Source organism: Diospyros lotus, chromosome 4 (genome assembly GCF_014633365.1).
Source record: "Diospyros lotus cultivar Yz01 chromosome 4, ASM1463336v1, whole genome shotgun sequence".
NCBI classification, from domain to species: domain Eukaryota; kingdom Viridiplantae; phylum Streptophyta; class Magnoliopsida; order Ericales; family Ebenaceae; genus Diospyros; species Diospyros lotus.
The window spans coordinates 15,549,563-15,616,420 of NC_068341.1; the positions used below are offsets into that span (position 1 = coordinate 15,549,563).

At 35.4% G+C, this 66,858-nt stretch overlaps 5 protein-coding genes across 10 annotated transcripts; 4 read left to right on the plus strand and 1 right to left on the minus strand.

The window, feature by feature from the left end:
• Positions 1–5,724: 5,724 nt before the first annotated feature.
• On the plus strand, positions 5,725–8,004 carry LOC127799446 (VQ motif-containing protein 9). The gene has a single exon (XM_052333488.1). The coding sequence runs from the start codon at positions 6,043–6,045 to the stop codon at positions 7,027–7,029; it is 987 nt and encodes a 328-aa protein (XP_052189448.1). The 5' UTR covers positions 5,725–6,042; the 3' UTR covers positions 7,030–8,004.
• A 3,606-nt stretch (positions 8,005–11,610) lies between these two features.
• Positions 11,611–16,485, minus strand: LOC127799447 (14-3-3-like protein). 3 transcript variants are annotated; one of them, XR_008022627.1, is made up of 5 exons: positions 15,830–16,485; positions 12,513–12,635; positions 12,113–12,229; positions 11,782–11,900; positions 11,611–11,675 (listed from the first exon to the last, which is right to left on the minus strand). XR_008022627.1 is itself a non-coding variant. In XM_052333489.1 (4 exons), exons 1-4 carry the CDS (start codon positions 16,316–16,318, stop codon positions 11,844–11,846), a joined length of 786 nt encoding a protein of 261 aa, XP_052189449.1. In that variant the 5' UTR covers positions 16,319–16,484; the 3' UTR covers positions 11,611–11,843. The 3 variants fall into 3 exon arrangements, 1 of the variants encoding a protein (XP_052189449.1); XR_008022626.1 differs by having other exon boundaries at positions 11,611–11,682; positions 15,830–16,484; XM_052333489.1 differs by having other exon boundaries at positions 11,611–11,900; positions 15,830–16,484.
• Positions 16,486–22,469: 5,984 nt separating this feature from the next.
• LOC127800587 (serine/threonine-protein kinase SAPK1) lies at positions 22,470–26,890 on the plus strand. Of its 3 annotated transcripts, none has more exons than XM_052335289.1 (9): positions 22,470–22,761; positions 22,842–22,916; positions 23,897–23,998; positions 24,469–24,522; positions 24,611–24,703; positions 24,783–24,875; positions 24,966–25,070; positions 25,163–25,261; positions 26,298–26,890. In XM_052335289.1, the coding sequence occupies exons 1-9, from the start codon at positions 22,642–22,644 to the stop codon at positions 26,568–26,570; spliced, it is 1,014 nt and encodes a 337-aa protein (XP_052191249.1). In that variant the 5' UTR covers positions 22,470–22,641; the 3' UTR covers positions 26,571–26,890. The 3 variants fall into 3 exon arrangements, with proteins under 3 accessions (XP_052191249.1, XP_052191247.1, XP_052191248.1); XM_052335287.1 differs by having other exon boundaries at positions 22,494–22,761; positions 22,860–22,916; XM_052335288.1 differs by lacking the exon at positions 24,469–24,522 and having other exon boundaries at positions 22,494–22,761.
• A 5,524-nt stretch (positions 26,891–32,414) lies between these two features.
• Positions 32,415–35,924, plus strand: LOC127799563 (40S ribosomal protein S6-like). Its single transcript, XM_052333703.1, has 6 exons — positions 32,415–32,539; positions 32,688–32,752; positions 33,495–33,552; positions 33,647–33,755; positions 33,855–34,127; positions 35,493–35,924. Exons 1-6 carry the CDS (start codon positions 32,534–32,536, stop codon positions 35,732–35,734), a joined length of 753 nt encoding a protein of 250 aa, XP_052189663.1. The 5' UTR covers positions 32,415–32,533; the 3' UTR covers positions 35,735–35,924.
• On the plus strand, positions 32,420–47,262 carry LOC127799562 (40S ribosomal protein S6-like). Of its 2 annotated transcripts, none has more exons than XM_052333701.1 (6): positions 32,420–32,539; positions 43,859–43,923; positions 44,668–44,725; positions 44,820–44,928; positions 45,028–45,300; positions 46,827–47,262. In XM_052333701.1, exons 1-6 carry the CDS (start codon positions 32,534–32,536, stop codon positions 47,066–47,068), a joined length of 753 nt encoding a protein of 250 aa, XP_052189661.1. In that variant the 5' UTR covers positions 32,420–32,533; the 3' UTR covers positions 47,069–47,262. The 2 variants fall into 2 exon arrangements, with proteins under 2 accessions (XP_052189661.1, XP_052189662.1); XM_052333702.1 differs by lacking the exon at positions 32,420–32,539 and adding an exon at positions 43,607–43,716.
• Positions 47,263–66,858: the final 19,596 nt, after the last annotated feature.

Sequence of the window (66,858 nt, forward strand, 5' to 3'; positions counted from 1 at the left end):
AAGTTGGATAACACTTGGGATTTGATGTGTTTGCAGGGTTGGTACTATATGCTGAACTCAAAAAGCTGCACGGACCATGTGATCATCCTTCCTAAGAGCTCAAGCTTTTGGAGCACCTATCGGATTGGTTAGTTGGTTTGAACTATGATCTAGTGACTCTAAAAGTATGGTATGAGTTTCCAAGCTACTATTAACAGGGCGAAGGCCAATTTTTCTATTTTTTGATAGTGGATTCAGGCCCCTGTAGAACTCGGCTGATGAAGTATATTGGGCGTTGTGCCTTACCTTTCTCTTTGACCAGAACAGAGCTGAGTGCGTTCTTGGTTACGAAAAGATAGAGAAAAAGTTCTTCACTCGATTCTGGCTTTGTTAGGATGGGAGAGGTTGCCAGGAAACGCTTCGGCTCTAGGAAGTCAATTTCGCATTGCTCCATCCATTGGAACTTTGCTGGTTTCTTCAAACATTGGAAAAATGAAAAAGCTCGATCTTCCAACTTGGACAGAAATCAGGACAAGGTCACAATTCAGCCGGTTAACCACTGAATCTCTTTTGCACTATAGGGGTTACGCATGTCAAGAACGGCCTTGCATTTGTTAAGATTTTCTTTGATGCCCCGCTTTGTCAGTAGGAAATCGAGGAATTTTTTGGCATGTACTCTGAATGCGCATTTCTCCGGGTTAAGCCTCATATTATGTCATCGAAGCTGCCCAAAGACCTCGTCCATGTCCGAGTAGTGGTCTCCGTTGTCCGACATCTTGGCCACCATATTGTCCACATACACCTCGATGTTCTAGCCTATCTGTCCCACAAACACTTTATTCATTAGCCACTGGTAAGTTGCCCCTGCATTCTTTAATTCGAATGGCATGAGTTTATAGCAGAAGTTGGCGTTCTCTGTGATGAAGGTTGTTTTCTCTTCGTCGTCAAGATGCATCCAAATCTGGTTGTACTCGAAGTATGCATCCATGAAATTGAGGTATCTATATCTGGAGGTTCCATCCACAAGTCGCTCGATGTTCGATAAAGGGTAAGAGTCTTTTGGGTATGCCTTGTTCAAATTTGTAAAATCGACACACATTCGCCACTTGCCTGAAGATTTCTTCACCATGACCACGTTAGCTAGCCAAGTGGTGTATGGTACTTCCCTAATGAACCCAGCCTTGAGGAGTTTTTTTGTCTCCTCGACCACTATTTTTTGTTGCTCTTCCCCTAACTTCCTTTTTCTTTGAGCTACCAATTTAGCCTTTGGATCTAGCGCTAACCTATGGCATATGAAGGATAGGTCGATCTCGAGCATGTTCGCGAGGGACCAGGCGAAAAGATCAACATTTTACTGGAGGGTGACTAGTCATTCCTTTAGGTCATGAGGGAGTATGGAGCCGATCTTGGTGATCTGCCCTGGTAATGGTCCCAGGCTCACAGGGTGCAACTCCTCTGTGGCCTATGGTTGATTATCGGGGAGCTTGCTTTGGGGATCTAACTCAACCATGTTAACATTGTGGCAGGAAGCTTGGTTGCCAATGTTTCTATTGGGTTTAGGAGTTTGAACCTTCAAGTTGTCATTATAACATTGCCAAGCTTCTTTCTGATTGGCATGGACAACTTCGACCTCGATGATCGATATTGGGAACTTCATCGCTAAATGAAGAGTAGAGATGATCGCGCCTAGAGCATTGAGGGATGGGCAGCCGAGTAAGGTGTTGTATGTAGTCTGATAATTGACAACTAGATACTTGATGTTGATGGTCCTGAGGATGGGAGCTTTCCTAAACATGGTCAGCAATTTGATGTATCCCTTGACATGCACTTGTTCCCCGAAAAAGCCTACCAGACTCCCGTGGAATGTTTTAAGCTTCTTTTTGGGGATTTTCATCCTCTTCAAGGTCGACAGGTAAATAAGTTAGCCGAACTTCCTTAGTCAACAAGGATCTTCCTAATAATGTAGTTGGCGGCCACGATGGATATCACCATGGGGTTGTCTAGGTTCTGGTCGATTCCTTTGAAGTCCTTGTCGGTGAAAGAGATCATCAGGTGTTGGGTCATCATCTCCTGTCTCTGTTTGGTACTACTAACCGACATCACTGCCCTGAGGTGCCGCTTTCTTGTCGAGCTGGAGTCTCCTCCTCCTACGATGCCTTTAGAAATGGTGTTTATGACTCCCTTTATCTAATCCACAGGAGTCGCCCTAGTATCCTGGCCTTCCACAATTCTCGGCCTCCTCCATAGGCTGTGGCTCTTTCTTTGATCTCGATCTCCTTGCGATTCCCCATTCTGGGTTTTCCTTCTTTAGACATATTAGCCCAAGGTGGCCTTGTTTGACTAGGCACTCGATTAATCTTTCAATGCAACACACTTCTCGGTTGTGTGACCATACATTCAGTGGTAATCACAACGCTTGCTTGTATTGACGTGGGAGCGTGAGTTTTATTGTCCTTGATTGTCGAGGAGTCAGATAATCCTCAAGTTACAGACTTCTCAGAGGATCCAATCTCTCCTAATCGTCAACAGGGTGTATGTGTCGTATCTCATCCAGAGAGGTTCAAACACCCGTTCCCATTCCCTCATTTTCCCAATTTACTCTCTCCGGCCTTCTTTTCCTCAACCGAAGCTCATATCAGGCCAATGTTGGTGTTCAACCAACGGCCCCGTCCGCTGGCTTGGCTAGGGCTGAGCTCTTGGTTGAGCGTGGTTACGTCTAGCGATCGAGACCTCCTCGCCGTTTATGTAACTTGTTGCCCGTAGCTTGAGGTTGTCGAGGTCGGCAAGAGGTTTTATTGCTAGGGAGTCTGCAAAAGGCCAAGCCTTTAACCCTACCATGATGGCGTGCAAAGAGACTACAAGATTAAGGTCCCGAATTTGGATGGCCTCTTGATTAAACTGATTCATGAACGCTTGTAAGGGCTCGTTTTCACTCTACTTCAAATTGATAAGACTGGTAGAGGTCTTGTGGTGAGCTCGGCTGGTGAAGAAATAAGTGAGGAAGCGAGTGGCGAGCTCGGCTGGTGAAGAAATGGGTGAGGAAGCGGGTGGCAAGCTCAGAGAAGGCATGAATGGAGTCCAACTCGAGGGTGGAAAACCACAGTAGGGCGGATTTCTTGAGGGTGCTAGGGAACGCTCAGCACATGATAGGATCAGTGCCTTTACTCAATAGCCTCAAGGAGTTGAACATGGTTATGTGCTCTTGGGAATTGCTAGTTCTATCGTACAGCTCTAAGGTGTCAGGAAGACGAAAACCATCTAGTAAGGGTATAGACATGATGAACTCTGAAAAAAGAGTGATTGGGGGTGTATAGGGTTGTAAAAGGTGTGACAGTATAAGTTGTTTTGGGCTAGTGGTGGTTGTTGGCTTCTTCGTCATCGTCGATCCGCCCATTGCGTTGGTCGTGCTGTTGATTGCAGGTCAGCTCAGCGACTTGGTTCTCGAGCCGCCAAATGGTCTGGAGAATGATTTCCATGGTTGCAGGGTTTTCTAATTGGTGAGGGTGAGTGTTTTGGTTTTCTTCGTTGGGGACTATATTGTTCTGGTTTCTAGTTCTGGCCATGGATAATTGTTGGGTACAACTTGGGATGCCTTGGTGAGTTTATGGGGCAGACAAGTTGTACCAGACCTCACGGTGGGCGCCAAATGTTTCTTTCAGTCCAAAGTGATGATCAACCATAGAGCTTGAGGCAATAGCAATCTGCACGGCCAAGGGGAAGGGTGGCACCTACAAGCACTCCGACGCTCAAGTAAGTAAGAGTTTAAGATGATAGAGTTTTTGTAAGACTGAAAAGAGCATACCTCAAATGGTGATGATGTTGCTTTATATATGGGAAAAAAGGGAGAACACCCCAATTCTTGTGTAGTGGCCTCCTCGAGGAATGAGAGGCTGAGAATCCTAGGGCTGTTGAGGCCTATTACGGGTGCGGGAATCACAAATAGGGTTGGCAATGGTTCGGTTTGGTTTCGATTTTTGCTAAAACCATAACCAAACCAAACTTAAAATAGTAAAACCAAAACCAAACCATTAACCCATTGGTTTTAAAAATTAAAAACCATAACCAAACCATTCAGTTTCGGTTTGGTTTCGGTTTTAACCATGATTTTTTTAGTTTGATCCATACTAACAAATAAAGACAAACTCTTGCAAATAGCATTCATAAAAACTAGTTGATCTGCATGCACTACAATATGCCTTTCACAGTTGTGGCAACTAACAATAACATTATGCAAACATATATCTAACTATTAGATAAAAATCCTAACACTAACCCCATGCTTTTGGCTTCAAATTGATAGTGCCTCCTAAATTGCAATAATTTAATTTATTTATACATCTAAGTGACAAAACAAACACAAACACACCCGCAACATATATTAATATTTGATCAAAAAAATCGATGCAAACGCGGAGGGAGGAAACAAAAAGTTCAACCTTCCAATTCATTATAGTAGGAGGAAAAAGAACTGAAAGAGAGGAGTAACGAAAGAAATAGCAAACACAAACACATTCTTAAACATTACAGATTTACATAAAAATATAGAATGGAAGTTAGATTTAGATTTAGGCATTTGCATATCAATTAGACCAAAATAATAAATCAAGTCAGAAACCCTAATTTGTGAGTTGGAGAGAGAGAGATAGGGAGACCTTGCTATCGGCGTACAGAGATAAATTGCATAAGGCAATTTAAGTGTGATACTCAGAAAACAAAGGTCCATAACTCCCGACTCGCCTGATCAACGTTTCTTATGTTTCGATTATTGCTCTCAAAACTGTATTTGTATTACAAAGAAGGCAAGGGAGGGCGAGATAGGTAACGAGCAAGAGCGAAGGCGAGTAACGGAACAGATCGAGAGAGAATGGGAGAGAGAGAAGGGTTTGTTGTTGTTTGCAGAAGGGGGTGGAGTGAGAGCAAGAGAGATGCAAAGAGCTAGGGCGAGCGCGAGCAAGAGGAGTCAAGAGTTAGGGCGAGCATGAGTAAGAGGGGCCAAGCCCTAGCAAGAGTAAGAGAGAGCCGACAAGGGCGAGCAAGAGCAAGGCTGCAAGAGAGAGGCAGAGAGTGAGGGCGAGCGCTAGCGGACGAGCAAGAGAGAGGAAGCCAAGTGTGAGAGGCAACGAGGGTAAGAGAGAGCGAGAACGAGGTCGAGAAAGGAAGGAGAAGAAAATGGTTTGCAAGTGGGCTGGGATAGAGTGAGTTTGCAAGTGGGCTCGGCTAGGATGGGTTCACAAGTGGGCTGGGATGGGTTTGGGGCTGGGTTTTGTAGCCACCCCTCTAATATAATATATATATATATATATTTATATATTCAATTCAGTTTGATTTGGTTTAGTTTAGTTTGGTTACCCACACAACGGTTCGGTTTCGATTCGGGTTTTGGTTTGGTTTAGTGAAAACCATAACCAAACTATACCCATTGAAATAATGTTTGATTTTTTCCCAAACCAAACTATTACCTAGTCAAACGATTTTTAACCGCATTAATCAATTTAATTTCAATTCAATTTCTCATGATTTCGATTGCATTTGTCATCCCTAATCACGAACGGGGTTAATGGGATGGGGATGCTACTGTGTTAGCGTTGGGCCAAGATTAGGCCTAGGGATCGAGCCCCTTACTGAGCTACGAATTTTCCATTGGACTGAGCCCAATGGAATTAACACGGTTCATGATTAAACTGGAAATCAACTCATCTCATCTCATCTATCTCATCATAAACAACCAATGAAGACCCAAATGACGAGCGAGACCAACGCATATGGTAATTTGGCTTATTTTGCAATTTACGTGCAGAAGATCCAAACGCAGCCCTCATTTTCTTCACCGGGAATTCACCACTGACTTAAATATGTATGGAAGGGACCGCTCACCGACTCTTCAAAGTCCCTGCTAGGATAAGAAGAAGAAGGCGGAGGAAGAGGAGAAAAAGGCTTGCCCACCACAAGCACTAGCACAAGCACTAGCACTGGGAGACCCACAAACACCCACACAGAGAGAGAGAGAGAGAGAGAAGGTTATATACATACATACATATATAGATCTTAGAGAGACGGAGAGAGATGGATAAAAGCTGTCATTCTTCTGGTGAGTCTACCACTACAAGTGCTAACAGCAGCACTGGGACCAACAACAGGGATGATCATCAATACAGCCAACAGCTCAGGCACCTTAGCAAGATTTCTCACAAGATCTCTAAGCCCATCCGAAGACCCCCGACTTTTGATCATCACCACCACCCCCCGCCGCAACACCCGCCTCCTCCTCCTCCTCCTCCTCCCCCGCCGCCGCCGCAACAGCCGCAGGGTCTCCAGCAACAGCAGCAGAACCAGCCGCCAGTTTACAATATTAACAAGAGCGACTTCAGGGAGGTGGTGCAGAAACTTACTGGGTCGCCTGCCCACGAGCGCTTCTCGACGCCGCCGCCGATACAGCCTCCGAAGCCGCCGAGCTCTCGGCTGCAACGGATCCGCCCGCCTCCCCTGGCGCAGATTAGCAATCGCCCGCCTCCCCTGCTAAATAACGCCCCCCTGGCGCAGATTAGCAGCCGCCCACCTGGCCCCCTAAACAACGTCATGCCGCCGCCGAATAGCTCCATAACCGCCGCCGGGAGGCCGTCGGCGCCGTTATCGCCTCTGCCGCCGCTTCCGGCGGTGCACGCGGCGGCCGAATCGCCGATCTCTGCTTACATGCGCTACCTCCAGAGCTCAATTTCGGCGGCCGATTCCGACCCCAAGCGATTCCCAGGGCTCTCTCCACTGTCGCCGCTGGTCTCTCCGAGATGGAGCAATTTCGCTCAGCCGCCGCAGAATCACCAGCCACCACTTCCTCTGCAGCCGCAAAACCCTATTCCCTCAAACGCATCGGCCTCCTTCCAAATTCCGACATCTCCGCTGCCTTTCGGTTGTGTGCCATCACCGCGGTCGCCGTACCCTTTACTCTCTCCAAGCCTACTCTTTTCGCCTTCGACCGCCGGCCAATTAGGGTTTCAACAATTCCCTGTCTCTCCAACGCTGCCCGTGCCAAGCCCGAGGTGGAAAAATCATTGAAAGATGAAAAGAAGGTAAGAATTAGGGTTTTTTTTTTATGGGTTTGTTGCATATATCTGTATTTATAAATCTTGGGGGATGGGATAGATATTCAATTCTCATATGTGGAAAAAGAAATGGTAGATGACGCCCTGAACTTGAACTGTAAATGGTTGTTATAGATATGTGAGAAAAAAAAAAAACCCTAGGTTGGTTTTCTTTTTTGCTTCTTATTTATGTTCCTTGATTGGAGATTTGGGGGAGAGAAATGTTAGAAATTCTTTAGTTTTGGTTTGATATAGAGGCTAGTCCTTGGTAGTTCCTTTCTTCAGGCATGGTCATGAACTTTGTAATTCCTTTGTATTTGAGCAAGTACTTCAGATCAGTCTAGACATGTATGCTTAAAGTCTTAGCTTATATTGGAGAAGTGAAATTACATTTGTAGTTCATTGTATAATTTTTGGATTGGATTGGATATTTTCCAAACATGTGATTTACTAGACTTTTGGGTATTTTCCATGTGTTGTGTGATCGGTCAGCCATTAGGCATGTCAATGCTCACATTGTTGGTTTTAAAGCGTGTAGAAGAATGAAAATTTTGTTGGTTAGATCATGCATCTTCAATGAAGTAAGTGAATATGAATATGATGGTTAATTGAATTCAGTTTGTAAATCCTTGAAGCCTGTGGTACTGTGGTAAAATTACGTTGCTGCTTCCAACCGACATGGCACGTGCATTACCTGCACCCTTAAACAGGTGCAAATTGATCCAATGTGACGGCAGTGACCGGTGATGATATGATGACATGCCTGTAATAGTGAGTTTCCATTTCATATCCTCTTGAAGTTAAACTTCTTGTTTAAAGTCATTCAGTCCTGCTGGAGGTTGTCCAGAGCTGGAGGGTATCTTCTTATATTGGTTATAAACTCTCTTCGACACATGAATATTCTAGTTGGGATAACATTGTTGTAGAGTGAATGCAATCTTAAAATACATACTCTGGCTGTTCGTTGTGGGGTTTTATATTTGACAGACAACCTTCCAGGTTTACTCAACTCTCAACTTCAAAATGGTGGCAATCTGCCATGATTATGTTACAATGGGACAGCAGTATGATTTAACAATCTTCCAAACTTGGTAATACATTTTTTCTGAAATTGTAATACTACACTTATAACATGGCTGGGCTCACCATATAAAATTGCATTGCACACTTTAGATATGTTGAGACTTACCACTCAATAGTGTCTTAGTTGCTATTTTTTTATAATCTTGTTTATGCAAGCTGTACCTACTGATTACCTTTAGAATGAGGAGGTAGCAGTGATGAAATTATTGTTAACCAAGATCCTTGGCTTTAATGTCTTCTGATTTACTTTTGTTATTTACAGTAGAGAATCCAAAACTGTTTTTGCTGCACCCCAAGTTTTGGGTAGCTCTGTCTTAGGTTTCATGGAATTTTCAGTATGTAGAGCATTTGCATATTAACCCCTATCCCTGTTTTATAGATCTTTCAAGCTTCTCCATCGTGCGCTCCTATGTGATACGCTGCTGCACGATGTGATTACAAAATGGAAGATTATTATTAACAGATCCAGCAGTTTTATTGACGTTATATGTTAGATCAAGACTTAGAGTAGACCACTATCTAATATTTGTTATGTATATTCATTCATTTAATCAAGTCTGATGTACAAATTTATTGTGTACTTTTTGCTTGTGGTAATCTGTCCATCAGTTAGGGGTCCCTGTCTTTCGGTGAATACTTTCCCTCCCCCCCAACTGCTCTCTCCCCTTTCACCCCCCGATACTCTGTTTCGCATCTCCTCTTGGTTTCTCTTCCCAAGTTTGTCCATGTATTGTGTTGCTGCATCAATGGGGCTTGGTGCAAGTATGCGCCTAAAGTTCTTCTTGTCCCCAACCCATATGATTTTACTTTTTACGTTGTCTGCTGTTTAATGGATCTTGGTACTCTATTTTGTGGAGATGGATGGCCATGTCAAATAAGTTTTGCCAAAATTGTCTCTGATTCTGAGACTTCCATTCTGAAATAACTTTACTGTTTCCCAATGCAACACATTTCTAGGGCTCTCTCTCTCGCGCGCGCTCTCTCTTTCTGTGTGTGTGGGGGGGATCTTTATTCCATGCTTTTGTGGAATTTAAACTTTTCCAGTGAGAAATAGAAGAGGAGAGTTTGTGCTTTTAATTTATAGCGGCCCCATATTAACTTTGAACCGTGGTGTTTCTTTTGACCACGTTGAAACTTTCTTTTCCACTGGAAAGTGGGAATCTACAAAGCCTATTCACAAGCCTGGCAATATGGACAAGTAACTCCTCTCTCTCTCTCTCTCTCTCTCTCTCTCTACTAAAAGCAGTTTTTGCTTTTCTTTTTTATTGTGTGTCTGTGTGTTTTTCTTCTGAAAAAGGGATTTCGTACGGTTTAACTCACAAGTAGATGAAAGTTTGCCAAATTACAAGGATTGTATCAGAAAATTTGTTTACTTATCCCTTAAATTGTTCTTTGTGATAAATATAAGTTAGTTAATGGGTAGTGATTGGAAAAGTCAGTGAATTCTCATATCCAGATGTCAGATTTTGATCGACCTCTATACCAAATAAATGATAAAAAGTTAAAATCTTAAAAATTTAACTGTTAAATATTAAAAATGTATTAAAAAAACACAATGAGTGTGGAACTCCCGAATACTCCAAACTTTGTCCTAAATATATATATATATATATATATGGTCTTTATATTAAAGTTGCGCCTTTGAAGGGAAAGGAAATGTTGCTACTTGTTGGCGTTGACTATGATTTTTAAAGTTGGGTAATTGGATGCTTGTTTCTTCGCTCTATTTTTTCATCGCTTAGGACCTGTTTGCTAGCCTTTCATTTTAAGTTTTCCGGTTCATGGTGTGACTATCGATTTTAGTTTTTTGTGTTTTTAGATAAAAAAAAATTGATTGGTGGTTGGATTTTATTTCTGAGGAAATACAGGTTACATTTTCAAGGGGAAAACAACGTTCATACATATATATACATATATATATATATATAAATATTCAATCAATACAATCTCCGACAACTGTTAGCTATATATATATATATATCATGAATGTGTTATCAATAATATTAATCTTAAAATATTGTTAATTTCCTATTCATGAAGTTTATTTGTAGTATACTTTTAGTAATTAATTTCATTAATAATATTCGTGACGATATATGAATTGTGTATGCACTGCGCGTGTTTCATAACTAGTTAATATTAAATTATCAACTCCAATAAAATAAGTCATAATCGAGTTTGTAAAATTAAATTTAGAATAAATTTAACTATTTAATAAAATTAAACCAACTTTAAATTCATATTTGGCGGTTCCAAAATTTATACAATGATATCATGAAACTTTGGGGGGGGGGGGGGGGGGGGGGGGAAAGTAAATGTGCATTTATTATATAAAGTTTAATTCGAGGGCGAATGTTTTGGTCTGGATGGGAGATATTTGAGTCACAAATAATCATTATTCTTCAATACAACTTAAAATATGATAAGAAATTAAAGTAGAACAAAATAATAGCGTTTTCAAAATCAGCAACTAAAAACGGTATGTTGTGGCTGTCTTGCTTTTTCAGAGCACTTAAAACAGGTCCGACGAACGATGGGAGGAAAGTGAAAAATTGCCCCTTCAAATCTTGCAAGGCAGAGCGAGGGGATGGATTATTGGTCTAGTTTGTTGCATTTTAGCTATTTTTTTTAATTGGATTTAATTTGGTCAGGACTAGGGACTCAACGGTCAAACTTGAAGGCAATTCTATATTAATCCATTCAAAGACTTTTTGGCATAACTGAATGAAAATGAGAAAAAAAAAAAATTGAATCAAATCAATCCAACCAATCACGTTCATACCATCCCATTCCCAAGTCTACTGGGATCCAAAAACACCACTTACACTTGTGCAATTATCGAACTTGTTCCATATTTATTTTTTATTATAATTTTTAACTTTTAAGATAAAAACATTTTTTTACATATTTAACATTTGAACAAGTTTTCCAAATTTAATGAAGTAAAAAAATAGAAAATAAGAAACTGGAAAATATTATTTATATCTAACCCAGGCTCTAATTTATTCCCATCAAAGTTCTAGAGGACAGATGCTGAAGACGCCATCCATAAAGTGTTGGATGCTCACTCTCGGTCATATCTTTAAAATCATTAACATGCACAATAAAAAAAAAATAACAAATGCTTAATATAAAAACTGCTCAGCCAATAACACAAGAGTAAAACATAGCATGGAATACGGATAAGAACATAGAACGTTTTGGCCATATAAAAAAGGCGTGGCGACAAAACGTTCAATTAACCATGCTATTAAATCATCGTAAATTCATAACACTTCGTGTTGTTATACGACTCTAAATATTAAAATAAAATTTATCTTAATCAACTGTCATGTACTCGTGACTTGAATATATAACTATATAACAACATCTAATTGAACTGCGTTATGAAATCAGATGCTTAGGTCATTGCCAGAATATGAAAGATGAAAAGCTGAAAATTTCTGACCAACGGCAGGAATAGGATTTCACATAGCCAAATGCAGACTTTGAGCTCTGCTTCTTTAAGATAAATAAGCCATCCATAACCAAATAAAACTGAAAACTACAAGCAAGAGAACATCAATATTAAGCACCTTCAAGTTTCAGCACTAAAATCAAGAACACCTAAAAACTTGAAAGAAAATTTGAAAGAAACAAGCACCTTCTTCTCCTAGCAAAAACAACCATCGGAGAAGGGAAAATGCATTTCAATGATTCTCGCCCTTACTGCTTGTCATCATCGGGCTTAGAAGCTTCTTTAATCTCATCAACCCCATCATCCTGCACCAAGTAAAAAAGCAAAAGAACATGTGAAAAACTGGAGTTTCTTGCCTTGGGGAAAACAAGAAAAGAGCCACTTCAGCTGATATAAAGGCTAATCATGCAAGAGATGAGTCCAAATACACAAGTGGAAATTATTAACATACAAGCACTTGATAAGATGATAGGAAGCGCGAGGCATGGTTTAGGACATTGCATGGAAGCAGACATACCTGCATGTCAGAGGTCCAAAGGGTGAGGTTATCTCGAAGAAGCTGCATAATCAAGGTGCTATCCTTGTAGGATTCCTCTCCCAATGTATCCAATTCAGCAATTGCTTCATCAAACGCCTGGTCAAGGATGTAGAAAATAAACAATGAGCGAAGCACAAATCAAAATAGATAATAAGGATATTTGGTTTTCCATGTTATGTGAGTAGAATTTGTGCAACAGGTGGGAACGTGGAATGGTTAATTGGTGTGTCAATATGGGAGAGACCGTTTCACTTTTAGACTTAGGTATGACAAAAGGAGAAAATTTAAAAAAAAAAAAAAAAAAATCTTATCAAGATCCATTTATCATCTTGGATCACTGTTCTGCAAGAAAACAAGTATCAAATACAGAATAGGTCACCTGTTTGGCAAGACTGCAAGCACGGTCGGGAGAATTCAAAATCTCATAGTAAAAGACAGAGAAGTTAAGAGCAAGACCAAGTCGGATTGGATGTGTTGGAGGAAGTTCTGCATTTGCAATATCCTGGAAACAAAATTGTAGTAAATATAACCACAGTTAATATAAATGTCTGGAAAACCAATAACCATGGTTGGTGAAAATTGAAATTTTACTAATACTAGAATGTTTAAAGTTTTTACTCATAGTTTTCTTTTATCACCACTCAGATTAGTTAAAAAGTCCAATGCACAAAGTAATGAGGTCATAACTCATTTCTAATCTAATTGAAAAAGCTGGAAAAACAGAAAATGAAATTGAGTTAACAGGGCTCAGAAACAGAAACAAATCTCTTTTTGAATTTGGACAGTATCTGTTTACACTAGTTTTTTGAGTTATAAAATTCAAGACAAAAAATACATGAAAATCCCATCAGTGTAGAGGTAAAAATCATGGGGTCACTCCACAGCAAAATCCTTTAAAAGAAAATTTTACAAAGTTTTATGTCTAAAATTGGATTTTTTTTTTTTTATTTTTTTTTTTTTGTAATCTTGAGTGAGAAGAGTACAAGCTTTGATGAATTTCCGGACCAAAAAAAAATTTTCTAATTCTTCTCTTGAAAAATGACAAGGTTAACACTAGACATTTGTTTCCACATTACATGATGAATTCTTCTCCACTTTATGTGAATTAAGATAATCGAATAAGAAAATCCTTTGAATTTTCAGAAGTCTTGATCTCGATGTATGAAGTGGAAAATAACTTCTTGGGGCCTTAGTGGCTTGTTTTTTATATATATTTTTTCAATTTGATAAAAATAGTATTTTAGTTCTTTAGGGACTTATCAATTTGATAATTAGAACTTTTTTGTGTCTATAGTGGTTTTTCAACACCTTTACTAGAGATAGAACCTTAGAACACTTATTGTTTGGAAAAAAAATTATTCACACAAAAGTCACCCCTATTTATAGAGGAGGATGCACGCTTCATGACAGTTACTCCTTAATTTACTTTTAAGGAGTAATTACAATTTAGATTTTGTTTTACATTATTACATCTAGTTTTTCAACAAAACACTATTTACTGATTTATTTGAAATATCTTTGCATTTATAAGATATCCTTAGAATATTTATATCCCTAATTAAATATCTGTCTACTTTATTTTGAAGATAATAAATATCTCTACCTGTCTTATTTCCTCATAGAATTAAGGTAAGATGATTATAATGAAAAAAGGCGCCCACCATTTTATGTGATAGTAAGATTTTGTTAAAGCTAAAAAGAAAATGAGGCGGCTATAAGACCAGATAGTTGGACTTGAAGGTTTGGAATGCTGTTATTGAGACAACTATAAGACCAACTTTATGTTGTATGGCACAAAACCTTGGGCAAGAAAGTACTAAGATGTGCAAACACAAGCATAACAAAGACAGATATGTCACGATAAATATGTAGTCATGAGCAAAAAGATAAAAATAGAAAAAAGTTATTCTTACTAAGGTTGGAGTGGCTTCAATTAAAGATATGATGCGTGATAGACAATTAAAATAGTTTGATTATGTGAGAATAGGACCAATAAAGCGATCCAATGGAATAAGTCTTTAGAAAAATAAGTAAAGAAAGAGAAATAAATAAAACCCTTGGTAGGAGGTATGATATGAGTTATAAAATTCCTATAGAAGATACAGTCATAGATAGATATGATTGACAAGTTAAAATTCATGTAACCACCTAGTGTGTTTGAGACTTAATATCTATGTTGGTGTAATTATTAGAGATACTTATTTGACAATTATCCAATTCAATAAGAGACAGTGATCAAAAGAAACACACGACCAAATGTGATTGGAGAAATTATTTTGTGGGTCCTACTAACATGCTTGCTTAGCTTAATCAGTAAAGCACAAGGCTTAACCTTGTCATCATGTGTTCAAGCCCCATAGTGAGCCCCTGCACTTATCCTCATAAAGCATGTATATGGATTGAGTAATTCCATTAATACTTATACTGTGGAAGGTTTGTTTCTATTGACAACCAATCCCAAGCTTGTATATAGGAGGGTTGCATGAAAGATGCGAGATTTACAATGAAGATGAAATGAACATGTGATGAGAAGATTAATGGGCTCACTTGTGAAGTAAGTGAATGAAAAGGAGGAAGTTTTAAGTAAAAGAGGAAGGGTCAGTGCAAAGAATATAACTACGGATATAGGTCTAAAATTCATGTAGCCAAACCCACCTAACCTTCATAAATTCTTAGTGATAATTGTTGTTGTCATATTACTGACTCAATTTAATTAAGTAAAGCATGCTTATATGAGAACTGCATTACTTTGCACTTGGCACCGTTTGATTTGTCTACATGTGCAAATTTAATATATTCCTGAAACACATGCCACTATAAGTTATTTGTAATGGATATTATTGAATTATATGTTCACAAGACATGGCAATTTTACTGCCCAAAAATTTGCATGTCAACAGTATGGGCGTCAAATCCATATCACTCGTTTGTTTCTATTTCTAAACTTTTCAGTTCATAAAGAAGTCCCAGAAACTCATAGTGAGTGCATGAATATCCTATTTTATTTATTTCTTCATTAAACTTCTCATCTTGATTGATGCATCGGGCATGGGGAAAAATTCCCCTAGAAGGCAATGCCATTGCCAATACACCTAAAATAATTCTCAGGCAATATACACCTAACATACTTCTTTTTGGCAAAAAAAATTTCTACAAAGGAAGTAATTTGATGAACATGAATACAACTTCTCCTTTAAAATTAAGAAAACGAAAATCAGTATATCCAATATCTTATACCTACGAACATTTATCAGCACTACAAGAGTGTATACTATCATGCATTTAACTTTGAAACTGAAACAATTATCTTCCTCAGAAACTAAAGTAAACAAATGCCGGATACAAGTCCGTGCCAACCAAATCCTAACAGGCATATAAATATGATTTCCTTCTGACAATAGTGAATGGTTAATAAAATACACAAATTTCGAGAAATTTCAAGAAATGAATCTAAATTACTTACTGTAAATAAATCTACATTCTAGCCCGAACCTATCTGCATCAAGTAGATCTTAAGCTCCACCGCATCATTAGAACAGCCTAATTGGATATAAATCTAAAGTAATGGGATGAGTCTACACTGTGACCCATGCCTACTCAGCATCCTAAGCGAGATGACTGTATAAATCTAAACTCATACAAAAGCCAAAAACACAAAATCAGAATCTAAGCCCCAAGAAGTTGTGAGAATCTAACCTGCGCGGATTTGTAGGCAGTGAGAGTGTTCTCGGCGGCATCCTTGCGATCCGCACCGGTCTTGAACTCCGCAAGGTAGCGATGATAATCTCCCTTCATCTTGAGGTAAAACACCTTGGAGTCACCGGCGGAGGCGGAAGGGATGAGCCTGGAGTCCAGAAGCCTGAGAATGCCGTCGCAGATCGAGGAGAGCTCGGACTCGATCTTGGATCTGTAATCCTTGATCGTGGCGACGTGGTCCTCGTTCCCGCGGCTCTCCTCCTTCTGCTCGATCGAGGAGATGATCCGCCAGGACGCCCTCCGTGCGCCGATTACGTTCTTGTAGGCGACGGAGAGGAGGTTTCGCTCCTCCACCGTGAGCTCCTCCTCCGTGGAGGCCGCCGCCGAGACCTTCTCCATGAACTCCACCATCTCCTCGTAGCGCTCGGCTTGCTCCGCCAGCTTGGCCATGTAGACGTTCTCGTCGCGCGCCACTGGTGCCGCCTCCATGGTTCGATCGGGATCGGATCGGATCTCTCGGTGAGGTCTCTGAGTTTTGTGGTTGGAGAGAGAGTGAGGAAAGGGAGGGGGGCGTTGTTGGGTCTTTTGAACGTTGAAAAGCTATACGATCTGATGAACTGGTAAAAATTGGTTTGAAAGAGCAATTGGTGTACGTTCGATTTCAGATATTTCATATAAGGACAATGGTACACGAGCAACTCTCCTAGAGCCTTGGTTGACGACTTTAATTTTAATATTAAAATATCACAATAGATTAAACTCAAAAAATTAAATTATTTGACTCTCCCTCTCTCCCCCTTTCACTATCTCTCTCAAACGCAATTCATCGCGAGCATCATTTGTTGTCGCCCCCCACCACCGTGAGCACAGTCTATCGTCACCCCACCGTCGCAAGCACTACACCGCCTTGCCCCTACCACCAACCACAAACCCCGTCACCCTCCCCCCACTACCACTCAAGTCACCATCACCTCTCGCTAGTAACAAACAACCGCCTCACCTCCACCCGATCACACCCATTATCGACGTAATCGAGTGTGTGTCTTTCTCTAGGTTTTCTATTCTCGCCCATTGCTTCTCTCATGTCGTCATTCACCACCGTCAACATCTCTATCTCCTTCTCCTTCTCTCTCTTTCTGTCGATGACGATTTCGCCATCCGCCTCCACCGTTCGTCGCCATATACTGTTATCTAAATATAAATATTACACACAAAAATTACATATGTATAAATATATATAAATATGATTTTTAATATAATTATAAATTAAAAACATATTATACAAAATTATCTAGACCAAATTAAACTTATTTTTTAAAAATTTTGGCTTGTAACGTGTTGTAACTTTAAGAATATAGTTTGGATTGTTATTTTTAAAAAATTATTTTATAATTTTGTACTATTTTTTAAATTATAAAATGAAAATCAAATTATAAACTATAATATTATAATATTTATTTTTAATAAAAAAAATATATTCACATATCCAACACAATACAATTATATTTCTTCTCTTTATCATTCATACAAAATATAAAATTTTAAATATTTTGTAATTATTTTATCTATAAATAATTATGTATATTTTTATGTTATTATTTATTTGTATTATTTGAGTTGAAAGATCAAAAATTATATTTAAAGTTAAGAAAAACCATAATATCGTATTTTAGGTTTATACAAGTAATATAAATAAATAAGAAAATAAATAATAACATAAAAATATATTTTAACTCAAAGTATATTATTTATTTGTATAGTTGTTTAGTCTATATTTTTATTTAGAAAATATGTATATTTAAGCTAAAGTTATATAAAAATACAATTTTAATAAATATATTATATATTTATATATGTATTCGCTTAATAGAAGACCCATAAAGAAAGAAAGGGAGATGGAGGCAATTTTAATAACAATGGCGACAACTACGTCAGTGGCAAACGACGACAGTTGTATGGGTGGTGAACACTAGCAATTGCAATAATTGAGGTCTAGTCACGCACTGTGCAATGGAGGTCCGATTGGCTGTGGGTGAGAATAAGAAAAAGAGAGAGTACATCGACGATAAAGAAAGCTTGGGCATCCAAGTAGGTGAGAAAGAAGGCTTGGTGGAGGGCGGCAAGAGTAAGAGTGTGAGAGATAGTCAAAGAATAAGAGAGATAAAGAGAGTGAGCTAGTGGAAGGCAAGATCTCTGTCAATCTAAGATCTGGTGGGTGGCGAAAATAGTAAGAGTGAAAGAGATAAAGAATATGTGAAAGAGTCAGGGTTGTTGTTGATCTAGTGAAGGGTAATTTTGTAATTTACATCAAGGGCAAAATTGTAATTTCATTAAGAGTTGTTAACAAAGTTGTCAATTCTTTTGTTAGTATAGCATTATCCTAAACAACTCTCTTGACAACTTTGTTAACAATTCTGCAAAAATTACATATTTACTCCAACCAGGTGGTGGGTGCGATCAGGTAGGGGCGAGGTTGTTGCTTACGGCTGTTCGAGTGGTAGTATGGGGGGGACGACGATGGTTTGTGGCCGATGGATGAGGCAAGGCAGTGCAATGCTCGCATTGGTGGGAGGTAACGGCTATGCTCGAGGTGAAGGAAGGCGACAACAAACGATGCTCACAGTGATGGTAGGTTTGAGAGAGAGAGTGGGAGAGATAGTGAAAGAGAGAGAGAGAAATAATTTGATTTTTTGGGTTTAATTTATTGTGATATTTTGGTGTTAAAATATTACAATAAATTGAGGTTGTTAACCAAGTTGTCTAAGAGAGTTGTTGTTGTTCCTATAGTATTGTCCTTTTTTTTTTATCCAACTCATTTGTCAAGTTATTATTTGACTTAAAAACTAATATTTTTTAATATTATTTTATAATTGTAATAAATTGATAAATCTAATTAGTGGATTATTAAAATTGTAACAAATCTAAAAGTTTATTTTTTGGGGGTAAGTTACATATTTATTTTTAGTATTTTAAATCATTAAGATTTATATATTTTTAATTAAAATATTATTTAGATACTTAATTGTGATACCTTTAATAACACTCATCTATTGATGTATTATGTATTTATAATATAACAATACACAAATATTATTAAAAATATCACAATTGAATATTTAAATAACATTTTTATTTTTAAATAACGTCATCTATTTAGTTAAGAGCCTTATTTTCTGTTTTTTTTTTTTGAATAGTCTAAATGAATTGTTCTTAGTGCTGGACTTACTACAAAATATAAAAATATACTATATGAATCTGAAATGCAAAACTAAAATCTTAAGGAATCAGACTTTAGCTCAAAGAATTGTTGACTTAGCCAAAAAAAAAAAAATTGAGAAATTTTTTTTAAAAATAAACAAATTATAGGTATTTAAAATGAAAAATAAAGAATAAGGAATATAAAAAATGCTACAATGCATAAAAAATTCGAGTGAAGTATATCTTCCAAATTTTAGCCCAAAAAAAAAGTATTTACTGTTTTAAAGAATCCTTATAGCTTGATTTGGAATTGGACCTGGTTAGTGGTTTTACAAAATTATTTGAATCCCCCACATATTCTTCTCTCTTCGAATGACCCATATTGTTTCCCTTCCTCTCTTCGCTGGAAATCTCTCTCTCTCTTCACTGCTTGAAAACCTTTGGCATGACGTCGCGATGCTACCACCGCCTGCCTCTTACTCTCCAAAAACTAAAATCATCTTTGCTATACATCCAAGGAACCACAAATGTGGTCGAGAGATCAATCCTTCTACTTTTTCTTTCCATCTTTTTGTTCTTCATCTTCCTTCTCAAATGTTGGATCACCATTCGAAATCCCAAAAAGAACCTTCCGCCATCTCCCTTACTGCTCGCTTGGCAATGCAATTTGATCGCTTATAAACTATTAGTTTAGCTTATAAGCTACTAAATTTATTTACTTACTTGTTTAACATCCCTAATAGCTTAAAAGTTAAACAGCTTAAATACTTATTTAATAGCGTTTGTAGAAAGCCATCGGCCACCAACTTTCGCAAAAACGTTGCAGAGAGATTCTTGAGTTGACCAACTCATTTACGATTTTACCCTCCTACATTTCCAATATTTACACCTCATATCCCCCTTCTCCCATCTTTTCAACGTTTCCCCTATTACCGCAATGTTGGATCTCCTCCTCCATAAACGGTCGTCGTCGCCGCCCAGCATCGCAAGACGCCCAACGCAGTCGCCTTCGTCACAAGATGCCCAACGTCGTTGCCATCGCTCCCTAGCACCGCAAGCCGCCTAACGCAGTCGTAGCCTAGCGCCGTTGCCATTGTCAGGCGCCTAGCGCAGTCACAGCCTAGCGCCATCGCCTGATCTCGAGGAAGCGACGGTCGTCACCTCCTAATGCCATCACCAAATCTCAACGAAAGCCACGGCGGCCGCCGCCGCCCAGAGTTGCAAGGCGTCCAGCGCCAAAAGTCGGATCTAGATGAATATACATATACATACATATATATATATATACAAATACTCACTTAATAAATAGGTTAGGGTTGTAAATAATAAAATTTTCATATATATATATATATGAAAATAAGAAATTTTATATAATATCTTAACATATATATTGAAGATTTGTATGAATTAAATCTAAATTTATACATAAAGTATAAAAATAATTTATTTTTAATTTTTTTTATAATTTATTAACATGTAATTGTAAGTATTTTAGCAATTGGACATTAATTTAATTTTTTTTAAAAAAATTATATTTTTTGAATTTTATTTGCATTATTCAGTGTTATATTCATTTTAATCTTTTTGCCAAGTTGTAACAGCTTATCAATTTTTACAAACCAAACACATAACTTTACACTAATAGCTTAAAACATATTTATTCAAACACGTTATCAGCTTAAATGCTATCTAACTTAAACGCTATAACCAGCTTTGTAATACCCCAAGAGCCTAGAAAAGAGTAATATATATCGAGAATAAGTAAGTAAAGAAACAACATCAGCTGAATAGCTTTTGGACTGAATATAGGTAAAGAACCCCTGGGTTAAGCGTGCTTGAGCTGGGGAAACTCAATGATGGGCAACCCCCTGAGAAGTTTGCGTAGGCCCATCAGGATAAGTTGTTCCGATTTTTCCTATTACTCGATGTGGAATGTTACAGACTTAAACACTACCTAGCTTAAAAGCTTTAAAAAAAAAACGCATAGCCAAACTGGCCCTTAGCTTTCGATAATCGAAAATCTACATCAACTTGGCATGCTCCTCTACCGCTTGCTCTATTCGCTGGCTTAGAAACATGGCCCACTGATGCTGCTTCACTTCGGCAGCAACTTGATTCTTGTCGTCTCCTCTGGCGATGCCGCCCGAGAGATCATGAAAACCAATGACCTCGCATTCTCCAACAGACCCAAATCCACAATTACCAGCAAGCTTATGTATGATTGCAAGGACGTGGTTTTCGCTCCTTAAGGGAAGTATTGGCAGCAGATCAGAAGTATATGCATGCTCGAGCTTCTTTACAGCAAAGAGTTCTACTACAGGGCCAGACAACCTCACAGAGAGGCTTACAGAATAGGGTCAAAAAGACCAAAACACCATCCACTACACAACCCAGCCCTCGCCTATCTCCTTTCTCCCTCCTATGGCGAATCTACACGCAGAGCCCTCGCCTCCCTCTTCTCTGTCTTCGCTGCGCAACCTCCGCGCCTTGCCTCGTCGACCATCGCTGGATGCAGCAATGGTTGGCGAGGTGACAAAGTGAGGCGCGACGAGGCGACTAGGGAGATGAGGTGCGAAGGTCAGTGGTCGCGCTAAGAAGATAGAGAGAAAGGAGGCGAGGGCTCTGCAAAATAGCCATGGGAGAAAGGAGAGAAGAGAGAAGCGAAGGTGGGCGAGGGCAATTGGGTCATTTTGACCCTATTCGGTAAGCTCGTCTGTAAGGCATCAAGCAATGTAGAATTATTCCTGTAACAAGAGGGTGCAGTCATTTCACGCCGTGAGAGATGAAGAAATTGCCATTTTGATTGAGAAGATCATGGGATCTGTCTGCTCAGCCGCTCCCTCGGTGGCGATGATGATGAGATTAATTTAACCCATAGATTCATATTTATCTCTTACATATTCAATTACCTTTAGATGTCTATTTATAAATACCCATATCATTCATCATATTCACTAGATCAAGTCCCATATTTATTCTAAGAGATAAATCTAAGCTTGTAAATTGGGCGTCGACCGGCTCAAGGGGTTGGGGCCTAGATTATTATTAATTTAGGGTCTCTAACTCCTTAATAAAAATTAAAAATAAAAATTTATTAATTTTATTTTAATAATAAAATTAAAATAATTATTTATTAAGTTTAAGGAGTTGGAGATCTAGGCACATGTCTCACCGACGTACCCTTTGAGACGACCCTGGTCTAAGCTTGTAAACCAAGCGGAGGAGATCTCGACAATGGTGGAGAGGGAGAGAGATAAGGAGAAACACCTTGGCCGGGCTTTGCTTTGCCAATATTATCAGGGGTGTATTTGTAATTGTCTTTAGGGATATTTCTGTAATTTCATTTGGGGTTGCCCACCAAATTGTCAAAGTCTCCGTCTAGAACTGTCCTAAAGTCAATCCCCTCACCAACCACTTTCTTGTATTTTAGCGAAGAGCTGATAAACCAAGCCCGTGGCAGTCACTGCCAAACAGCCTATTACGCAAACCCCAGAAAACCATCCCATTTTTCAGTCCCAAAATTAGCAGAAATCACTCAATCCAATTACAGGCAATTTACAGCTGAGAAAAGAGAGTATCTCAACTTCGTGCCTCAGATAGTTTTGCATCGATCAATGGAGCGGTATGAGATTGTGAAGGATATAGGTTCTGGAAACTTTGGGGTCGCCAAGCTTGTGAGAGACAACTGCACCAGAGAGCTCTTTGCAGTCAAGTTAATTGAGAGAGGCCAAAAGGTAAATTCCATCTTTAATTTCATGCTTCTTTTCTGTTTTCTGTTTGTTTGGGATCAGTTCTGAGGTTTCTTATGCTGCAGATTGATGAACATGTGCAGAGGGAAATCATGAATCACAGGTCGTTGAAGCATCCCAATATAGTTAGATTTAAAGAGGTTTGTTGTTCACTCCTATTAATTTTATAAGAATCTGCAATGCCTTATTTTGTATGCTGGACAATTCATCAATGCCCTTCTGCTCAAGAATGGAAATCCTAGTTTAGTTTTTGTTCTATTAAATTTTGTAGCCGCGTAGTATTTCTGCACAGATTGTGTTTTGCTTGTGCAATTTTGAAGTTAGGAATTATGCCCCTTACAAATGGGCTTTTCGGGTGCCTGGACTGTAGGTTAATGGTGCATATTTCATATTTGAAGTTGATGTGTCCCTGTTATTTTCCTTCTTTTTTCCATGTTTATAAGAACGCAAGCCTTAATCTCACTGGGTGAGATTGGCTACATGAATCCTGGATCTCTAGCCATATCTATTCATGGCCAGAAAATTGAAACACTGAATGGAGGTGCAGTGCAGAGAATCGAATCTCGTGCCTCTCTCTTGCAAAGCGGGCCCTTTATTATATAAGCTACATCCCCGTGACTTTTGTTTCGAGTTTAATGGTCTTATTTTGTAGAATGATTTTCCAGGGAATAGTTGTTAATCAATCTAATAAATAGGTCGGATTCAGAGAATATTGCCTGAAATTATTAGAGTTTTGCTTCCATTCTCCAAATTAAATTTTAAATCTTAGATGATATAGAGTACTAGGAATTGCAACTGAAAGGCCTACGGTTTGAATTCTGAAATTCATATCATGTCCAATCAAGGGAAATTGAAGAGCTTGTTGTGATTTGGAATTGTGCCTCAATCTGAATGTTATGTTAAAACCCAATGGTCAACCTCTCTTGTGATTTGCAGGTAATGCAATCACTTTATCAAGCTTGGATTTTCCCAATATGCTTAGTACAGTTCCACGCTTGCTCTAATTTGACCCTTATGGATTTATATGAGTAGCAAAATTAAAAGATATAAGGGTGAGTTCTTTCCATTGCAGTGAAATGGGTTTAATGTGATTTGAGATTTGGGTGGCCATTCTTTGCAGGTCTTGCTAACACCTACTCATCTAGCCATAGTCATGGAGTATGCTGCAGGAGGAGAATTATTCCAGAGGATATGCAATGCAGGCCGATTCAATGAGGATGAGGTAAAGTAAGAAAGAGGGAGGTTTATGGTAAAACTCGATATAGATGAGGGCTTTGCTCATAGCCATTGGGCAGAAAATTACTCATTCCTTGAACGGTATCTAATGCCCCTCACACTAACATTTTGTGTTAACATTTTTATACTGAGACACTATTTTTCTCTTCTAAGATATCATCTCATTTGATGTCCTTTTCTGGTTCTATGGTCATATTCTGGATACAATTTTGCTTTGAATGCACTAATCAGTTTTAAGCCACACAGAGTGTTTACTGAAAGAGTGTGAATATAGTAATTAGCATGAATAAAACTTCTGGTATGTCATTGATGGCAACCAAGAAATTGTTACCATCAGAAAGGAAATAATAACACTGAAACAAACACCAAATGATTTGTATGTTTTTAACTTTTTGAAGAAGATAGTTTTTTCCTTGAATAGTTATTTTCTTGGTTTCTGATGTTAATCTATGTTAGGCAAGATTCTTTTTTCAACAACTGATATCAGGGGTCAGCTACTGTCATTCAATGGTATTAACTCGATCTTCCTCCTCATTAGAAGTAGTGGCTTTCCTTTGTTTTCATCGGTATTATTTTTACATCTTTCTACATCTTGCAGCGAATCTGTCATAGAGATCTTAAGTTGGAAAATACACTTTTAGATGGAAGCCCAGCACCACGGGTCAAAATATGTGATTTTGGGTACTCTAAGGTAATTGATTTACCCCGTACACCAAATCCATCTTGCTTGAGAGATCTGCTTTATACAATTTTGTGAACTTCTCTTGCAGTCATCCGTGTTTCACTCCCAACCAAAATCAGCTGTAGGAACGCCGGCCTATATTGCACCCGAAGTCCTGTCAAGAAAAGAATACAATGGAAAGGTGATACTAGTAAACTATGTTTCTGTTTTACTTCAATACTTTTGTTTGTTGTTTGTGACCTTCTCTATATCTAATCCTCAAGATTTGTAGCTTGCAGATGTTTGGTCATGTGGGGTCACTTTATATGTGATGCTTGTCGGAGCTTATCCCTTTGAAGATCCTGCCGATCCTAAGAACTTGAGGAAGTCTCTCAGCGTAAGAATCGGAATTTCCTCTAGAATGGAAAAATAGTTGGTATGTCCATTGGTTTGTTGTTTTAACTGATCAAAATATTTTGGCACATGCAGCGGATACTTGGTGTCCATTACTCGATCCCAGATCATGTCCGAACAACCATCGAGTGTAGACATCTTTTATCCAGGATATTTGTGGCCGACCCGGAAAAGGTAATACTTGGTGTCAAAAGGAATTTTTGTTTGTCGGAATAGATCTTGTTTATTCTTCTGAACAAGTCATTTCCTATAATGCACCCCAGCAAATGTTGTCTCCCCATGAGATACAACAACATATCAAGCCTTAAAACAAGCGTTGTTCAAGCTTGCATATTCCTTGAGTATGCTTAGATATCAAGCCTTAAAACAAGCGTTGTTCAAGCGTTTGGTCCAATAAAAGTTTTTAGATTTCTGGGAACTGGGAATGTTAGGTTGAGAATTTACATTCTCATGTTTTGTACAACTTTTTTAAAAAAGAATCATGAGAAAATAACATTTTTAGGATTTATTTTTAATCAACTTTCCTACAAAAAGATTTTCATGGGAATGTTTGGAATCTGGGATTCCCATGGACTTGGAAAAGTTTTTAACAAATAAAAAGTCTAAAATTCCCCTTACTCTCTTATAACTGCATAGCTCTTTTACATTATTTTTGGTATAACTTGCTTCCTACAAATATATATATATGTATATATATAATATATTATACAAACATATGTGTGTGTTATAAGATACAAACACAACACGTGTGTGTTATAAGATACAAACACATATAAGATATATAAGATACAAACACACATATGTTTGTATAATATATTATGTATATATATATACACATATATATATATAATGTGTAAAAAAATGACGTTTTTAAGAAGTTAAAAAACGTCATTTTTTTAAAAGGTTGTGGGTCTCAATATTTTATATATCGGAAAGAATTTATTATTTTTAAACAAAAAATCAAGTAAGGGTAATTTTGAAAAAAAATATAAATTCCTAGGAATGTTGCATTTAAATCAAACATAAAAATGAAAAATTTTTAAAAAAGAATACCTAACATTCTTAGAATGTTTAAATCTAATCAAACATAGAATTATATAAATTCTGATAATCAAAGATTCTCAATAATATTTTCAAAAATCATGAATTCTAAGAATTTAAAAATTCATCGCGTATCAAACGCCTCTTAAGGAATTGTTCTATTTGGCAGAGAATAACTATTCCAGAGATTAAGGGGCACCCCTGGTTCTTAAAGAACTTGCCGGTAGAATTGATGGAAGGAGGAGCTTATGAAAGCAACGACGTGAATAACCCGTCCCAAAGCATTGAAGAGGTACTGGCAATCATACAGGAGGCTGGGAAGCTTTCCGAGGAGCTGAAGGTTAGGGATGAATTTATGGACAGCAGCATGGATCTGGATGAGTTGGATGATGCAGATGTAGAAGATTTGGAAACAAGTGGTGATTTTCTTTGCCCATCTTAAGCTGTTAAGCTGTGTACATGTATACCAATTGCACTTCACGAATGTATTTGTTTCCTCTGCCATGAGCATCGTTTTGAATTTGTTGTTGAAGGGGTGATGGGGTTGTACCACGAGCAGATGGATTATCATATAAGGATCATTTGTGGGTCATAGTTGATTCTTGATTGGAGGAGAATAAAGACTTGACATGATGTGATATTATGTAATACGATAGAGAGAGAGAGAGAGAGAGTAAAAAGAAAAAAACAATGAAAAACTATTTTCTTGATGGCAAAAATGTATGAACCAAAATTGTGGTGGTGTTACTTTTGGTTTACACACTTCTTGGTCTGTCCTTTTCGTCATTCATTATCTTTTCTAATTGTGGTGCTGTGTTACTTTTGGTTTACACACTTCTTGGTCTGTCATTTTCTTCGTTCATTATCTCGTCTATCCTAATTCCTATGGAACCAAAATCCCTCATCACTTCTACTTGTATTTTCCAATTTTTGGCAGCGGCAAGAGAGTACTATTATTGAGAGGCTGATGGATCAAGTGGGTTAACAATTTTGAGGTCTGAATTTAAATCGCCAGCCCTGGTAGAATAGCATTCGCCAAACCAACCAAAACCATTAAAACTTAAAAGTTTTGTTGTGTTCTCAACTCCCTAAGGCTGTCTCCAACTGGTCCTCATTTCTCTTGGCAAACTAAATTTTTAGGAAGGCATTCCAATTTCTCAGCTCCAACACTATTAGCCATCGTCAAATTCTCTTGTCAAATTGATAGCGACTCACCATCACCTTGTAGATTTGGCGATCGTCACTGTAGCTCTTACCATCTCTGGCATCTCAATAGTTGACACTCTCACAACGGTCATTGCCATAGTTGTCGTCATCAGGCCTAGACCTGCAGTGCCGCCCATGAGACGGTTGTCTAAGGGCCAAAAAATTCTGTCAATTTATGGGGCCCATAAGATTGGGAATAAATTGACCATTTTGTCCTTGTTTTAAAGTGACCATTTTACTCTTATATAAAGTCTCTTTTCCTCTCAAAATTTGAAGAACACCCAATCTCTCTCTCTCTCTCTCTCTCAAAAATACTTATATAAATCCCTCTTTTTTCTTATTATAGTTAAGGATCAATGATTATTTTTTTATTTTAACACTTTTATAATGCCACAACCAAATGGGTTTGATTCCTTCTCAACCTTAAACTCATTATATATATATATATATATTTGCTTATGTCGTTGATCTAGTGTTGTTTAAAAGTTAGGTTAATTATAATATATAAATAGATTAAAAATGTTGTATTAGTTGATCCTTTGGAATATATTATGTGATAAGACAGATTAAATGGAAAGATTATGTTGTCTATTAAAATAAAATACTCGAATAATCTAATTAAGTAAATTTGATTGATATTTTTGCCTTTAAAATTGTAAGGAAAATAGTTTTTAATTGATCATTTTAAAAATTTTCAATTTTATTTTTTGATATGATGTGAATATTTTTTTTTTGATGTGTTATTATAAAAAAATAAAATTTAAATGTACATTACAATTCAAGGGCTCATCTTTACATTTTAACTCAGCATTCAAAATATCAGGTATGGCCCTGGTCGCCATCACCCAGTCGATTTGCCTACAACTTTGGAGATAGAGGATCCAGGTGATCATAATAATTGGAAGAGGCATGGCTAGAAAAGACAAAGTCAATCACGAAAGAGCACGCAAAAAGTGAACAAATGTGACAATAGAAGATGAACAGTAGAGGTGTCATGTTCAACATTGATTGATAAGGTTTGTGCATTTGATTATTGATTTGTGTATTTAATTATTAATTTTATGTATTTGATTAGTAAATTAATTTTTAAAATATATTAAATAATATTAAAATTTTATAATAATAAAAATTATAGGTAAGTTAAAAAAATAAAATTGAAGTTTATTAATAAATAAATGAAATAGAGAGTAAAATAAGAAATGTGGGTAGAATAAATACAGTTTTTAAGCTAAAAAAAGAATAGAAAGTAAATTGTTTATAATATGATAGAGAGTATAATATGGAGCATGATTGGAGACATCCTAATACAAATTATGTGACCTATTTTATTTTTATTTTTATATTTATATTATATATAAATCACAAAAAATATATATAATTTAATAATTGAAAGTCAACTTAATAGAATATAATTTAGTCATCACCAATTTAGGGGTTGCTCGTGTAAAAAAAATTAAAAAAAAAATCTTAAATGAAAGTTCTGTTGAGTGCTATTTGTGAGTTAAACTAATTCTTTATTTTTTAGGTAAATTTTAAACAAAATAAGTTTTGGTTCAGTGGTAAAGTTATCTGATAAGCTAGTTATTATTTAAAGATTATGAGATCTAATGTAGTTAATTTTTATTTTTTAAGTAAGATATATAAAGGTTATTTAAAAAAAAATATTTTATTAGCAGAATTTCATAACATAGAAAGCATAGTGTTTGTTTATATAGAAGTACAAATATATATTATTTTCTTAGATCATATATGTTAAATTTTGATTGAAATTTTGAGATAAAATCAAATAAATTTATATTATTAATTTAAATTAAACCAGTATGAATATGTAATTGATATCTATTACTTGACAAATATAGAGATGGAATGGGATTAATTAATACATTCTTTGGTGGGTGTGAACATAAGTATGAATAGTAAGAAGGGATTTAGGTACTAATAAAACTAATTCCAATCCATATTTAATCAGTTGTCTTTCAAAAAATAAAAATTATAAAATAAATTGTTATAGATAAAATATTATAAGATCAAATTTGATAATAAGGAATAAATTCAAACATTATTTTTAAAAAAAAAACTATATCTAGATAAAAATAAAATAGAATTGTATGTGTATTTAAATACAATAAAAGGTTAAATTTCATAAATTACCATAAAATTTATCTAAATTACACTAGCTACCCCTATATTTTAAAAATAGCACAATTGATTGTAATAGACTTTGAATTAACCATTTTGTCATTTTATTTAACTTATTTTGTTCTCTATTTCTCTTCCCTATCTTCTTTTCTTAATCTCCTTTTCATTTCTCATAAATGTCAAACTGATCATTGTTGTCTTTTTCTCTTTCATCATCTATTCTCATATTTTTCTCTCTTCTCTCATCTTTGTTCGGATAAAAAATTGTAAAACCATTCATTTTTTGAGTTTTGTTCTAAAAAAAAAAACAAAAGACAAAAATCGTTTTTCTAGGTTTTGTTTTTGAATATGAGAATAGGGTTTATTTTCGAATGATAAAAAAACAAAAATATGGAGATAGAAAGAAAGCGTTAGAAGAAGTTAAATCAAGAGAAAGATATATGTATTGTTGGTAAAAACTAGGTTTTTCATGTTCGAAAATCATCAACACTATTGTTATCTTTTTTCTTCTACGAAGATTTTTGTAATCAATTTAAACTATTTTCATCAGTTCACATTCATCTTCATTTTGTCAATTTACCTTCATAATGAATGAATCTATCTAAATTTAAAGATACGTATGTATGTGTGTATAAGATAAAGAGAGAGAAAAAAAGAAAGACTTATTTAGATTTTATTTCTCGTCAACGAAGATGGTTATCGCGACATTCTTAAAAACAATCCAAATTTGGTTTTGTAAGGTTGGGAAATAAAGATGATAGAGTGTGTAAAGTGAGGTGGAGATGAGAGAGAAAAATATATGATGAGATAATAAATATGATGGTATTTTAGTTATTTACAAAATACTAATGGTAGTTTTTAGATTTTATAAAAAAAATATTACAAGATCATAAAAGTAAAAGTAAAGAGAGATTAGTGGCGTCAACAGGAATGGTTGATGCAATTTAACAAAACCTCAAGAGTGATTGTAAAATTTACTCAAACAAAAATTATTTAAAAAATATACTGATAAAAAAAATCCCAAACCAATCTCTACTCATTTGTCCAAACTAGCCAAATAAAATAGTTTTGGATGCTTTTATGGAATTTAATCTTATCATTGATATTCTAACTAAGCTTCAAATTTTTTGTTATAAAATGTTGAGTATGAACAAAATTTCTCCTATATGTACTAATAAAGGGCTAGTTTGGCTATGCGATTTTTTTTATAACTTTTAAGTTGGGTAGTGTTTAAAAGTTGGTTATAACATTTATGTTGGACAACGTTTGAACTGATAATGTGTTTGGATAAATGTATTTTTAAACTATTAATTAATAATTATGTGTTTGGTTTGAAAGTACTGATAAGATATTATAACTTGATAAAAAAAAAAAATAGACATGTTGAATAGTGTAAAATTTTATCATTAAATATTAATAAATTATACATAATTATTAAAAAAATATTAATATACTATATATACACTTTTATTTTTTTTCCTTATAATATATTATCATTAGATTAATATCACTATATATACAATATATATATGTATACACAGCGAGAACAGGCAGCGATCGGGGTAGCCGATGATGGAAGCACGAGCAGTGATTGAGGCTGCGGCCGACGGCTATAGCCTTTATATAATTTTGTAATTTATGTAAGAATAAATTACACAGTGAACTAAAATGCGGCCTAGGTGGCTGCTAGCAACAACAATTATGGCCAAATCGGCCATCTTAGGCGCCGACCCGACTAATCGGTATCGGGCAGACGCCTAGCCGTGTGAACTGCTTGGCTGATTATGGCCTAATCGGCCACGTGAATCGCCTGAGCCGTGTGAATTGATTTATTATAAATTTATTAGAATTTTTATTTTTCCTAACCTATTATCCCTTCTCTCTTATTGATTTCCCATTCTCTCTTGCGTGCACCGCCACCGTCTCTTGCAGTTGCAGAGTTGCCTCTGATTCTTGTAGTTGCAGAGTTGCCTATCTCATGCTCGCGCACCGCCACCAATTTCCCTTTCTCTCTCGTGCTCGCACACTAGTTGCATAGTCGCATTCGGTAAACAGTAAGAAAGCAGCAGCACTGATTTTCCTTTCTCTCTTGTGCTCGCACACTAGTTGTAGAGTCCCTTTCGATAAACAGTAACCAAGCAACAACACCGATTTTCCCTTCTCTCTCGTGCTCGCACACCAATTGCAGAGTTGCTTTTGGTAAGCAGTAAGCAAGCAGCAACATCGATTTCCCCTTCTTTCTCGTGCTCACACACTAGTTGCAGAGTCGTTTCCGATTTCCCTTTCTCTTTCGTGCTGCTTACTGTTGCGTGTTACCTCTTTTGTTTTCTTTTTGTTTTTTGTTATTTAATTTAGGATTTATGTTAATATTTGATTATTTGTTATTCACTTATTTGAATATTTATTATTATTAATGTTTAAAAAAAATTAATATTATTCCATTATTAGTTTATGTTGCATTATTGATATTTTTTAATTTTGATTTAATTAAAAATAACGTCAAATTACATCACAAAGTTAAAAAATAAAAAAAATAACAATTTTCCTAGACTCTACCTAGGTGCCCTAGGAGTTAGCCCCAGCATGACTCCCGACTAGCACCTATCACCTTTTAGAATACTGAAATTACATAAAGACTATAATTTTGATCATTCATAAAGAATTTATCTGTTGTTTAAAAAATGTCATTTTAAGTCTTTATGACTTAAGTTTTTTGTTCAAATATTTTATTCAAAGACAATTTTAAATCCCTGCAATTTAACAGTGTTTTTAAATTGGCGATTCTGGTGACTTAATCTGTAAAAATATTTTTACATTGACGAGTATTTAAGTAAAAAGATCAACTATAATGACTTAAATACATTTTTAATCATATGAGGTCTCTAGTGCAATAACTTAAACTATACAGGTCTAAGTTTAATTTACCCTATTTTTAATATATAAAACCAAAGAGGGAGCGAGCGACGGCCCAAACCCTAAATAGGCTGAGCTCCCTCCCACTCTGTTCTCGTCCGTCGCCGTTTCGCCTGAAGCTGAAGCTGAAGCTTTGCCCCGCCCGAGATGAAGGTGCAATATCTCTACTCTCTCTCTCTCTCTCTATATATATATATGTATGTATCTAAACATTTATATCTCCGCTGCCCTATGTATGTATGTTTATGTATAGACGTTTATTGCATGCTTATGGATGTATTGGATGCTTCTTCGTTTGCAGTTCAATATCGCGAACCCAACCACAGGGTGCCAGAAGAAGCTTGAAATTGACGATGATCAGAAGCTGTGAGTTCCCCCCTCAAACTAACTTCTCCCCACCTTATCCCATCCACTTTCCTTAATCTACATCTCCTGAATAGGTTTATTTGTTTTTCTTCTTTTACCAAATGCACCTCTTTAAAAATGTCTATTTCCTGGAATTGCTCGTGACAGTTAAATAGGCAGGGGTATTGGTTTTTGGGACTAGTCTAACGTCGACAAATTTGTGGTTCAAGCGAACAGAAAATGGGTTACATAAATCAAGTGTAATCTTGGCTGCCATTTCATCGTTGGCCTCAGTAGAGATTATGAATTGACCTAATGATACATGAAAATCCTGGGTGGCAATTAAAATTCTTTGAACATCACATATATTCTGTTGTTGCTGAAATTAGGTAGGGGTGCTTCTCCTATTAAATGTTCCTGGACTTGCAGAAGCAGACTTCCTCCTGATTTTTACTATCGCTACTGCTATAACTTTGAGTTTCTGAATGTGATCATTGCATATGAGCCTGCACTTTTTAACTTCTGGAAGTATGTACTTCAATCTATTGAGATAATTGCTTTGACATAAAATCTTGACGTAATGCACATTATCCAATAGTTGTAATGTTAAATTTAGGTGGACACTGCATCTATCAGATTTAGGTTCCATGCATTGTATCTTCAGCAACTTAAGGAATAGTTTTTCAAGTATTCCCCTTTCCTTTCGAATTTTTTATTTGATTGAGTTGTCTTACTTTTTGCATTTGTTGTTTCAACTGCACAGCCGGGCTTTTTTCGACAAGAGGATCTCACAGGAGGTCAGCGGAGATTCCCTTGGAGATGTAAGGATGCTGAACATCATGATTAATCTGAATACTCTATGCTAGGATCTATAGTTTTTATCTTAACGGATTTTGTTTTCCGTATATTCAACAGGAATTTAAGGGCTATGTTTTCAAGATCATGGGAGGCTGTGACAAGCAAGGTTTCCCAATGAAGCAGGGAGTGTTAACACCTGGCCGTGTTCGTCTCCTGCTCCACAGGGGTGGGTGTACCATGCTCCACGGGTTTCTTAGAAGTATATTTTGCTTTTAGTTTTATATGTTGTTTGCTGACCTCAAACCTTATAAATATGGCTGGGCAGGTACACCTTGCTTTCGTGGATATGGTAGGAGAAATGGAGAGAGGAGGAGGAAGTCTGTGCGTGGGTGCATTGTGAGCCCAGATCTTTCTGTTTTGAATTTGGTTATTGTGAAGAAAGGCGAGAATGACCTTCCAGGGCTGACAGACACAGAGAAGCCAAGGATGAGGGGCCCAAAGAGGGCATCAAAAATTCGCAAACTCTTCAACCTCTCCAAGGAGGATGATGTTCGCAAGTATGTCAATACATACCGGCGATCATTTACAACAAAAACTGGTACATTTCTCAATTTTATAAAGTTTCAATATCTTCGGGTGGGTGTGGGGTAATTAGTTGGTTTCTCATAGATGTAGCTGGTAGCGCAATTTTAGATCAAAGGGTCAGCCACCAGCTTCTGTTTGATAATAGGATACTTCTCTGTAGTGTTTTGTATGGAGCCATCTCTAATTTTTTGTTTTAAATCTTAGTGCTTGATTTGTATGGTCTGTTATTCACTTTATTTGTACTATTGTTATATGGCAGTTAAAAGTTCATATGCTTGTTATGGGTACTTGTATCAGTTAGAGCTATCAACTACCACGAGTATGGCTTCGTGCAAGGCATGTGAGCATACCCTTATAGGCTCTCCACCCGAGAATCTCCAAAGGCTTACTCTACGAGGATAGAGCATATCTTTATAAGCTCTCCCACCACAGGGCTCTCCACCTATTGCTCCTATTTGTTTTTCCTATATGCATCTATGAGCGCCTCTTATTGTCTTACACCCTGCAGTGCCCCAGAAAGTTCAATGGCTCTAATGGCAGTAGCACCTAGCCTCAGGCAAGGGCTAGGATTGATCTTCTTTGAGCGAGACCTTCAAGTCTTTGTGGAATGGAGGTTGGAGTTGGTGGTTTGTCAAGGATGGATCCTCCATTCCAGAGGATCCCTACCTTAATTTTGTTCTTGAGAGAGAATATGGAGACAAACACATCCAACCCACTTATTCCACATATGCTTTGGGTTACTCACCATGATCTTATAGCCACGAGTACCACTATTCCATTACCAGCACTAGTTTCCTCGTTACAATTGCTACTCTTTCACCATCAACATGTGGTCATCAATACACTATAAGAGATTTCAGGCTGTCATCACGTCCCTGATGTGCAGGCTCTCCCTTTACTATAAGTATGGAGTTTAGGCCTCCATCAAAGATGATTGCAACATACAGGCAATACCTTTTTTTAATCTAGCATTAATAATCTCTCTGTACTGCCTTTAACTTTCTTTCTTCCTAGCTTTGGCCATGGTGTTTGTGCCAATTCATCCCCCATCATAATTCTCAAAAGGCTGCAATCAATCTCAGACTTGCTACATTGTCTCTCACACTTGTTCCTTTTTGGCGGCATTTAGGCACCTTGTTGGTTTGGCTGGGCTTGCCAGTAAAGAGATGCAACCTCAAGTTTCATTAATCTACAGTCTAAAGAAATAGTTAATGTCATGCTTTTTCTCTAATTTGTTATTTACTGGTGTGTTGTGCTGGAAACGATTGTGACGTTTTGGATTAAAGCACACTCTTAGAACATGAAATCACGGCATCTTTTTTTGTTCATTTTGAGATATTGTTTTTGAGCATTGTTCTCACCTTCCTGTATTTGGCAGGGAAAAAAGTGAGCAAAGCTCCTAAGATTCAGAGATTGGTTACTCCATTGACTCTGCAGAGGAAACGAGCTAGAATTGCCGAGAAAAAGAAGAGAATTGCCAAGGCCAAGGCTGATGCTGCCGAGTACCAGAAACTCCTTGCTTCCAGAATGAAGGAACAGAGAGAGAAGCGAAGCGAAAGCTTAGCTAAGAAGAGGTCCAGGCTCTCTGCTGCTTCAAAGCCATCTGTTGCAGCAGCTTAGCTTATTAGGTGCGAGCTCTCAAAAAAACTGCACTCATACATAACTCCCAACAATTGCCTTACCATGTCGTCCAAAAGTCCATTTCAAGAATGTTGATGGTTCTTTGGAGTTTCCTTTTTCATGCTTGAAATGTTTGCGGATCTGGGTGTTCTTTTTCAATTTGTTTTAATTGGTACTTTTGTTTTTTTTATGTCGTTAAACGATGTCATTAAGTGAATTTCAAAATCTCTTGCTAGTTCGCCTAAAAAACAAAAATTTATATGAACAAGATTTGAAATATATTTTTCTATTTGTGTATTCTATTTGAAATATATTTGTAAATTATTTTAGAAATTTATCTAACCCTTTTTTTTTAATATTTTATTTAAACCATTTTTAACATAATATAGATTTACAAATGATTTTCTTGTTAATTTTCTCGGACAACTTTTACAGATTGATAGATTTACTTTTGTAATTTGGCCCAATAAATGTGTTTTTTTTTCTTCCTAATCTATCCAATTTATGTTTATGTTGTCTTATATGGCTTAATATTGCATGTCATATATTCACATCTTCATAAAAAACTTCTAAAAGAAGTAGTATGGGAAAAATTGGTAGTTTGTAGGTCTCTACTAAAAGCATAATTTACATCAAGTGCGATAAAATCATCTTGTAAATCTCCACATCTATAATATATTGAATTCAAAAATAATTCAACTGTTGAATCATGAAAATATAAATTAAAATCACAATTAAGAATGATAGAGATAGAGACTAAATTTCGTCAAATTTTTAAAATAAACAATACATCATATAAGTATAAAATTTGGCCACCACACATGCAAAACTTGTAGGTGCTAATTCATTTTTTTTCCAACATTTGTATGGTTTCTCACATAGATCCACTTAGTGTTATATGATATTTGATAATATTCCACGAATATACTTTTATCTCTTGGTACATGGTCTATGGCTCCAAAATCAAGAGTCTACGAAAGATTAGATTCAAGTAAGAATACAAAACTCAAATCATGAATGGCATTTGAAAAAAAAATATGTACTTAGGGCACGTACCTTTCTAGGTTCATTACAATTATGTGTAAAGTGTCATTTCTTGCCACAATTGTAGCATTTGACCTTTGTCATGTTCTTACTTTTCGAGGGATTGCAAGTCGGTCCCTTACCCCTTTCATGGTGACTCTCAATTTTATCAAAAATTAGCACTTTTTTTTTTTTTACATAATTTCCCATGTTTCTGTTGTGAGGAAATTTTTACTTAAACTAGAGAGGACTTTGGAGCTAGATCCCATCACATGGATGTTGGCGTTAGGCCTTGAGGCCTCAATACAATCCTCCTCTAACTTCAAATATTGTAAAACATCTACCATTGTCTTGACATGACATTCACATTATGTGTGAGATATATTTTTACATGCTCCCAATCATAGGGTAGGGATTTGATAACAGTTTGCACTTATTGTTCATCAGTAAGGTTCACAACTGCATGTTTGAATTCATTAACCATATTGGTCATCTCTTTAAGATGTTGCTTTATATTACGATTTAGATGTTTTTTTGTATGTGTCAAATTTGATGGTTAGTTGTCTTACCTTTACAATTGAAGTCGTCCCAAATTGCTATTTAAGAGCAATCCATATTTCATTCGCCAACTCATATTTTCTGAACGCACTTATCATATCAGCCTCCATACTACTAAACAACATAATGCAAGAAGTTGAGTTCATTTTTTTCTAGGTGTTGTAAGCCTCTTTATCACTCATTTGTTGTGCGATAGTTCCTTCAATAAGTTTCACCATAATTTGATTTAGAGTTTCTATCAATTCTTGTTTCTCGATGACATATTGAATCTTCATACTCTAAATCTCATAATTGTCCCTATTCAATTTTTCACTTTTTATCAAATTAGCTATGATATTTTGGAAGACTTGGAAAACGCTATATTCAAAAGATAATCTACATGAAATCTTTCTTATTAATGACATACCTTATACACATTTACTAAACAAAATTAATAATAAATATTCAACTAGATACAAGGGAAAGTTTACTATATTGCCAATCATCTCCCATATTCTAATTGTCTAAATATTTTTTTTTCTTCTACCTCAAAAATAAATTTTTAGATCATTTAATCCCACTTATTAAGGTATTATAGCGACATGTTTAATCACAAAGATTAAATAACCAATAATAGAGCAAATATATTTAATTAAAAAGATTAAATAATCAACAGTAAGGTAATTCATTTCACAAAAAAATAAAATAATAAACATATAGTTTAGAAATTTACTATAAATGCAAAATTAAGCTAAATACAAAGATTAAATAAAGAATTACCAATGAATATTTCTTGCTATTTGTGTAGGAATGTGTATGAGATCATAAAAGATATATCTTGAAGTTCTAGCAGCAATATCCCTAGTGTACATGGCATATATTATCTCTCTTCTTCTATGTTCACATAAAAATGAACACACTAACCAATCAAATAACTTATTTGGGTAATTTAATTCTCAAATGTTGCTCATTAATTCCTTGTTACGTGGCATCAATATGACAAGCCCAGATTGTTACTTTGCTTATTAATAAAATTGAAATTTATTAATAAATAAATGAAATAGAAAGTCAAGTAAAAAATAAAACAAAGAGTGGGATTGGAATAAATATAGTTTTTATGGTAAAAAAATAGAAAATGAATTATTTTTAATATGATAGAGAGTAGAATATGGAACATAATTGGAGACATTCTAATAGGAGTTTAGTGACCTATTTTATTTTTATATTTATATTATATATAAATCACAAAAATATATATAATTTAATAATTGAAATTCGACTTAGTAGAATAGAATTTGGCCATTTAGTCATCACCAATTTAAGCTCACCGTTCAGTGTTCAGTGCTCATGGAGTTCATGCGATCTGTGAAATGAAACAAAAGCCATGTGAATAAAATGGAAAACGAAACCTAATTCTTTGAGTGCTATTTGAGAGTTACAACTTATTCTTTGTTTTTTAGGTAAATTTTAAACAAAATAAGTTTTGGTTCAGTGGTAAAGTTATTTGATAAGCTAGTTATTATTTAAAGATTATGAGATCTAATGTAGTTAATTTTTATTTTTTAAATAAAATATATAAAGGTTATTTTTAAAAAAAAATATTTTATTGATAATGCTAAAAAGCATGGTGTTTGTTTATATAGAAGTTTAAATATATATTATTTTCTTATATCATATATGTTAAATTTTGAGATAAAATTAAATAAATTTATATTCTTAATTTAAATTAAACCAAATATATAATTGATATCTATTACTTGACAAATATAGGGATGGAATGAGATTACTACCTTCTTTGGTGGGTGTGGACAAAAATATGTGTTGTCCAGAAAAATACTTAAAGAGATGGGTAAATTATGTTTTTTAAAAATTAATAATTTTAATTCTTTTGAAAATTCTTAAATTTGTGATTTTAATATATAGTGATCGCAGTAAAATTGATAACAATAAAATCACACGATCACAAGAAACAAGAAAAAATTATAGAAGTTCAACTTTAAAGAGTTTAATAATTTTTCTCAAAATTTAACTTGAGGTTCTACTAGGGAGAATCAATACTAACTTTTAATTAGAGTTAGAACCAACATATAATTCTTGTCCAAGCAAGAACCACTAACATACTGCTAGTAAATACAATTCTCTCACACAACAAGTGAATAAAAATAATAAATTTATAATCAAAGACAATCACAAACAAGTCACCAACAGTTAAAATTTCACCAGCTAGCACACTTTTAACACTTTGAACTTTCTCAGTTTTGTTTGAATATTCTATCAAGTTTGTTCTATCTTGAGCCTCTATTCTTATCCTATATGTATACATCTTCCAAACAAACTAGTCGTTAAAAAAATGGTTAATATGAAATTTGAAATTTAAAAAATATTTAGACTTTCTCAAACAATAAAGAACAAAATAAGTAAACATGTCTAAAAATAACTCACGTTTAATTTAAAATAAATTTATTTTTTACATGAGAAATCAAGATTTGAAATTTTAAATATAAGCTTTCAAGATATATTAGAAATAAGGTTATTCATAATAATGTTGAGCCAAATTGCTCTAATCAACTTATTGTGTATTTTAATACTTGACAAAATATAATTTTAGTAAAACTATTTTTGGTATATTTAAAACCCCTAATGGATTTTTTATACGTCTTTAAGTATTATAGTATTTTGTATATCAAAATGAACAAAAAAATGTTATTTCTCTAAGTCTGGAATATTAGCACATTATAAGGGGATTTATAAGAAAATATTTTCATTTTGGAAAACTATTTTTTTGTATTTCGATAGCTAATATTCATTGTTCTTAAAATGTTTTTTAATGAATTTTTTAACAAATATAAGGTATGTATTTTGGGAATAGTAAAATCGCTAAATTTTGATTTTGTACTAAAATCAAAATTTTACTTTCTTATTGTTTTGGATTTTAGTTTTTTAGATATTTTTATTGAATCCAAATGAGAGTTACTTTCTTATTTATATTTATGTATTAAAATAAATGGAAGGTAAAATATAAATAAAATAAAATGAGGACATTTACTTTTAATGTAAATATCTTGTAATGTATACATGCTATATGGTTTATATCTTCAAACAATTGCTATATGTATAAAATCTATTTTCTGTAAAATTGGCTTCAAAAGTTGATTCTTATATATCTAGAGTCGACTCTCCTTAAGCTGAAGTCAACTCTTGCAAAGTTAGAATCAACCCAGCTGAGAGCAGTTGATGAAGAATCGACCTGGCAACATTGATATTTTTTGAAGAGTCAACTCTAGCATTGGAGAAGTCGACTTGAAGACTTCAATGATTGAATTTTTCTAACCATTACAGATTCGTTGGAAACTCCATTATAAATATCAGGAAGGAATTTTTGGAGAAGGCTAATACTCTATCAAGATCTATCTTCCTAAAGCACACCCAAGCTCTCAAGCAATACAAATAAATCAATTCAAGGCCTAAGCTCAAAGATATATCATTTGGAGCCCAAGACAAAGGGGAAGAAGATATTCTCTCAAAGAGAGTAGAGTAGGTGTTGAAGATACCGAACCACTATATATCTTATGTTTATATTGTAGTTGTTTGTGTATTTATATTGTTATCATTTTCAAACAATATATATATTTATAACAAGTGTATTTTGTGTATAAGCAAATTTCAAGAGTTTTAAAAGGAAATAATTAGGTTGATAAATTTTTAATCACTCAATTCACCCTATCTTTAGTAGCCATTGTATTGCGTCAATGGACCAACAAATAAGGTATGAGTAGTGCTAATCGAGGAAAAGATGAGAAAGACTAGACTAAGATGGTTTGATCATGTGAGAAGAAGATCAAGAGACGTTCATGTGAGAAAAGTTGATGAAATGGAACAATTAGTCAAAAAAAGAGGTAGAAGCATACTCAAGAAGATTTTGTGAGAGACATTAAACTTTAATATGAAGTGTATGGGTCTAAATGAAGATATAACAAAAAATAAAAATACATAGAAGTCTAGAATTCATGTAGCCAACCCCACATAGTAGGATAAAGACTGACTATGTTGTTGTTTAAGCTTTTGAGATATAAATGATTAAAACAAACAAACATGTTTAAAAATAATTCACCTTTAATTAAAAAAAAAATTGCATGAGAAAGAAATATATTTATTAAGATATGAAAATTCAAATATAACATTTTGAGACATAAATGATTAAAATAATGAAACATATGTCTAAAATCAATTCACTTTTAATTCAAAATATATTTATTTTTTGTATGAGTAAAAATGCATTTATCAAGATATGAAATTTTAATTATAAACTTTTAAGACATAAATGATTAAAACAAAGAAATATATCTAAAAGTAATTTATATTTGATTCAAAATAAATTTACTTTTTACATGAGTAAGAAATGTATTTATCAAGATATGAAAATTAAAATATAAATTTTTAAGACATAAATAATTAAAATAAAGAAACATATCTAAAGATAACCTATCTTCAATTCAAAATAAATTTATTTTTTATATAATTAAAAAAATATTTTTATTTTTATAAAAGTCTTATTTACTTAATCTTGAACTTAACAGTATGAATAGTAAGAAGAGATTTAAGTACTAACAAAAGTACTTTCAATTCATATCTAATCAATATCTAATCAGTTGTCTTTCAAAAAATAAAAATTATAAAATAAATTATTATAGATAAAATATTATAAGATCAAATTTGATAATAAGGAATAAATTTAAAAATTATTTTTTTAAAAAAACTATATATCTAGATAAAAATAAAATAGAATTGTATGTGTATTTAAATACAATAAAAGGTTAAATTTCATAAATACCATGAAATTTGTCTAAATTACACTAACTATCCATATATTTTAAAAATAGTACAATTGATTGTAATAGACTTTGAATTAACCATTTTGTCATTTTATTTAAATTATTTTTTCTGTATTTATCTCATTTCTCTTATTTTCTTAATCTCTTTTTCATTTCTCATAAATGTCAAACTAATCATCATTATCTTTTCCTCTTTCATCCTTTATTCTCGTCTTTTTCACTCATCTCCTATCATTCTTTGATAGAAAACACAAAATTATTCATTTTTTGAGTTCTATTCTTGAAGAATAACAAAAGACAAAAATTATTTGTTTGGGTTTTGTCTTTGAATACAAGTCTAGGGATTATTTTCAAATGCGAGAAAAACAAATATATAAAGATAAAGAGAAACAATAAAAAGAAGTTGAATCAAGTGAGAGATATATCTATTGTTGGCAGAAACTGAGTTTTTCATCTTCAAAAATCATCAACATTGTTGTTGTCTTTTTTCTTCTAGGAAGATTTTAGCTATCGATTCAAAGTATTTTCATCAGTTCACATTTATCTTTATTTCGTCAGTTTATTTTCGTGATGAATAAATCCATAGTTTAAAGATGTGTGTGAGGGAAATAAAAGGAAATTAAGAGTGACTTATTTGGATCTTGTTTCCCGTCAACGACGATGGTTATCGACATCCTTAATAACAACCCAAATTTGATTTTGCAAGATTGGAAAATAAAGATGAGAGAGTGCGTAAAATGAGAGAGAAAAATAGATGATGAGATATAAATATGATAGTATTTTAGTTATTTACAAAATACTAATGGTAGTTTTTAGATGGTATGAAAAAAATATTGCAAGATCATAAAAGTCAAGAGAGGTTGGTGGTGTTAATAGGTGTGGTTGATGCAATTTAGTAAAACCTCAAAGTGACTGTAAAATTTATTGAAACAAAAATTATTTAAAAAATATACCAGTCAAAAAAATTCCAAACCAATCTTCACTCATTTGTCCAAACTAGCCAAATAAAATAATTTTGTGATGTTTTTATATAATTTAATCTTATCATTAATATTCTGACTAACATCTAAATTTTTTGTCGTGCAATGTTAAGTATGAATAGAATTTCTCCTATATGTACTAGTAAAAATTTTCTATTCTAAATAGTCTAACAGCATTTAAACACATTTTTAAGGACAAATTACATAAAGACTATGTGTTGTTTAAAAAATGTCTCTGTAAATTTTTATGACTTTAAGATTTTTGTTTAAATATTTTATTCAAAGACAATTTTAAATCCGTGCAATTTAACAGTGTTTTTAAATTGACGATTCTCGTGACTTAATCTGTAAAAATATTTTTAAATTGACGAGTATTTAAGTAAAAAGATAAACTATAATGACTTAAATACATTTTTAATCATATGAGGTCTCTAGTGCAAATAACTTAAACTATACAGGTCTAAGTTTAATTTGCCCTATTTTTAACCTATAAAACTAAAGAGGGAGCGAGCGACGACCAAAACCCTAAAAAGGCTGAGCTCCCTCCCACTCTGTTCTCGTCCGTCGCCGTTTCGCCTGAAGCTGAAGCTTTGCCCCGCCCAAGATGAAGGTGCAATATCTCGACTCTCTCTCTCTCTCTATATATATATATATGTATGTATCTAAACATTTATATCTCCGCTGCCCTATGTATATATGTATAGATGTTTATTGTATGCTTATGGATGTATTGGATGCTTCTTCGTTTGCAGTTCAATATCGCGAACCCAACCACAGGGTGCCAGAAGAAGCTTGAAATTGACGATGATCAGAAGCTGTGAGTTCCCACCTCAAACTAACTTCTCCCCTCCTTATCCCATCCACTTTCCTTAATCTACATCTCCTGAATAGGTTTATTTGTTTTTCTTCTTTTACCAAATGCACCTCTTTAAAAATGTCTATTTCCTGGAATTGCTCGTGACAGTTAAAATAGGCAGGGGTATTGGTTTTTGGGACTAGTCTAACCTCGACAAATTTGTGGTTCAAGCGAACAGAAAATGGGTTACATAAATCAAGTGTAATCTTGGCTGCCATTTCATCGTTGGCCTCAGTAGAGATTATTAATTGACCTAATGATGCATGAAAATCCTGGGTGGCAATTAAAATTCTTTGAACATCACATATTTTCTGTTGTTGCTGAAATTAGGTAGGGGTGCTTCTCCTAGTAAATGTTCCTGGACTTGCAGAAGCAGACTTCCTCCTGATTTGTACTATCCCTACTGCTATAACTTTGAGTTTCTGAATGTGATCATTGCATATGAGCCTGCACTTTTTAACTTCTGGAAGTATCTACTTCAATCTATTGAGATAATTGCTTTGACATGAAATCTTGACGTAATGCACATTATCCAATAGTTGTAATGTTAAATTTAGGTGGACACTGCATCTATCAGATTTAGGTTCCATGCATTGTATCTTCAGCAACTTAAGGAATAGTTTTTCAAGTATTCCTCTTTCCTTTCATATTTTTTATTTGATTGAGTTGTCTTACTTTTTTGCATTTGTTGTTTCAACTGCACAGCCGGGCTTTTTTCGACAAGAGGATCTCACAGGAGGTCAGCGGAGATTCCCTTGGAGATGTAAGGATGCTGAACATCATGATTAATCTGAATACTCTATGCTAGGATCTATAGTTTTTATCTCAACGGATTTTGTTTTCTGTATATTCAACAGGAATTTAAGGGCTATGTTTTCAAGATCATGGGAGGCTGTGACAAGCAAGGTTTCCCAATGAAACAGGGAGTGTTAACACCTGGCCGTGTCCGTCTCCTGCTCCACAGAGGTGGGTGTACCATGCTCCACTGGCTTCTTAGAAGTATATTTTGCTTTTAGCTTTATATGTTGTTTGCTGACCTCAAACCTTCTAAATATGGCTGGGCAGGTACACCTTGCTTTCGTGGATATGGTAGGAGAAATGGAGAGAGGAGGAGGAAGTCTGTGCGTGGGTGCATTGTGAGCCCAGATCTTTCTGTTTTGAATTTGGTTATTGTGAAGAAAGGCGAGAATGACCTTCCAGGGCTGACAGACACAGAGAAGCCAAGGATGAGGGGCCCAAAGAGGGCATCAAAAATTCGCAAACTCTTCAACCTCTCCAAGGAGGATGATGTACGCAAGTATGTCAATACATATCGGCGATCATTTACAACAAAAACTGGTACATTTCTCAATTTTATAAAGTTTCAATATCTTCGGGTGGGTGTGGGGTAATTAGTTGGTTTCTCATAGATGTAGCTGGTAGCGCATTTTTAGATCAAAGGGTCTGCCACCAGCTTCCATTTGATAATAGGTTACTTTTCTGTAGTGTTTTGTGTGGAGCCATCTCTAATTTTTTGTTTTAAATCTTAGTGCTTGATTTGTATGGTCTGTTATTCAATTTATTTGTACTGTGGTTATATGGTAGTTAAAAGTTCATATGCTTGTTATGGGTACTTGTATCAGATAGAGCTATCAACTACCATGAGTATGGCTTTGTGCAAGGTATGTGACCATACCCTTTTAGGCTCTCCACCTGAGAATCTCCAAAGGTTTACTCTTACAAGGATAGAGCATATTTTCATATGCTCTCCCACCACAGGGCTCTCCTCCTATTGCTTCTATTTGTTGTTCATACATCTACGAGCGCCTCTTATTGTCTTACACCCTGCAGTGCCCCAGAAAGTTCAATGGCTCTAATGGCAGTAGCACCTAGCCTCAGGCAAGGGCTAGGATTGATCTTCTTTGAGCGAGACCTTCAAGTCTTTGTGGAATGGAGGTTGGAGTTGGTGGTTTGTCAAGGATGGATCCTCCATTCCAGAGGATCCCTACCTTAATTTTGTTCTTGAGAGAGAATATGGAGACAAACACATCCAACCCACTTATTCCACATATGCTTTGGGTTACTCACCATGATCTTATAGCCACGAGTACCACTATTCCATTACCAGCACTAGTTTCCTCGTTACAATTGCTAGTCTTTCACCATCAACATGTGGTCATCAATACACTCTAAGAGATTTCAGGCTGTCATCACGTCCCTGATGTGCAGGCTCTCCCTTTACTATAAGTATGGAGTTTAGGCCTCCATCAAAGATGATTGCAACATACAGGCAATACCTTTTTTTTACTCTAGCATTAATAATCTCTCTCTGTACTGCCTTTAGCTTTCTTTCTTCCTAGCTTTGGCCATGGTGTTTGTGCCAATTCGTCCCCCATCATAATTCTCAAAAGGCTGCAATCAATCTCAGACTTGCTACATTGTCTCTCATACTTGTTCCTTTTTGGTGGCATTTAGGCACCTTGTTGAGACCTAAGAAGATTTTGAGGGAGACATTAAAGTTTGATATGAATTGTATGGATCTCAATGAAGATATGATAAAAGATAGAAATACATGGAAGTCTAAAATTCATGTAGCCGACCCCACAGTGGGATAAAGGCTGGATATGTTGTTGTTTAGGCACCTTGTTGGTTTGGCTGGGCTTGCCAGTAAAGAGATGCAACCTCAAGTTTCATTAATCTACAGTCTAAAAAAATAGTTAATGTCATGCTTTTTCTCTAATTTGTTTTTTACTGGTGTGTTGTGCTGGAAACGACTGTGACGTTTTGGATTAAAGCACACTCTTAGAACATGAAATCACTGCATCTTTTTTTGTTCATTGAGATATTGTTTTTGAGCATTGTTCTCACCTTCCTGTATTTGGCAGGGAAAAAAGTGAGCAAAGCTCCTAAGATTCAGAGATTGGTTACTCCATTGACTCTGCAGAGGAAACGAGCTAGAATTGCCGAGAAAAAGAAGAGAATTGCCAAGGCCAAGGCTGATGCTGCCGAGTACCAGAAACTCCTTGCTTCCAGAATGAAGGAACAGAGAGAGAAGCGAAGCGAAAGCTTAGCTAAGAAGAGATCCAGGCTCTCTGCTGCTTCAAAGCCATCTGTTGCAGCAGCTTAGCTTATTAGGTGCGAGCTCTCAAAAAAGCTGCACTCATAACTCCCAACGATTGCCTTACCATGTCGTCCAAAAGTCCATTTCAAGAATGTTGATGGTTCTTTGGAGTTTCCTTTTTCATGCTTGAAATGTTTGCGGATCTGGGTGTTCTTTTTCAACTTGTTTTAATTGGTACTTTTGTTTCTTTTGTCGTTAAACGATGTCATTAAGTGAATTTCAAAATCTCTTGCTAGTTTACTTAAAAAAATAAAAATTTATATGAACAAGATTTGAAATATATTTTTCTATTTATGTATTCTTGCTACAGGATATATTTCTAAATTATTTTAGAAATTTATCTAAACCTTTTTTTAATATTTTAAAATTTTATTTAAACTATTTTTAACATAATATAGATTTACTAAAGTGTAATGCACGACCTAATGAATTGAAGGTTTTTAAATATATATATATTTATATTTATATTCACAAATTTTTTTGAATCTCTTTTTTAACCCACTTAACAATATTTAAGGTTGTTATTTAGAGTTTTACACTAAATGCAATTTAGATTAAACTTTATTGTGCAATATTAGAAAATAAACACTAAATTAATATACTTAAATAAACTTTAATAATATAGTGAGAATTTATTCTAAATAAAAAAAAAAAAACTGTTTTCTTAGTCTATCATCTTTTCCTTTCATTTTGACGTTTTTAAATCACTTGTGACATATTTAAATATATTGAATTAGCCAATAAATCACGTAGTAAAAATTCTAAAAATTATTTGTGTTTATAATCAATTATATAATATGCATTAATTATCTACACATTATAATAAATGAGTGATAATAGTTGTTTATCAAGTGAACCAACATTGTTTGTTTGGAGATGAAACACCAATCATTCCATTGATAATAATGATTTTTTTTTATTTGTCTGTCATATCATAAATAATGCAATGATACAATTATACATCTATGCATGTCATAATACAAATTTTATATTATAAAGCAAGAATATTGACATCCAACATGCATAAATTTCATGATAATTATGCAAATTTAATGGTCATAAAATAAATGCAATAGCATATATATTGTACAGTCTAGGTGCAATTTAAGAAAAATAAAGGGTACATGTATAATAAAAAGAACATATCGGGTCAAAATGCAATAACTTAGAAGTTTAAGAGTAGAAGTGTCAACTAGTCAAAGTTTCAAACTTTCTAAGAATTGCACGACTCTTCTCCATTCGACATTTCACCACCCGCCCTTGCACTTGCCACCATCGTTTGATGCCATCGCCATCAGAAAACGCCACTTAAGGCCTTGTCATCACCTATTGTCGAAACTTGTCAAAATCATTTAGAGAAGGCCACCTAAAACTAGTGAACTAAAATGCGGCCGCTGGCCACCGCAATTATGGCCAAATCGGCCACCTTAGGCGCTAGCCTTGCTAATTGGTACTGGGCGGTGCCTAGGCGGCCAAGGCAGATGCCTAGCTGTGTGAACTACTTGGCCGATTATGGTCTAATTGACCACGTGAATGGATTAGTATAAATTTATTAGGGTTTTATTTCCCCTTACCCATTACCCCTTCTCTCTCGTCAATTTCCCCTTCTCTCTCGCTTGCACCGCCACCGACAATCTGTTGCAGAGTCGCCGTTGCCTCTCTCGTGCTCGCACGCTGCCACTGTCTCTTGCAATTGCAGAGTCGTCGCCTCCACCATCTCTTGTAGTTGCAGAGTTGCTGTCTCGTGCTCCCACACTGTCGCCGTCACCTCTCTTGTGCTTGCTCGCACATCTTCCTAACTCACCATGCGCCTCATCTAGTAAGCAGTAAGCAACGCTACTGCTTGCTGTTGCCTCTCTCGTGCTCGCACGCCACCACCGTCTCTTGCGTTGCTGGTTCTCGATCTTCTTCCTCCGCCGAGTGTTTTTGTTACAGCTGCTTGCTGTTGCTACTTGTTGTAATTTGTTGCTTGTATTTTGTTGCGTTGTTCTTCCTCCGCCAAGTGTTGTATTTTGTTATTATGTCTTTATTTGATTCTATTATTTCTAATGCCTATAAATTGTGTTTTACAAAGTCAAGAGTCTAAACTATAAATTTAATAATCTATATTAATATTTCATAATCTTTGTTTAATTTATATGTGTATTTGAAATAATATGAATTTTAATTTGTATGTACATTTAGAATTATATGAATTTTAATTTAAAAAATAGCAATTTTTCTAGGCCCCGCCTAGGCGCTAGGCCCCAGCCTGGCATCCGACTAGCGCCTAGCGCGTTTTAGAACACTACTTAAAACTATTGCTCACCCAGGTGATTTGTCGTTGCAACTCACAAGAAACATTCATTTGACAATCGCGATCACCTCTAGCCACCTCTCAAGCGTCATGCATTGCCTGTCATTGATTGCTACATACCTAGAAATAGACATCGTCGCCTTTCGTTATTGACTACTAGTTCACTAGAACAGATTTTTCAGCCACCAAAACTATCAGACCTCTTGTCGTTCTTCTTTCCATCACTTGTTCTTTTTCTCTTGATTTGGTGTGTTTAGAAACTTAAGAATGTCTATTTTTATAGTCATTTGTTACCATTTTTGGCTTCCACATATGCCATATATACATACATATATATGATTATATTAACAAACTATTTGTATTTTGGTACTGTATGTTTTAGTTAACACTTGTTTGTTTTTGTTATACAGTTGGTACAATTAATTAGTGGTTATAGCAGGGCATCCTATTGTATTTAAAGACTGCAAGGCAATTCTTTTCATTTAATAAAACCTTGAGATATTTTTCACCCTCTCTGTTCAATTTGGTATCAAAGCAAATCAAAACCCTAGGCTCGTTTCCTCTTTTTCATCAATTTCTGACATTGTGAGCTCTAGGCTTGCCTCCCTTTTCCATCAATTCTCGACATCGTGGTATAGTTCTTTTTCGGCAATTGCGTGTCTTGCAAATCTCCTTTGTTCAGAGTTCTGCAATCAATTTTTTTTCCTTCAGTGGCCATTTGAGATCTCTTTTGTTCGGAGTTCTACAATCAATCTTCTTTTTCGGTGATTGCGAATCTTGCGATCTCCTTTGTTCTGAGTTTTGTAATCACTCTCGTTTCTTTTGCACGAAATCATTTGTCCATATTTGTTCTATGGTGATGGAAAATCCCAATATATTCTCCTCCACGTCAATGCTCAATTCAACCATTGATGATGGATCTAGTTCGTATTATTTTCATCATTCCGATAGTCTTGAACTTCTTTTGGTCTCTCAGCCGTTGACGTGGGAGAATTACACTTCATGGAGCCACGCGATAATGATAGCCTTATCTGTGAAGAATAAACTAGGGTTTGTAAATGGTTCCATTTCGCGACCTTCATGCGATGATCCTAACCTTCTTAATGCATGGATTCAGAATAACAACATAGTTATATCTTGGATTTTGAATTTGGTATCTAAAGATATCTCAACGATTGTGATATATTCTGACTTTGCTCATGATATTTGGATAGATCTTACGGAGAGGTTCCAACAGAGTAATAGATCTCGTATTTTTCAATTGAGGCATGAATTAATGAATTTGACCCAATGACAATTATTTGTCAGTGCATACTTTACTAGGCTTAAAACAATCTGGGAAGAACTTAGTAACTATAGGCTTGTATGCTCTTGTGGGAAATGTTCATGTGGTGAAATTAAGGCTCTTGCTGAGCATTATCAAACTGAATCTGTGATGTCATCCCTTATGGGACTACTTGAGTCTTATGCACAAGTTAAGGGTCAATTGCTTCTCATGGATCTTATCCTTCCTATAAATAAAGTTTTTGCCCTTATTTCTTAAGAGGAAAACCAACGAAATGTTCCTCCCACTTCTTATATACTTCTTTGGCATATCTGGTATCAGAGCCTATATACTTCTCCGGCATATCTTGTGGGAAGTGTTCGTGTGGTGGAATTAAGGCTTTTGTTGAGCATTATCAAACTGAACCTGTGATGTCATTTTTTATGGGACTGCATGAGTCTTATGCACAAGTTAAGGGTCAATTGCTTCTCATAGATCCTATCCTTCCTATAAATAAAGTTTTTGCCTTTATTTCTCAAGATGAAAACCAATGGAATGTTGTGAATTCAGTTGGAGAGAGTAAACCTATATTATTCTTTGTTAGAAATTATATGAATAAGGCTAGTCATGGCAGGTTTCAAAAAAAAGAAAGGCCTATTTGTACACATTGTGGGTATAATGGACACACCATCAAGAAATGCTATAAATCTAAACAGAGGAATAGTCCTAATAATCGAGTGATCTCTAATCAAGTCAATTCTGTTGTGCTTAATGCTTCATCTAGTCAAGCCAAGAATCACAATATTGGGAATTTCATGTAGTTTTTGAACCAGGTTTAGTACCAGCATCTTTTGAATGTGTTGAGTTCTCATCTCTCCTTTATTAAGACAAGTGCAGAACCTAATGCATCTGATCAGGCTTCAAGTACTTGTTTTTCAATATTTGTTAGTCTAGTACTCAGTTGCCCTAGATATTGGATAGTGGATTTAAGTGCCATGAATCATATTTGTTTCAATGAGTAATCTTTTGATCAATTAAAGCCTATTTCCAATATACATACACGATTTCTTGTCAATTTTCCAACATATCACGAATCTTTTTCACGAAAATCAATCTTTAATTGCTCCAAATCAATCTTAAATCTTCGGTTTGTGGTTTTTGCAAGTTTTGGTGGGTCATTGTTGTTTTGGTTGTTTCACTTATTTGATTTGCTATTTTTTGCCTTCTGTATGTTTGTCGTAGACGATTGGAGATCTATACCAAAAATATTGGATTACTTTCCTTTATATTGTTTGTATGACCCATGAAATGGTTTGATCTACCAAACTATATGCCATATCTCAAATGATCTTTTCCGTAATCTTCAAAACTTTTTAATTTTTTATCTAACAACAAATAATACATTCAAAAGGCACCATCATGTTCCAGGTGTAATACCCGTGAATTTCAAAAAGACTCAAGAGTAAATTATCTTGGGGTAAAAGTGAAATTTATAGATAAATTGAGGATATAGGATAATTTCTTAAGCTATGGATGATCGAATCGACTGTAGGAAGAGTCCTGAAGCCGAGATGCCAAAGGAAAATGATACGACATTGATAAGTATCCCGAGATAGGATTTATGGTATTGAAAGAAATCGGATCGGGAACGATTTTCGGTACAGCTAAAATGCAGCTATGATTTAGGCTGTAAAACCGAATTATTGTAAGGGATTTCCGTGAAGTCAACAAAAGTTTGAGGGGGCTTCAGTTTTTCGTAAGGAACAACTCTTCAGTGGTTTCGGGATGAAACGATAGCCCAGTGAGGATACTGGGGAAGACTCGTCATTATCGAGTAATCTTGGATTATTAATTTTGCCTTTTCAGTATTGAAATGCAAATTAATTGGATGTTTGAGGGCATGTTACAATAAGGGAATTACTCAAGTGAAATTAAGAAGAAAATTGGGGTTTAATGTGTAATTTCCCTTAATTTAAAGTGTAATATATAGTTTTATACATATATATATGTATATGCACGTGCTGTGTGTGCGTGGGATGACAGCCATGCCTCTGCAACTTAACCATGCCATGCAACTCCAAATCTCCATGCCTTGCAAGATTTAGAAAGATTTGCACGCAAGGAAGAATGACCGGGGCAGGTGTGAGGTTGTGGTGTGAGCCTATAAATAGAGGAAGAGTGGAGAGATTGAGGGAAACAAGAACAAAGATGAAAAAGAGAGCAAGCCACTGTAACACCCCGCCTTACATGGCTAATATATGCTAGGATTTTTTTTTTTTTTTTTTACATCAAACATAAACAAACAATAAATCCTCAACATAACCTTTATATATTAACACTCTCAAACATGGTGAATGAGTGATACACTTTAAACATAAGCGAAAGTAAGATCAGAACCTGCAAGAAACCTTGAAAACATAACATACGTGGGTACATATACATCGTTTACTTAACATAATATTATAAATATTGCTAAAACCTTAAACAATACAATTGAATGTAATAGATGGTCCTAGCCCCATATGGGGCCCACAAATTTCCATCAAGCTCATGCCTCCATCATTTCCATGCTCTTTCGGCTGTTTGTCTCGTCTGAAACGTGGAATATTCCAGGGACATAGTCCAATATTAGAAGATGAAATCTTCTAAGTGAGGGTTATATAAGTATGAATGAATGAATGATGCATGGACATTTATAAACAAATACCCTAGTGTAAATTTCTTGGCCCACTAACCCGGCACAAAACCCTAGATAGAATCCCGAACCTCTGCAGGATAATCCTAACGTTGTTTCATCAATTGCCTCTAGGGAATTACGACTACACTCTTAGGGTGACATCCCAATCCCATGTACGAGTTTTAATATGACAATAATATTATGTCATGCATACCTCACGACTTCTTATGCAACAGTTTATGAAGATGATCATAACATACGTAAATATCATGCATAGAAAGATAATCATATCGTATAGGGGTAATAGGGACAAAACCACTCACCTTAAAACAGAAATTTAACTTACCTCGATTTGCGTGCCAACCTAAAAAATAATACAAATTGTCAAGATCCTTGGCCAAAACACTTCCTGGCCAATAATTTCCAAGTAAAATTAATAATCTAATTTTTTTTAGACTTTTTCTTATTTTTTCTCTATTTTTCCTATTTTTCCTCTATTTTTTTATAGCCATAAATTCTTCCAAAATTCATAAAAAAGTATTTTCTTCAATTTTTCTTCATGAAAATTGTAAAATAACATTTCTAATCTACATAATTTTTTTTGGAATTTTCCAAAACCTCTTCCTATTTTTTTCTCAGTAAGTTTCCTTTCAAAAATTCAAAATAATTATTTTATCATGAAATTTCCAAAATAAAAATTCATACAAGTAAACTATCCTATTTTTATGTATTTCTGAATATTTTTTCAGAATTTTATCCCTCTTATTTCTATTTTTACTCTATTTTTCTTTATTTTCAACTTTTAAAAATAATAAAAATTATCTCCGATCATCTTCTCTATTGTCGGAACACCGGAAAATTAAACTGACTATACCAAAAGATAGCTTACCTTGATTTGATCACTCTGACCAAATTTGAGCTTAAAACAACACCCAAAAACCTCATTCCGAGCAAAAATTAGTCCGGCTCCAGCGAGATTCGATTTTTTCCAGCGAAGCTCCGATCATCACTCAAATGAACTCCAAAATTTCTCAAACTTTCCATAAATGATCCTCACCTCATGGGCAACAAAAGCCCTATGTTTCGTGCCTCAATTTGTTCAAAAAAGAGGTTGATTTGAAGCTCAAATCTTGCAAAACCCTCAACCACTACATCCTCTATTTATAGCCAAATTCGAATCCCAAAACGACGGATCTTGTTTCATCCAAAGCCACTAAAGCCTTCACGTGCCCTAGATCAGTCCAAAACGCACTGAAAGTTACCCAAAAGTCGATTTACATCGGGTAAATTATGGTTATTTTTGGCTAAAGATTTGGCTGTTTTCGACCAAGCTAAGGCCGATTCTCGGCTAAGATCGATTCTGGGGCCTTACCCCGACGTCCTTTGCCATTTTCTTGGGTCTTTCACCATCGAATTAGGTGATGGGAAGGGTGGCCAGAAGCTTGGTCTGCCATGACAGCTTCCAAGTTTTGGAAATTACACTTTTGCCTATTTATTTTAATTTCTTTACATTTTTGACTTTCCATGAAGCCCCTGAACTTTCTATAATTTCCATTGAGTCCGTAAAGCTTTGAACTCTTCATTTTTCCCTCTAATATTCCAAAAAAAAAAGTCATTTTGACTTCTCTCGGGCAAATTCGAGAAATTGTACTTAGGCCCGAATCTTCATTTTGATCGTAACTCCTTTTGTTTCTTTCTGAAACCACTGAAGGGTTGTTTTACATACTAAATTTGAACTTTCTTACAGTTTTGTTGACCTCTCAAAGGTCTCCTGCGTTGATTCGATTTTTCAGTCAAAATCATAACTGTATTTTTAGCTGTACCGAAAATCATTCCTAATCAAATTTCTCTCAATGCTAAAAATCATTTCTTGAAATTATTAATATGTATATGCCTATTTCTTTAGGTATATGAGCCCCCGGGCGTTCCTTCTGGTCGATTCGGATATTTTCTCGAGCTCTTCTGATATCGATTTGCTTTGAAACCTCATATTTCTTACTTAAAAGTTTTTCGAGTATTATAGCCGCGGCTAAGAGAGAGAGAGAGAGCAATGGAAAAGCACGAGCAGCCAGCAACCAACAGTGGGCTGGTCGGTCGAAGCAGCAAAGGGTGCGGTGGCATTAAGTGGAGCTTGGAGGCGTCGTTGGTGACCGTTGCAGCCGCAAGCTCTAAGCTGCATGGTAGTGGCTGGTTTGCCAAGCAAGCTCGAGCGAAGCAACTACAAATGGCGCGGCGGCGCTGTGTCCGCAGCAGAGGTGGCGCGTAGAGGTAGCTGAAGGCCAAAGCAAGCGGCGGCCGCATGCGGGTGAGTTGCATGTGGCCATGATCCCGAGCTCGGCAGCCGGACGCGAGAGAGGCTGGTGCATGCTGTGCGCAAGCGCTAAAGGAAGAAAAAACATGGAGAACAAGATGAATAGGAGAAAATAAAAGAAAAAAGGAATGAAAAAAAAAAAAGAAATGAGGAAAAGTAGGAAAAAATGGGAAAATTCCCGAGAAATTCTAGAAATTTATTTGGGGCTTGAGGAGCATGACAAGGCAAGTAAATTATTTGGGCATGCATTTCGAGGTCAAAGCCTGCATATCGAGAAAGCCTGAGAGGCTAAGTCGAGGTAAATGGTTCTTTCCCAAAAACTTGATTTAGTTCATATTAATGATTAGTTAGCGGTTCTACCTTTCGAAACTTAGGTTGTTTTATATTAATGATTTCTTAAGGATCTTTATACTTGAAATTAAGTGATTTGTGCAACTTTCGAGACTTGGCATGCAAATTGAGGTCGGGCACAAAAATTGAGGCCTGGCACGCAAATCAAGATGATGCACATATTTCGAGACAAGGCACAATATCAAAGTAACTGATAAGCTTGAGAAGGTAAGTGATACTTTCCAACTGGATTTAGCTTTATGAAAAATGCTTTGTTTGTAAGTGGTTATACCAAAAACTCGATTTTATGTAAATAATTTTATCGTGTTAACATGCTTTGATGTGAATGTATCATGTAGATTGCATTTATATGTATTGATGATGAAATGTACATATGTTCACGATGATATTATTGATCATGTATCGCATAAGGGTTTGGGATTATGGACTGGCATCGCTGCTCTACCAAGGGTGCACCCATACACCTCGGCCTGGTAAGGAGGCTGTAAAAATGGGGAGCAACAGTTGGGTGCAGTCGACTCAAATCGAAATGATATGAAAAATGACATTTTGCATTTTGCATACATGCACGAAATATGTTTTGTTCCGTTACTTAGATGATTCATCATCTAACTTAGATTTTGCCCCTGGAATATTCAAACGTTTCAGATGGAGATTGTAGTAGAAACGAGGATGAATGAGGCACAAAATGGAACTTAGCAAAGTGCATGATGAATTGAATGTATGATTACGAAATGTATGATTATGAAATTGATGTATTTAAGTGCATGATGTACTTTAAATTCTAAACGTTTTAAGAATGATAATGTATAACCCTATTTAGGGTTAATGTTAGTTGAGAACTTATGTTTTAAGTCATTGATAAATACCCTTGTATTGGGAATTAAGTTCGAGAAGCGGTCTTGTAGACCGCTATGATTTGATATTAAAGTTAAGGTTCGATTCTAACTTCCGCATTTGATGTATATGATGATTCTATTTCAAGATAGATGTATGGAAATTTTGGGATGGATATGAGAAATGATATGGTTTAGCATTAGTATTGTAGGAAAAAAAATTATTATCTCAGAATTGTCCCAAGTTATTGTTGGGTTTCTTAGATCCAAATGCAGTGGAAAAATTAAAATTTTTTGGATTAACCAAACTCTTTAGCTAAAATTGAAACTCGAAGAGACCAAATCTAGTTTGCAAATGTATAATCTTTCAAAATAAAAAACATATAACGAAAAATCAAACCTTTTGATTGTCCGATGGAGAATGGATGAATCTTTGTGCCACGAGGTGTTACCCACCAAAGAGAAGCTTCAATGGATGTCCATGAGCATACCCATTCGATCTTCTTGCATCAACCATACAAGATCTAATCCAACACTTGGAAAATCTCTTGGTTTTTCACAAAAACCACACTTTCTCTTTCTAGAAAGCAAAGGGGTTAAGGCAAAAATGGAGAGCTCTATTCAAATCCTAGTCAAACTAGGGATTTATTGAAGCCCAAGCATGTTATAAACATGTTGGGCTAAGGCCCAACCCATTTGTGAGTTTTTTCACATTGATTTACTTTTTGCTCATTTTATCGACATCACGTGAATTTTTTCACGAGTGTTAGCTCGCCTAAAAAATCCACGAATTCTTATGGGCTCCAAAAACATTTTTCGGTCTCACTAAAAATTCCATGAAACTTCTCTTTGTTCGTGTGTGACCTTATAAGTTCACTATGAAGATGGCAAATGGCAATTTATAGAATCCTACTCCTAATAAAACTCTTTGATTATGATCCTTAATTTATTTCATCTCATGATAAAAATTATTATCTTGCCCTTAGACCAAGATTGACGTTTAACAATGTATCATGGCCCCCAATCATAATGAAATGTAAATGGCACTTCTAATGAACCTTTCCGTGACAAGTTTCAGTGTTATTCGATCCCTCTATCATAATGCCCCGGTATAGTCTAGAAGTATGGTAAAATATCAAACTTATAATAACCAACACTATGTGTATGAATGTTAAGTCCACAACTCCTATAGTCGAATTAATAACTCTTATTAATTATCAACTATCTGGGTTGGCCAACGACTCCTCAAGTTGTGACTTCATCATTCACATAGGGCATATACCTTTTAAATCTTACTAAGGTTGATAGATTCCTTCTTGCATACTCACCTACCTTCGTATGATTCGAATCATACTCAATAACCACCCTATTAGGGACCCATCTTACTGGACCTCGTACAGTGGTATCAAAACATGACACTCTTCATACAAGATAACTGTGGTACCTTAGGAAAAGAGATTACTAGCACCGTCGCCACATAGAACTCCCAATTGACATTTAGTAAGAATTACCATTTGGGTGTTCTCAAGTTAGGTCATTCAGTGAACTCATTCACCAATGAGCATCTACACACTTGTATTAGTGTCACCACACAAGTAGTCAACGAGATCAACTACCTTCCTTACGAGCATGCATAGTGTGTATTGGTCTTAACGGTACTATAGAGGCCCCACTCTATAGTCCTATGACCAAGAATAGTTTATGAATGAAGTATCAGTCATTCGATCTCATTAGTATGATCTCATCATAACTCGATTGACATTGCTATACTTCTTGAGATTTATCTAAATAGTAAAATATAAAGATGAACGTATTGCCACGTATTAAAAGAGAAATGTTGATATTAATCAAAATATGTCCAAGATTAATTAGAAATGCAGCCAACTCACAACTCTTATGATTGGCTCCCAGGTTACAACTCTATCAGTTATAACACGCCTGGAGAGTAAGGTGTTACACCATGTATATCTACTTAGATGCATTTTTTTGGGTTAAACGTAACTTGAACCATTCAGATTTTATTTGAATCCAAAGTAGGCTACCAAACTAATCTGCATATATTTTAACCAACTTTGAGTTTGAATGACTTTTAATTTGTTCAAGAATTTCTCATGAAACTAGGTCCTATATGTTCATCTCAACCTTGCCCAATGAAATCTAGTCTCAACCTAATTTGATTTTGTTTAATCAAATTTTGAATTCAAAATTAACTTCCCAAAGCTGTACTCTAGAATTGAGTTCAACCCAGTTTGATTCCGTTTTGGTTCTCTTGGATTTCTTTCAAGGTATGATAATTCACCAAATTATCACCAAACCCCTTTACGAGTCTAATTTTAATTATTTCAAAAATAATTTTTAATATCATTTTTTTTAAATTTTGGATATTATGTTTGGTATCCCTTAAAGAAATTTCGTCCTTGAAATTTCCTTTGACATGCCTCTCCCAATTTTGTAAACATTTGAGATATTACATCCAACTCCCCTTAAAAAAATTTTGTTCTCAAAAATCAAAATCTTTTTGGGCTTATAATCCAAAACCTTTGTATTATCCACTACAAGTTTTCAACACAAACATTTTATCTTCTTACATCACTCGATGTAACTGCCTTGGGCTACACCTCCTCAATTTTACCTTAGTTGTTACGTTGGCCGCCTTAGATAATGTTCCTCTAGTTTTCAACTTAGTCATTTTTCCACATTGACCACTTTAGGTTGGTTTAGACTCAACAACTTTTTAACCAAACAGTTTCTTATACTGCTGCTGATAATACTACAAACTCATCTTTCATAGTAAACAAAGCTTCATAAGCTTGTTTTTTGCTACTACAAGAGATAGTTCCATTGCTAAGTAGAAAAATATATCCAAAGATATATTTGGTATATTTTCTTCCATCTAAAATTTCTCCCCAATCAATAATGGTATTTCTCTCAAGGCGCATATCGTTTCCTTGATAATAGAGGGAATAGTCCATTATACCCTTTAGGTACCTCATTATCCTCTTCATGGCTTTCTAATGGAACTAACCTAGGTTTGAGTGATATCTACTCAATGTGCCAATTGCATTGTAAATATCTAGTCTTTTGCACATCATATAGATGACTACCTATGGCATTAGAATAAGGAACTCTACCATTTGTTCCTTTTCTCATGGAGTTTTAGGGCACATTCTTCTAGTTAAGCCTTCACCTTTTAACAATTGGAGTATCTACAAGGTTGCAGTACTTCAAATCTATTGTATGTTAGACTCTTGAGAAAGATCCAACTTCTCATAACAGTCTCTCTCAATTTAAACACCAAGTGTATACTTTGTTTTGCCTAAGTTTTTCACTTTGAAATTGGAGGACATCCATTTTTTGATACTCAAGAGATACTTCTTATCATTCCTCGGCAAAAGTGTGTTACCACATAAAGTGATAAGATCACGAACTTATCATTAGACCGTTTGACATACACATAGTGGTCTTCATCAATCACTTAAAAATCACATGAGATAATTGATTGATGAAACTGTTGAGAACTTTATTGTTTTGATTTAATGAGGAAATAAGTAAATTTGGTTAAAAAATGATGACCAAAATAGTGTTCATATAATCAAGAATGATATGTATAGTAATCAAGTTTTAATTAAGTAATAAGCTCTTTCTAATTGAGTAAAAGTCTGATCTAGTTCACACACTCGAGTAAATTTCTTTGTATAATCGAGTAATTCTTTGGCCAGAAAAGTCTAAGCCAAATTCAAAGTAAGTATGTTCGTATAATCGAGTGTAAGATGTTTGTAATCAAGTAAGCATTAGCTAAGTCCATAGATAATCGATTACAAATATAGGTTTATTCGAGTAAAGATTCAATGTACTCGACTAATTAAGAGTTTGTATTCGAGTAAGTAATACAAGTTTCTATCGAGTAAAAATTAATCAAGTAATTAATTTTTGTAGTCGAGTAATAATTTATTTGTACTCGAATAAACAAATTTTGATATATCCTTGAAAAATCTGTTAGTCTCTGGATTATATTTGTATTCAAATATTTGAAATTATAATCGAGTAATGTATCTTATGTACTTGAATAGATTATTTTTGTAATGAAGTAAATAAGTGTCTAAAATATGCCAAGTCTCTGGATCATAAGATTAATCGAGTATGAAAATTTGTATTCGAGTAAAAATATTTATGTACTCATGTAAATAGCATTTTGTAATCAAGTATATGTTGAATTTTTCTGTGTCAAAAATTTAATCAAGAAAAAGGTAGTTTGTACTTGAGTAAGTTGTCAAAATAATCGATTACAAAATTTATATAGTTGAGTAAAGATCAAACTTAGTCGAGTAAACATATATTTGTACTTAAGTAACATTTGAATTCTAAGAGCTTACAATCAAGAGTCTTGTTGTTCTCTTTATTAAAAAATGAGAGATTGAGCTTACCTTAGCATATTTTTCTATCTCCTTGTATACCCAAAAGAAGAGTGTATAATCTTGTTGACCTTATACCTTCTCTTGAATTCCTTTTCACATTTCTATTTGTGAAATTATAAGGGTTAAGCCTTACCCTTGTAAAAGGCATTGGTTGGATCTAATTCTATTAAAAAACCATTGTATGTAAAGGTTTATAGTTGAGCCTTGTTTAAAAAGCTACTCAATTAAGTTGGTTTGACTAAATCCTTGATAAGGAGACAAAGTAGTGGAGCAGGCAGAGCCGAACCACTATATATCTTTGTGTGCTGTATTTCTCTATTTGCTTCATTCTTATTTTATTAAGGGGGAAAAAGCTTAATTCTCCCCCTTTTAAGCTAACATAACTCTAGAAATCTTAAGTACCACTGTCTAGAAGAATGTTTTAACCTATAAATAGATCTCATGAGTCTACACACTTTGTACTCTTAACCCTTTTTCTTTAAAAAAACTATGGGTTGTTCCATATAAATTTCACCTTCTAGTTTGCCATTTAAAAATGTCATTTTTACATCCATTTGATGTAATTCAAATCAAAACTGACTACTATTGTTAGGATAAGACATACTTGAAGTAATTTTACAACAGGAAAAAATGTTTCCTCATAATCAATTTCTTCCCATGGACTATATACCATTTTGCTATTAAACGTGTCTTATATCTCTCAATGGTCCATTAGTCTTTCGCTTGATTTTAAGAACCCATTTATTTCCAATAGATTTTCGTTCCTATTGAGATATCAACTAATGTCCAAGCTTGGTTTGATTTCATTGAGCCAATTTCTTCTTCTATTGCCTTTTTTCCATTTTTTAAGGACATCCAAAAAGTGCCTATTGTACAGTGTTAGGTCTTCCTAGTCTTATGGGACAATTATAAAAGTTTCACCCTCAACTTCAAAACAACGTCGAGGTATATGTCCACGACTAACTTTTTTAATTTGAGATTCTCATTAAATAGATTCAGGAACTCTCAATTTGCTCCCACTTGGATTAGATTCCTTAGATACATTTTCAAATAAATGTATTAGACGATCTTTGAACAATAGAATCATCCTGATTCTCAATTTCATAAAGAGACAAATTCTAATTTATATCACCCTTGCTAGAAAACTCATTTTCCAAGAAAAATATATCTCAAGATTCAAACTCAATAACACTCGCACTTGCCTGATCACCAATAAAGGCATATCCTTTTGAGTGTGCAGAGTATCTTACAAGTATACTTTTGTTGGTTCTAGGGCCCAACTTTCTGAAACTAGCCCTTACATTCATTTGACCACATATGTTAAAGTGTATTAATTGCAATGGAGTTTCAACTCTAATCGCTTTGTCAAAATGGGTTTTTTGTTATTTTTCTTGTTAGACAACTTTCATAAGTTGGTAGATTTACTTTTACAATTTGACCCAATAAACATTTTTTTTTCCTGATCTATCCAATCTATGTTGTCCTATATGACTTAATCTTGCATGTCATATATTCACATCTTCATGAAAAACTTCTAGAAAAAGTGGTAAGGGAAAAACTAGTACTTTGTAGGTCACTACTAAAAGCATAATCTGTTAGAGCGGGAGATGCTATGGCACATACCAAGAGGGGGGTGAATTGGTTATTTTAAAAACTTAATTGATAGAACTTGAAAAACTTTTTAATACAGGTTGAAGTTTTAATGATTTAAAACGTGAAGCATATAAAATGACAAATGTGAATCAAGTGAGGAATTAAGGAATGCTTGGAAAGATAAAGATGATTTAAAGAACACAAGCACACAAGAACACCAAGATTTATAGTGGTTCCGCTTAACCCAAGCCTAATCCACTACCTTAGCTCCTCACTAAGGATTTTTCAAACCATCCACTAAAACCCCCTACTTAAACCAAGTAGGTCCTCTAGTCCGAGACTAGGAATTACAAAACCTCCCACTCAAATGGGCCCTCTAGCTATGCAAGCTAGGAAAACAAGAAATATATAGTTGGAGAGAATCTAAGAGATGAATCTCTTAGTTACAATGTCTCTCAAAAATGATACAAGGCTTAAATGAATGTAAACAAATTAAGATCACAGCCTTGAAGAGAGAAAATTGAAGCACAGTGAATGTAAATAGAAACGAGTGTAAAATGTAAGCTCAATTCAATTCGTTCCCGTCCATTAACCATCTCTTGATCATCTATGACATGTATATATAAGTGTCCCACGAAGTTGAAGAGAAATATAGCCGTTGGAGCTTTCTGCAAAAAGAAATAGTCGACAGAAGAAATATATAGTTGACTATTTTTATAACTAAAGCAAGAAATAGTCGACAGACAAAACGAATAGTCGACTATTTTATAACACAAAATTTCAATAGTCGACAGACACATTCCAATAGTCGACAGATGCTGAGATATGAAGAAATTTTTGAAACTTATGAACAAAAATAGTCGACAGATCAAAAGGCATAGTCGACTATTTTTACTCGATAGTCGACAGATGCTAAAATAGTCGACAGATGCTTAAATAGTCGACAGAACATAAAAAATAGTCGACTATTTTGAAGCATAGTCGACAGAATGATCCTGATAGTCGACTATTCTATAGAAAATCTTGAATTTTCAATACATCCTTATTCGATTCTTTTAAAACCTCATTTTGATTATCTTGAAAGCAAGTTGAGATTATCAAAAGTATATTTTGAAACAAATCACTCTCAACAAGCAAGTTTTTCAAATCACTCTCAACCATACTCAATATTTCTTCTATAAGTTTTCATATCTTGCTTCAAATCTTATATACTAAAAATTCATTTTCTCATTCATATAATCCACATAGTAGATGTAATATCCCAAGAAAAAAAGAAATTGAAAATGATAATAAAAATAATAGAGATAATTATATAACCATAATAATAAATTAAATTGAATTAATTTGTTTAATAAGTATGGCGGTGCTCGTGAGCTTTCAGGAAGCTTCCTCCATTACTTTGATATTTGAAATCTAAACAGAGAGAGAGGATTTGTGAGAGAGCAGGGGGAGCCGAGAGATTGAGATGGAGAGAGAGAGCTCGAGAGGGAGAGAAGCTGGTCGAGCTTTGCTTGGCCATGGCAGCAAGGCGGCGCTGGTCGAGGCGGCGGCTGGTGGAGCTCAGCTGCGCCACTGGTGTGCTGGTTGCAGGAAGAAGAAAAAGGAGGCAGCAGCCGCGGGGAAGAAAGAAAGAAGAAGGAGAAGAAGAAAGGAAGAAGAAGAAAAGAAAGAAGAAAAGGAAGAAGAAAGGAAAGAAGAAGAGAAGAAGGAGAAGGAGAAGGCACTGGAGCAGTGGGCGCGGAAGAAGAAGAAGAAGAAGAAGAAGAAGAAAATAAAAGAAGAGGAAAAATATGAAAAATAAAGGGATTTTGGAATTTTTCGGCAGAGGAAGTGATCAGGTACGTGGGTAAAAATTAGTCGAAGCATGTCATGTTTAAATTATAAATTTTTCGCGATTAAAATTAATTAATTTGGGTCCCGATTGTGTTATTTGCTAAGAAATGATTTAATTTGCCTCGGGAGCCTGAGAGAGGTCGGAATCAGCTAGTTTCAGGCAAGTTCCTAATCCTTTCCTCGTGTTCTTTAATTCCCGTGAGAAACCCTGTGATTTCTCGTATTTTATACCCTCATTTCGTCTGTTTCGACTCGTTTATTAATTATGAAAATTTGAGTCGTTTGATTTAAATTTAATTTATTAAGCTGACTTCGAGGATTTTATTAGCGTGATTTAATTTAAAATAAATATGAGACTCGTTGAAATTTTAATTGTGGTGCGCTTACGTGGGATTTTAAACGGCTAAATTAATTATATTACACGATAGATTTATTTAATTAAAGCCGCGATTTTATTTATTGCCAGCGAATGTTTTACTTTGCAGCGGGTGCGTAAGAAAAGCAAGGAACGGCCATGTGAAGGCAAGCTCTTAACCCTCTCTTCCTGATCTTTAATTCCCGTGAAACACCCCGTGATTTCCTGTACTTTATTCTCTCCTTTACTCTAATTCGGCTCCTAACCTTATTTATTATTCTTATTAATTTGTTTTAATTTAAATTAAATCTGAGGCTTCTAGAGTTTTATTTGTTGTGAGCTTATGGGGGTTTGTACCGCCCCCACTCCCTTTGGGAATGATGCCGAACCAGCCTGGGAATTAGGTTCCTAGACGGGCGGATTTATTTATGATTTTATCGGGTTTATTTACAGCTTTTTCTCGGATTTATTTATGGTTCGGTTAGAGCTATCGAGCAGTAGGGCAGGGGTCGGTTGTTGGTGACGTTGGGGTAGACTATGGTACGGCCCTGATGTGGACCGTCGGGTGGATACCCCTAGTCACTGGCCGTTGACCGGTGCCGGGCACTGCTGACTAGCTCTGCCGGTATGTGATTTACTGCATGATTAGATACATTGTATTACTGTTCATGATTTGATATGCGCATGGGTACGGGATGCATATTGGGATATCCATTTATTGAGAATGCTTGGACACGGACATTCTAGTTTGGTTAGGTTGCATCTAGCGCGAGCATATGCATAGCGTGTGGTTTACTATGTGGGCGGAGCATGGCCTGATGCCTGGATGTATGGGCGCCTTGTATCACGTTGATGCTCACTACGCCATTGCATTTCTATGTGCATTACATGGATACTGGTAGTATTTAGTTCTCGGACGGGAGTACCGTTCCGAGGGAGCCTTTGGCTCGGTTGTCGGGAGTACCGACGGATACAGGTGACGGGAGTACCGGCCTGGGACAGCGCGCGCAGGTTTGTGGAGACATTTGTTGCCTTTCAGGGCAGCGACAGGTTGGTATGGGACTTGGGTGCCAAGTGTCTTATGTGGGCCCCAAGGACCGGTATGTGCTTTTATTTTGTTATGCTATTGAGCTGTTGTGTTGTAGCGTCTCATGGCTTGTGTGTACCTGGGGGTTTATTCTGGGATGAGATTTCTGGTTTTGTGTAGCCTTTAGCCTTTTCTTCTTTATGCTTGCTGAGTCTCTCGACTCACCTTGCTTTCCATCATTCCAGGTAGTGGCGGCGTGGGCCATAGCAAGGGAGTCAGCTTTAACGGCCGAGTCGGTGTGGTGTACAGGCAGTCTCGTCAATCCCTATCCACTCTGATGTCTAAGTAGAATTTACTCTATTATTTCGTACTGTGCCAGGTCTTTTCTCGAGTCTCGTGTGTGTCGGCACAGGAGTTTGTATTCTTTTACTTATGTTGTGTCCGCTGTGTTAGCGGGGTTACCCGTAGTGCATGCATGTCTTGAGCTTTGCTTCCGTTGTTCTTATTTTTGTGTATGCATGCCGGGGTGGTCTTTATCTCTGTGTTTATTACTTTTCTCCTCCCGTAGGCGCTCCCATTCGGGTAGTCCGGGTGGTTGGGGATATCCGGGCGGGGGTGCTTACAGTATAAATTGATTTTCATATAGACATTTATCAAAAACCATTCATATAGACATTTATCAAAACCATTTCATTTCCAAGAGATATTAGATATCAAAATACCAAGAGATAGTTTTCTAAAATGAACACACTTTCAAAAACATGTTCTAGTTGGTCTTTTGCCTTAGAATTGTTTTGACCAACGATTTCAAGGAGATTCTTTTTAGATCTTAAAACTT

Bases quoted from the DNA above. Each gene is read 5' to 3' on its own strand.
- LOC127799447 (XM_052333489.1), bottom strand. From the start codon at position 16,318: ATGGAGGCGGCACCAGTGGCGCGCGACGAGAACGTCTACATGGCCAAG. The intron at 12,230-12,512 runs GTGACCTATTCT...ATCCTTGACCAG, and splicing joins CTTGCAGTCTTGCCAAACAG to GCGTTTGATGAAGCAATTGC. The intron at 11,901-12,112 runs GTATGTCTGCTT...TACTTGGTGCAG, and splicing joins TTTGGACCTCTGACATGCAG to GATGATGGGGTTGATGAGAT.
- LOC127799563 (XM_052333703.1), top strand. The intron at 32,753-33,494 runs GTGAGTTCCCCC...TCAACTGCACAG, and splicing joins ATTGACGATGATCAGAAGCT to CCGGGCTTTTTTCGACAAGA. The intron at 33,756-33,854 runs GTGGGTGTACCA...ATGGCTGGGCAG, and splicing joins TCGTCTCCTGCTCCACAGGG to GTACACCTTGCTTTCGTGGA.
- LOC127800587 (XM_052335289.1), top strand. From the start codon at position 22,642: ATGGAGCGGTATGAGATTGTGAAGGATATAGGTTCTGGAAACTTTGGG. The intron at 23,999-24,468 runs GTAAAGTAAGAA...AATCTATGTTAG, and splicing joins GCCGATTCAATGAGGATGAG to GCAAGATTCTTTTTTCAACA. The intron at 25,071-25,162 runs GTAAGAATCGGA...TGGCACATGCAG, and splicing joins ACTTGAGGAAGTCTCTCAGC to CGGATACTTGGTGTCCATTA.
- LOC127799562 (XM_052333701.1), top strand. The intron at 44,929-45,027 runs GTGGGTGTACCA...ATGGCTGGGCAG, and splicing joins CCGTCTCCTGCTCCACAGAG to GTACACCTTGCTTTCGTGGA. The intron at 45,301-46,826 runs GTACATTTCTCA...TGTATTTGGCAG, and splicing joins ATCATTTACAACAAAAACTG to GGAAAAAAGTGAGCAAAGCT.
- LOC127799446 (XM_052333488.1), top strand. From the start codon at position 6,043: ATGGATAAAAGCTGTCATTCTTCTGGTGAGTCTACCACTACAAGTGCT.